We start from the raw sequence: 72,089 nt of genomic DNA on the forward strand, positions 1-72,089 counted from the left end.
GACTATCTATCTAGTGATACAACAGGACTATCTATCGAGTGATGCAACAGGACTATCTACATAGTGATACAACAGGACTATCTATCTAGTGATACAACAGGACTATCTATCTAGTTATACAACAGGACTATCTTTCTAGTGATACAACAGGACTATCTATCTAGTGATACAACAGGACTATCTATCTAGTGATACAACAGGACTATCTGTCATGATGATGCAAAAGGACTATCTATCTAGTGATACAACAGGACTATCTATCTAGTGATACAACAGGACTATCTATCTAGCGATACAACAGGGCTATCTGTCTAGCGATACAACAGGACTATATTTCTAGCGATACAACATGACTATCTATCTAGTGATACAACAGGACTATCTACCTAGTGATGCAACAGGACTATTTATCTAGCGATACAACAGGACTATCTATCTAGCGATACAACAGGACTATCTATCTAGCGATACAACAGGACTATCTAGTGATACAACAGGACTATCTAACTAGTGATACAACAGGACTATCTAACTAGTGATACAACAGGACTATCTATCGAGTGATACAACAGGACTGTCTATCTAGTGATACAACAGGACTATCTATCTAGTGATGCAACAGGACTATCTTTCTAGTGATACAACAGGACTATCTATCTAGTGATACAACAAGACTATCTAGTGATACAACAGGACTATCTATCTAGTGATACAACAGGACTATCTAGTGATACAACAGGACTATCTACCTAGTGATACAACAGGACTATCTTTCTAGTGATACAACAAGACTATCTAGTGATACAACAGGACTATCTATCTAGTGATACAACAGGACTATCTAGTGATACAACAGGACTATCTACCTAGTGATACAACAGGACTATCAATCTAAAGATACAACAGGACTATCTATCGAGTGATACAACAGGACTATCTATCTAGTGATACAACAGGACTATCTATCGAGTGATGCAACAGGACTATCTACATAGTGATACAACAGGACTATCTATCTAGTGATACAACAGGAGTATCTAGTGATACAACAGGACTATCAATCTAAAGATACAACAGGACTATCTATCGAGTGATACAACAGGACTATTTATCTAGTGATACAACAGGACTATCTATCTAGTGATACAACAGGACTATCTATCTAGTGATGCAACAGGACTATCTATCTAGTGATACAACAGGACTATCTATCTAGTGATGCAAGAGGACTATCTATCTAGTGATACAACAGGACTATCTATCGAGTGATGCAACAGGACTATCTACATAGTGATACAACAGGACTATCTATCTAGTGATACAACAGGACTATCTAGTGATACAACAGGACTATCTATCTAGTGATACAACAGGACTATCTATCTAGTTATACAACAGGACTATCTTTCTAGTGATACAACAAGACTATCTATCTAGTGATACAACAGGACTATCTATCTAGTGATACAACAGGACTATCTGTCATGATGATGCAAAAGGACTATCTATCTAGTGATACAACAGGACTATCTATCTAGTGATACAACAGGACTATCTATCTAGTGATACAACAGGACTATCTACCTAGTGATGCAACAGGACTATCTATCTAGTGATACAACAGGACTATCTATCTAGTGATACAACAGGACTATCTGTCATGATGATGCAAAGGGACTATCTATCTAGTGACACAACAGGGCTATCTATCTAGTGATACAACAGGACTATCTATCTAGTGATGCAACAGGACTATCTATCTAGTGATACAACAGGACTATCTATCTAGTTATACAACAGGACTATCTTTCTAGTGATACAACAGGACTATCTATCTAGTGATACAACAGGACTATCTATCTAGTGATACAACAGGACTATCTGTCATGATGATGCAAAAGGACTATCTATCTAGTGATACAACAGGACTATCTATCTAGTGATACAACAGGACTATCTAGTGATACAACAGGACTATCTAGCGATACAACAGGACTATCTATCTAGCAATACAACAGGACTATCTATCTAGCGATACAACAGGACTATCTGTCTAGCGATACAACAGGACTATATTTCTAGCGATACAACAGGACTATATATCTAGTGATACAACAGGACTATCTATCTAGTGATACAACAGGACTATCTACCTAGTGATGCAACAGGACTATTTATCTAGCGATACAACAGGACTATCTATCTAGCGATACAACAGGACTATCTATCTAGCGATACAACAGGACTATCTATCTAGCGATACAACAGGACTATCTAGTGATACAACAGGACTATCTAGTGATACAACAGGACTATCTAACTATTGATACAACAGGACTATCTATCGAGTGATACAACAGGACTGTCTATCTAGTGATACAACAGGACTATCTATCTAGTGATGCAACAAGACTATCTAGTGATACAACAGGACTATCTATATAGTGATACAACAGGACTATCTAGTGATTCAACAGGACTATCTACCTAGTGATACAACAGGACTATCTATCTAGTGATACAACAGGACTATCTATCTAGTGATGCAAGAGGACTATCTATCTAGTGATACAACAGGACTATCTATCGAGTGATGCAACAGGACTATCTAGTGATACAACAGGACTATCTATCTAGTGATACAACAGGACTATCTATCGAGTGATACAAAAGGACTGTATATCTAGTGATACAACAGGACTATCTATCTAGTGATGCAACAGGACTATCTTTCTAGTGATACAACAGGACTATCTATCTAGTGATACAACAGGACTATCTAGTGATACAACAGGACTATCTACCTAGTGATACAACAGGACTATCTATCGAGTGATACAACAGGACTATCTATCTAGTGATACAACAGGACTATCTATCTAGTTATACAACAGGACTGTCTTTCTAGTGATACAACAGGACTATCTATCTAGTGATACAACAGGACTATCTATCTAGTGATACAACAGGACTATCTGTCTAGTGATACAACAGGACTATCTTTCTAGCGATACAACAGGACTATCTATCTAGTGACACAACAGGACTATCTAGTGATACAACAGGACTATCTACCTAGTGATACAACAGGACTATCTAGTGATACAACAGGACTATCTACCTAGTGATACAACAGGACTATCTACCTAGTGATACAACAGGACTATCTATCTAGTGATACAAAAGGACTATCTAGTGATACAACAGGACTATCTACCTAATGATACAACAGGACTATCTACCTAGTGATACAACAGGACTATCTGTCTAGCGATACAACAGGACTATCTTTCTAGCGATACAACAGGACTATCTATCTAGTGATACAACAGGACTATCTATCTAGTGATACAACAGGACTATCTATCTAGTGATACAACAGGACTATCTGTCATGATGATGCAAAAGGACTATCTATCTAGTGATACAACAGGACTATCTATCTAGTGATACAACAGGACTATCTATCTAGTGATACAACAGGACTATGTGTCTAGCGATACAACAGGACTATCTTTCAAGTGATACAACAGGACTATCTATCTGGTGATACAACAGGACTATCTATCTAGTGATACAACAGGACTATCTATCTAGTGATGCAACAGGACTATCTATCTAGTGATGCAACAGGACTATCTTTCTAGTGATACAACAGGACTATCTATCTAGTGATACAACAAGACTATCTAGTGATACAACAGGACTATCTACCTAGTGATACAACAGGACTATCTATCGAGTGATACAACAGGACTATCTATCTAGTGATACAACAGGACTATCTATCTAGTGATACAACAGGACTATCTACCTAGTGATACAACAGGACTATCTTTCTAGTGATACAACAGGACTATCTATCTAGTGATACAACAGGACTATCTATCTAGTGATGCAACAGGACTATCTTTCTAGTGATACAACAGGACTATCTATCTAGTGATACAACAAGACTATCTAGTGATACAACAGGACTATCTACCTAGTGATGCAACAGGACTATATCTAGCGATACAACAGGACTATCTACCTAGTGATACAACAGGACTATCAATCTAGTGATACAACAGGACTATCTATCGAGTGATACAACAGGACTATCTATCTAGCGATACAACAGGACTATCTATCTAGTGATACAACAGGACTATCTAGTGATACAACAGGACTATCTAGCTGATACAACAGGACTATCTATCTAGTGATACAACAGGACTATCTATCTAGCGATACAACAGGACTATCTGTCTAGCGATACAACAGGACTATATATCTAGTGATACAACAGGACTATCTATCTAGTGATACAACAGGACTATCTATCTAGTGATACAACAGGACTATCTATCTAGTGATGCAACAGGACTATCTATCTAGCGATACAACAGGACTATCTATCTAGTGATACAACAGGACTATCTATCTAGTGATACAACAGGACTATCTATCTAGCGATACAACAGGACTATCTGTCTAGCGATACAACAGGACTATATATCTAGCGATACAACAGGACTATATATCTAGTGATACAACAGGACTATATATCTAGTGATACAACAGGACTATCTACCTAGTGATGCAACAGGACTATTTATCTAGCGATACAACAGGACTATCTATCTAGTGATACAACAGGACTATCTATCGAGTGATGCAACAGGACTATCTACATAGTGATACAACAGGACTATCTATCTAGTGATACAACAGGACTATCTAGTGATACAACAGGACTATCTATCTAGTGATACAACAGGACTATCTATCTAGTTATACAACAGGACTATCTTTCTAGTGATACAACAGGACTATCTATCTAGTGATACAACAGGACTATCTATCTAGTGATACAACAGGACTATCTGTCATGATGATGCAAAAGGACTATCTATCTAGTGATACAACAGGACTATCTATCTAGTGATACAACAGGACTATCTATCTAGTGATACAACAGGACTATCTACCTAGTGATACAACAGGACTATCTATCTAGTGATACAACAGGACTATCTATCTAGTGATACAACAGGACTATCTGTCTGGTGATGCAAAGGACTATCTATCTAGTGATACAACAGGACTATCTATCTAGTGATACAACAGGACTATCTATCTAGTGATACAACAGGACTATCTATCTAGTGATACAACAGGACTATCTATCTAGTGATACAACAGGACTATCTATCTAGTGATACAACAGGACTATCTATCTAGTGATACAACAGGACTATCTATCTAGTGATACAACAGGACTATCTGTCATGGTGATGCAAAAGGACTATCTATCTAGTGATACAACAGGACTATCTATCTAGCGATACAACAGGACTATCTAGTGATACAACAGGACTATCTAGCGATACAACAGGACTATCTATCTAGCAATACAACAGGACTATCTATCTAGCGATACAACAGGACTATCTGTCTAGCGATACAACAGGACTATATTTCTAGCGATACAACAGGACTATATATCTAGTGATACAACAGGACTATCTATCTAGTGATACAACAGGACTATCTACCTAGTGATGCAACAGGACTATCTATCTAGCGATACAACAGGACTATCTATCTAGCGATACAACAGGACTATCTATCTAGCGATACAACAGGACTATCTATCTAGCGATACAACAGGACTATCTAGTGATACAACAGGACTATCTAGTGATACAACAGGACTATCTAACTAGTGATACAACAGGACTATCTATCGAGTGATACAACAGGACTGTCTATCTAGTGATACAACAGGACTATCTATCTAGTGATACAACAAGACTATCTAGTGATACAACAGGACTATCTATCTAGTGATACAACAGGACTATCTAGTGATACAACAGGACTATCTACCTAGTGATACAACAGGACTATCTATCTAGTGATACAACAGGACTATCTATCTAGTGATGCAAGAGGACTATCTATCTAGTGATACAACAGGACTATCTATCGAGTGATGCAACAGGACTATCTAGTGATACAACAGGACTATCTATCTAGTGATACAACAGGACTATCTATCGAGTGATACAAAAGGACTGTATATCTAGTGATACAACAGGACTATCTATCTAGTGATGCAACAGGACTATCTATCTAGTGATACAACAGGACTATCTATCTAGTGATACAACAAGACTATCTAGTGATACAACAGGACTATCTACCTAGTGATACAACAGGACTATCTATCGAGTGATACAACAGGACTATCTATCTAGTGATACAACAGGACTATCTATCTAGTGATACAACAGGACTATCTATCTAGTGATACAACAGGACTATCTATCTAGTGATACAACAGGACTATCTATCTAGTGATACAACAGGACTATCTGTCTAGTGATACAACAGGACTATCTTTCTAGCGATACAACAGGACTATCTATCTAGTGACACAACAGGACTATCTAGTGATACAACAGGACTATCTACCTAGTGATACAACAGGACTATCTAGTGATACAACATGACTATCTATCTAGTGATACAACAGGACTATCTACCTAGTGATACAACAGGACTATCTATCTAGTGATACAAAAGGACTATCTAGTGATACAACAGGACTATCTACCTAATGATACAACAGGACTATCTACCTAGTGATACAACAGGACTATCTGTCTAGCGATACAACATGACTATCTTTCTAGCGATACAACAGGACTATCTATCTAGTGATACAACAGGACTATCTATCTAGTGATACAACAGGACTATCTATCTAGTGATACAACAGGACTATCTGTCATGATGATGCAAAAGGACTATCTATCTGGTGATACAACAGGACTATCTATCTAGTGATACAACAGGACTATCTATCTAGTGATGCAACAGGACTATCTATCTAGTGATGCAACAGGACTATCTTTCTAGTGATACAACAGGACTATCTATCTAGTGATACAACAAGACTATCTAGTGATACAACAGGACTATCTACCTAGTGATACAACAGGACTATCTATCGAGTGATACAACAGGACTATCTATCTAGTGATACAACAGGACTATCTATCTAGTGATACAACAGGACTATCTACCTAGTGATACAACAGGACTATCTATCTAGTGATACAACAGGACTATCTATCTAGTGATACAACAGGACTATCTACCTAGTGATGCAACAGGACTATCTTTCTAGTGATACAACAGGACTATCTATCTAGTGATACAACAAGACTATCTAGTGATACAACAGGACTATCTATGTAGTGATACAACAGGACTATCTAGTGATACAACAGGACTATCTACCTAGTGATACAACAGGACTATCAATCTAAAGATACAACAGGACTATCTATCGAGTGATACAACAGGACTATCTATCTAGTGATACAACAGGACTATCTATCGAGTGATGCAACAGGACTATCTACATAGTGATACAACAGGACTATCTATCTAGTGATACAACAGGAGTATCTAGTGATACAACAGGACTATCAATCTAAAGATACAACAGGACTATCTATCGAGTGATACAACAGGACTATTTATCTAGTGATACAACAGGACTATCTATCTAGTGATACAACAGGACTATCTATCTAGTGATGCAACAGGACTATCTATCTAGTGATACAACAGGACTATCTATCTAGTGATGCAAGAGGACTATCTATCTAGTGATACAACAGGACTATCTATCGAGTGATGCAACAGGACTATCTACATAGTGATACAACAGGACTATCTATCTAGTGATACAACAGGACTATCTAGTGATACAACAGGACTATCTATCTAGTGATACAACAGGACTATCTATCTAGTTATACAACAGGACTATCTTTCTAGTGATACAACAGGACTATCTATCTAGTGATACAACAGGACTATCTATCTAGTGATACAACAGGACTATCTGTCATGATGATGCAAAAGGACTATCTATCTAGTGATACAACAGGACTATCTATCTAGTGATACAACAGGACTATCTACCTAGTGATACAACAGGACTATCTATCGAGTGATACAACAGGACTATCTATCTAGTGATACAACAGGACTATCTATCTAGTTATACAACAGGACTATCTTTCTAGTGATACAACAGGACTATCTATCTAGTGATACAACAGGACTATCTATCTAGTGATACAACAGGACTATCTGTCTAGTGATACAACAGGACTATCTTTCTAGCGATACAACAGGACTATCTATCTAGTGACACAACAGGACTATCTAGTGATACAACAGGACTATCTATCTAGTTATACAACAGGACTATCTAGTGATACAACAGGACTATCTACCTAGTGATACAACAGGACTATCAATCTAAAGATACAACAGGACTATCTATCGAGTGATACAACAGGACTATCTATCTAGTGATACAACAGGACTATCTATCGAGTGATGCAACAGGACTATCTACATAGTGATACAACAGGACTATCTATCTAGTGATACAACAGGACTATCTAGTGATACAACAGGACTATCAATCTAGAGATACAACAGGACTATCTATCGAGTGATACAACAGGACTATTTATCTAGTGATACAACAGGACTATCTATCTAGTGATACAACAGGACTATCTATCTAGTGATGCAACAGGACTATCTATCTAGTGATACAACAGGACTATCTATCTAGTGATGCAAGAGGACTATCTATCTAGTGATACAACAGGACTATCTATCGAGTGATGCAACAGGACTATCTACATAGTGATACAACAGGACTATCTATCTAGTGATACAACAGGACTATCTAGTGATACAACAGGACTATCTATCTAGTGATACAACAGGACTATCTATCTAGTTATACAACAGGACTATCTATCTAGTGATACAACAGGACTATCTATCTAGTGATACAACAGGACTATCTATCTAGTGATACAACAGGACTATCTGTCATGATGATGCAAAAGGACTATCTATCTAGTGATACAACAGGACTATCTATCTAGTGATACAACAGGACTATCTATCTAGTGATACAACAGGACTATCTATCTAGTGATGCAACAGGACTATCTATCTAGTGATACAACAGGACTATCTATCTAGTTATACAACAGGACTATCTTTCTAGTGATACAACAGGACTATCTATCTAGTGATACAACAGGACTATCTATCTAGTGATACAACAGGACTATCTGTCATGATGATGCAAAAGGACTATCTATCTAGTGATACAACAGGACTATCTACCTAGTGATGCAACAGGACTATTTATCTAGCGATACAACAGGACTATCTATCTAGCGATACAACAGGACTATCTAGTGATACAACAGGACTATCTAGCGATACAACAGGACTATCTATCTAGTGATACAACAGGACTATCTATCTAGCGATACAACAGGACTATCTAGTGATACAACAGGACTATCTAGCGATACAACAGGACTATCTATCTAGCGATACAACAGGACTATCTATCTAGCGATACAACAGGACTATCTGTCTAGCGATACAACAGGACTATATTTCTAGCGATACAACAGGACTATATATCTAGTGATACAACAGGACTATCTATCTAGTGATACAACAGGACTATCTACCTAGTGATGCAACAGGACTATTTATCTAGCGATACAACAGGACTATCTATCTAGCGATACAACAGGACTATCTATCTAGCGATACAACAGGACTATCTATCTAGCGATACAACAGGACTATCTGTCTAGCGATACAACAGGACTATATTTCTAGCGATACAACAGGACTATATATCTAGTGATACAACAGGACTATATATCTAGTGATACAACAGGACTATCTACCTAGTGATGCAACAGGACTATTTATCTAGCGATACAACAGGACTATCTATCTAGTGATACAACAGGACTATCTATCGAGTGATGCAACAGGACTATCTACATAGTGATACAACAGGACTATCTATCTAGTGATACAACAGGACTATCTATCTAGTTATACAACAGGACTATCTTTCTAGTGATACAACAGGACTATCTATCTAGTGATACAACAGGACTATCTATCTAGTGATACAACAGGACTATCTGTCATGATGATGCAAAAGGACTATCTATCTAGCGATACAACAGGACTATCTAGTGATACAACAGGACTATCTAACTAGTGATACAACAGGACTATCTAACTAGTGATACAACAGGACTATCTATCGAGTGATACAACAGGACTGTCTATCTAGTGATACAACAGGACTATCTATCTAGTGATGCAACAGGACTATCTTTCTAGTGATACAACAGGACTATCTATCTAGTGATACAACAAGACTATCTAGTGATACAACAGGACTATCTATCTAGTGATACAACAGGACTATCTAGTGATACAACAGGACTATCTACCTAGTGATACAACAGGACTATCTTTCTAGTGATACAACAAGACTATCTAGTGATACAACAGGACTATCTATCTAGTGATACAACAGGACTATCTAGTGATACAACAGGACTATCTACCTAGTGATACAACAGGACTATCAATCTAAAGATACAACAGGACTATCTATCGAGTGATACAACAGGACTATCTATCTAGTGATACAACAGGACTATCTATCGAGTGATGCAACAGGACTATCTACATAGTGATACAACAGGACTATCTATCTAGTGATACAACAGGAGTATCTAGTGATACAACAGGACTATCAATCTAAAGATACAACAGGACTATCTATGGAGTGATACAACAGGACTATTTATCTAGTGATACAACAGGACTATCTATCTAGTGATACAACAGGACTATCTATCTAGTGATGCAACAGGACTATCTATCTAGTGATACAACAGGACTATCTATCTAGTGATGCAAGAGGACTATCTATCTAGTGATACAACAGGACTATCTATCGAGTGATGCAACAGGACTATCTACATAGTGATACAACAGGACTATCTATCTAGTGATACAACAGGACTATCTAGTGATACAACAGGACTATCTATCTAGTGATACAACAGGACTATCTATCTAGTTATACAACAGGACTATCTTTCTAGTGATACAACAGGACTATCTATCTAGTGATACAACAGGACTATCTATCTAGTGATACAACAGGACTATCTGTCATGATGATGCAAAAGGACTATCTATCTAGTGATACAACAGGACTATCTATCTAGTGATACAACAGGACTATCTATCTAGTGATACAACAGGACTATCTATCTAGTGATGCAACAGGACTATCTATCTAGTGATACAACAGGACTATCTATCTAGTGATACAACAGGACTATCTGTCATGATGATGCAAAGGGACTATCTATCTAGTGATACAACAGGGCTATCTATCTAGTGATACAACAGGACTATCTATCTAGTGATGCAACAGGACTATCTATCTAGTGATACAACAGGACTATCTATCTAGTGATACAACAGGACTATCTTTCTAGTGATACAACAGGACTATCTATCTAGTGATACAACAGGACTATCTATCTAGTGATACAACAGGACTATCTGTCATGATGATGCAAAAGGACTATCTATCTAGTGATACAACAGGACTATCTATCTAGCGATACAACAGGTATATCTAGTGATACAACAGGACTATCTAGCGATACAACAGGACTATCTATCTAGCGATACAACAGGACTATCTATCTAGCGATACAACAGGACTATCTGTCTAGCGATACAACAGGACTATATTTCTAGCGATACAACAGGACTATATATCTAGTGATACAACAGGACTATCTATCTAGTGATACAACAGGACTATCTACCTAGTGATGCAACAGGACTATTTATCTAGCGATACAACAGGACTATCTATCTAGCGATACAACAGGACTATCTATCTAGCGATACAACAGGACTATCTATCTAGTGATACAACAGGACTATCTAGTGATACAACAGGACTATCTAGTGATACAACAGGACTATCTAACTATTGATACAACAGGACTATCTATCGAGTGATACAACAGGACTGTCTATCTAGTGATACAACAGGACTATCTATCTAGTGATGCAACAAGACTATCTAGTGATACAACAGGACTATCTATCTAGTGATACAACAGGACTATCTAGTGATTCAACAGGACTATCTACCTAGTGATACAACAGGACTATCTATCTAGTGATACAACAGGACTATCTATCTAGTGATGCAAGAGGACTATCTATCTAGTGATACAACAGGACTATCTATCGAGTGATGCAACAGGACTATCTACATAGTGATACAACAGGACTATCTATCTAGTGATACAACAGGACTATCTAGTGATACAACAGGACTATCTATCTAGTGATACAACAGGACTATCTATCTAGTTATACAACAGGACTATCTTTTTAGTGATACAACAAGACTATCTATCTAGTGATACAACAGGACTATCTATCTAGTGATACAACAGGACTATCTGTCATGATGATGCAAAAGGACTATCTATCTAGTGATACAACAGGACTATCTATCTAGTGATACAACAGGACTATCTATCTAGTGATACAACAGGACTATCTATCGAGTGATACAACAGGACTATCTATCTAGTGATACAACAGGACTATCTATCTAGTGATACAACAGGACTATCTTTCTAGTGATACAACAGGACTATCTATCTAGTGATACAACAGGACTATCTATCTAGTGATACAACAGGACTATCTGTCTAGTGATACAACAGGACTATCTTTCTAGCGATACAACAGGACTATCTATCTAGTGACACAACAGGACTATCTAGTGATACAACAGGACTATCTATCTAGTTATACAACAGGACTATCTAGTGATACAACAGGACTATCTACCTAGTGATACAACAGGACTATCAATCTAAAGATACAACAGGACTATCTATCGAGTGATACAACAGGACTATCTATCTAGTGATACAACAGGACTATCTATCGAGTGATGCAACAGGACTATCTACATAGTGATACAACAGGACTATCTATCTAGTGATACAACAGGACTATCTAGTGATACAACAGGACTATCAATCTAAAGATACAACAGGACTATCTATCGAGTGATACAACAGGACTATTTATCTAGTGATACAACAGGACTATCTATCTAGTGATACAACAGGACTATCTATCTAGTGATGCAACAGGACTATCTATCTAGTGATACAACAGGACTATCTATCTAGTGATGCAAGAGGACTATCTATCTAGTGATACAACAGGACTATCTATCGAGTGATGCAACAGGACTATCTACATAGTGATACAACAGGACTATCTATCTAGTGATACAACAGGACTATCTAGTGATACAACAGGACTATCTATCTAGTGATACAACAGGACTATCTATCTAGTTATACAACAGGACTATCTTTCTAGTGATACAACAGGACTATCTATCTAGTGATACAACAGGACTATCTATCTAGTGATACAACAGGACTATCTGTCATGATGATGCAAAAGGACTATCTATCTAGTGATACAACAGGACTATCTATCTAGTGATACAACAGGACTATCTATCTAGTGATACAACAGGACTATCTACCTAGTGATGCAACAGGACTATCTATCTAGTGATACAACAGGACTATCTATCTAGTGATACAACAGGACTATCTGTCATGATGATGCAAAAGGACTATCTATCTAGTGATACAACAGGGCTATCTATCTAGTGATACAACAGGACTATCTATCTAGTGATACAACAGGACTATCTATCTAGTGATACAACAGGACTATCTATCTAGTGATACAACAGGACTATCTATCTAGTGATACAACAGGACTATCTATCTAGTGATACAACAGGACTATCTATCTAGTGATACAACAGGACTATCTGTCATGGTGATGCAAAAGGACTATCTATCTAGTGATACAACAGGACTATCTACCTAGTGATGCAACAGGACTATTTATCTAGCGATACAACAGGACTATCTATCTAGCGATACAACAGGACTATCTAGTGATACAACAGGACTATCTAGTGATACAACAGGACTATCTATCTAGTGATACAACAGGACTATCTATCTAGTGATACAACAGGACTATCTAGTGATACAACAGGACTATCTAGCGATACAACAGGACTATCTATCTAGCGATACAACAGGACTATCTATCTAGCGATACAACAGGACTATCTGTCTAGCGATACAACAGGACTATATTTCTAGCGATACAACAGGACTATATATCTAGTGATACAACAGGACTATCTATCTAGTGATACAACAGGACTATCTACCTAGTGATGCAACAGGACTATTTATCTAGCGATACAACAGGACTATCTATCTAGCGATACAACAGGACTATCTATCTAGCGATACAACAGGACTATCTATCTAGCGATACAACAGGACTATCTGTCTAGCGATACAACAGGACTATATTTCTAGCGATACAACAGGACTATATATCTAGTGATACAACAGGACTATATATCTAGTGATACAACAGGACTATCTACCTAGTGATGCAACAGGACTATTTATCTAGCGATACAACAGGACTATCTATCTAGTGATACAACAGGACTATCTATCGAGTGATGCAACAGGACTATCTACATAGTGATACAACAGGACTATCTATCTAGTGATACAACAGGACTATCTATCTAGTTATACAACAGGACTATCTTTCTAGTGATACAACAGGACTATCTATCTAGTGATACAACAGGACTATCTATCTAGTGATACAACAGGACTATCTGTCATGATGATGCAAAAGGACTATCTATCTAGTGATACAACAGGACTATCTATCTAGTGATACAACAGGACTATCTATCTAGCGATACAACAGGGCTATCTGTCTAGCGATACAACAGGACTATATTTCTAGCGATACAACATGACTATCTATCTAGTGATACAACAGGACTATCTACCTAGTGATGCAACAGGACTATTTATCTAGCGATACAACAGGACTATCTATCTAGCGATACAACAGGACTATCTATCTAGCGATACAACAGGACTATCTAGTGATACAACAGGACTATCTAACTAGTGATACAACAGGACTATCTAACTAGTGATACAACAGGACTATCTATCGAGTGATACAACAGGACTGTCTATCTAGTGATACAACAGGACTATCTATCTAGTGATGCAACAGGACTATCTTTCTAGTGATACAACAGGACTATCTATCTAGTGATACAACAAGACTATCTAGTGATACAACAGGACTATCTATCTAGTGATACAACAGGACTATCTAGTGATACAACAGGACTATCTACCTAGTGATACAACAGGACTATCTTTCTAGTGATACAACAAGACTATCTAGTGATACAACAGGACTATCTATCTAGTGATACAACAGGACTATCTAGTGATACAACAGGACTATCTACCTAGTGATACAACAGGACTATCAATCTAAAGATACAACAGGACTATCTATCGAGTGATACAACAGGACTATCTATCTAGTGATACAACAGGACTATCTATCGAGTGATGCAACAGGACTATCTACATAGTGATACAACAGGACTATCTATCTAGTGATACAACAGGAGTATCTAGTGATACAACAGGACTATCAATCTAAAGATACAACAGGACTATCTATCGAGTGATACAACAGGACTATTTATCTAGTGATACAACAGGACTATCTATCTAGTGATACAACAGGACTATCTATCTAGTGATGCAACAGGACTATCTATCTAGTGATACAACAGGACTATCTATCTAGTGATGCAAGAGGACTATCTATCTAGTGATACAACAGGACTATCTATCGAGTGATGCAACAGGACTATCTACATAGTGATACAACAGGACTATCTATCTAGTGATACAACAGGACTATCTAGTGATACAACAGGACTATCTATCTAGTGATACAACAGGACTATCTATCTAGTTATACAACAGGACTATCTTTCTAGTGATACAACAAGACTATCTATCTAGTGATACAACAGGACTATCTATCTAGTGATACAACAGGACTATCTGTCATGATGATGCAAAAGGACTATCTATCTAGTGATACAACAGGACTATCTATCTAGTGATACAACAGGACTATCTATCTAGTGATACAACAGGACTATCTACCTAGTGATGCAACAGGACTATCTATCTAGTGATACAACAGGACTATCTATCTAGTGATACAACAGGACTATCTGTCATGATGATGCAAAGGGACTATCTATCTAGTGACACAACAGGGCTATCTATCTAGTGATACAACAGGACTATCTATCTAGTGATGCAACAGGACTATCTATCTAGTGATACAACAGGACTATCTATCTAGTTATACAACAGGACTATCTTTCTAGTGATACAACAGGACTATCTATCTAGTGATACAACAGGACTATCTATCTAGTGATACAACAGGACTATCTGTCATGATGATGCAAAAGGACTATCTATCTAGTGATACAACAGGACTATCTATCTAGCGATACAACAGGACTATCTAGTGATACAACAGGACTATCTAGCGATACAACAGGACTATCTATCTAGCAATACAACAGGACTATCTATCTAGCGATACAACAGGACTATCTGTCTAGCGATACAACAGGACTATATTTCTAGCGATACAACAGGACTATATATCTAGTGATACAACAGGACTATCTATCTAGTGATACAACAGGACTATCTACCTAGTGATGCAACAGGACTATTTATCTAGCGATACAACAGGACTATCTATCTAGCGATACAACAGGACTATCTATCTAGCGATACAACAGGACTATCTATCTAGCGATACAACAGGACTATCTAGTGATACAACAGGACTATCTAGTGATACAACAGGACTATCTAACTATTGATACAACAGGACTATCTATCGAGTGATACAACAGGACTGTCTATCTAGTGATACAACAGGACTATCTATCTAGTGATGCAACAAGACTATCTAGTGATACAACAGGACTATCTATCTAGTGATACAACAGGACTATCTAGTGATACAACAGGACTATCTACCTAGTGATACAACAGGACTATCTATCTAGTGATACAACAGGACTATCTATCTAGTGATGCAAGAGGACTATCTATCTAGTGATACAACAGGACTATCTATCGAGTGATGCAACAGGACTATCTAGTGATACAACAGGACTATCTATCTAGTGATACAACAGGACTATCTATCGAGTGATACAAAAGGACTGTATATCTAGTGATACAACAGGACTATCTATCTAGTGATGCAACAGGACTATCTTTCTAGTGATACAACAGGACTATCTATCTAGTGATACAACAAGACTATCTAGTGATACAACAGGACTATCTACCTAGTGATACAACAGGACTATCTATCGAGTGATACAACAGGACTATCTATCTAGTGATACAACAGGACTATCTATCTAGTTATACAACAGGACTATCTTTCTAGTGATACAACAGGACTATCTATCTAGTGATACAACAGGACTATCTATCTAGTGATACAACAGGACTATCTGTCTAGTGATACAACAGGACTATCTTTCTAGCGATACAACAGGACTATCTATCTAGTGACACAACAGGACTATCTAGTGATACAACAGGACTATCTACCTAGTGATACAACAGGACTATCTAGTGATACAACAGGACTATCTACCTAGTGATACAACAGGACTATCTACCTAGTGATACAACAGGACTATCTATCTAGTGATACAAAAGGACTATCTAGTGATACAACAGGACTATCTACCTAATGATACAACAGGACTATCTACCTAGTGATACAACAGGACTATCTGTCTAGCGATACAACATGACTATCTTTCTAGCGATACAACAGGACTATCTATCTAGTGATACAACAGGACTATCTATCTAGTGATACAACAGGACTATCTATCTAGTGATACAACAGGACTATCTGTCATGATGATGCAAAAGGACTATCTATCTAGTGATACAACAGGACTATCTATCTAGTGATACAACAGGACTATCTATCTAGCGATACAACAGGACTATGTGTCTAGCGATACAACAGGACTATCTTTCAAGCGATACAACAGGACTATCTATCTAGTGATACAACAGGACTATCTATCTAGTGATACAACAGGACTATCTATCTAGTGATGCAACAGGACTATCTATCTAGTGATGCAACAGGACTATCTTTCTAGTGATACAACAGGACTATCTATCTAGTGATACAACAAGACTATCTAGTGATACAACAGGACTATCTACCTAGTGATACAACAGGACTATCTATCGAGTGATACAACAGGACTATCTATCTAGTGATACAACAGGACTATCTATCTAGTGATACAACAGGACTATCTACCTAGTGATACAACAGGACTATCTTTCTAGTGATACAACAGGACTATCTATCTAGTGATACAACAGGACTATCTACCTAGTGATGCAACAGGACTATCTTTCTAGTGATACAACAGGACTATCTATCTAGTGATACAACAAGACTATCTAGTGATACAACAGGACTATCTATGTAGTGATACAACAGGACTATCTAGTGATACAACAGGACTATCTACCTAGTGATACAACAGGACTATCAATCTAAAGATACAACAGGACTATCTATCGAGTGATACAACAGGACTATCTATCTAGTGATACAACAGGACTATCTATCGAGTGATGCAACAGGACTATCTACATAGTGATACAACAGGACTATCTATCTAGTGATACAACAGGAGTATCTAGTGATACAACAGGACTATCAATCTAAAGATACAACAGGACTATCTATCGAGTGATACAACAGGACTATTTATCTAGTGATACAACAGGACTATCTATCTAGTGATACAACAGGACTATCTATCTAGTGATGCAACAGGACTATCTATCTAGTGATACAACAGGACTATCTATCTAGTGATGCAAGAGGACTATCTATCTAGTGATACAACAGGACTATCTATCGAGTGATGCAACAGGACTATCTACATAGTGATACAACAGGACTATCTATCTAGTGATACAACAGGACTATCTAGTGATACAACAGGACTATCTATCTAGTGATACAACAGGACTATCTATCTAGTTATACAACAGGACTATCTTTCTAGTGATACAACAAGACTATCTATCTAGTGATACAACAGGACTATCTATCTAGTGATACAACAGGACTATCTGTCATGATGATGCAAAAGGACTATCTATCTAGTGATACAACAGGACTATCTATCTAGTGATACAACAGGACTATCTATCTAGTGATACAACAGGACTATCTATCGAGTGATACAACAGGACTATCTATCTAGTGATACAACAGGACTATCTATCTAGTGATACAACAGGACTATCTTTCTAGTGATACAACAGGACTATCTATCTAGTGATACAACAGGACTATCTATCTAGTGATACAACAGGACTATCTGTCTAGTGATACAACAGGACTATCTTTCTAGTGATACAACAGGACTATCTATCTAGTGACACAACAGGACTATCTAGTGATACAACAGGACTATCTACCTAGTGATACAACAGGACTATCTACCTAGTGATACAACAGGACTATCTATCTAGTGATACAAAAGGACTATCTAGTGATACAACAGGACTATCTACCTAGTGATACAACAGGACTATCTACCTAGTGATACAACAGGACTATCTGTCTAGCGATACAACATGACTATCTTTCTAGCGATACAACAGGACTATATTTCTAGCGATACAACAGGACTATATATCTAGTGATACAACAGGACTATCTATCTAGTGATACAACAGGACTATCTACCTAGTGATGCAACAGGACTATTTATCTAGCGATACAACAGGACTATCTATCTAGTGATACAACAGGACTATCTATCTAGCGATACAACAGGACTATCTATCTAGCGATACAACAGGACTATCTGTCTAGCGATACAACAGGACTATATTTCTAGTGATACAACAGGACTATATATCTAGTGATACAACAGGACTATCTATCTAGTGATACAACAGGACTATCTACCTAGTGATACAACAGGACTATTTATCTAGTGATACAACAGGACTATCTATCTAGTGATACAACAGGACTATCTATCGAGTGATGCAACAGGACTATCTACATAGTGATACAACAGGACTATCTATCTAGTGATACAACAGGACTATATATCTAGTTATACAACAGGACTATCTTTCTAGTGATACAACAGGACTATCTATCTAGTGATACAACAGGACTATCTATCTAGTGATACAACAGGACTATCTGTCATGATGATGCAAAAGGACTATCTATCTAGTGATACAACAGGACTATCTATCTAGTGATACAACAGGACTATCTATCTAGCGATACAACAGGACTATCTGTCTAGCGATACAACAGGACTATATTTCTAGCGATACAACATGACTATCTATCTAGTGATACAACAGGACTATCTACCTAGTGATACAAAAGGACTATCTAGTGATACAACAGGACTATCTGTCTAGCGATACAACAGGACTATATTTCTAGCGATACAACAGGACTATATATCTAGTGATACAACAGGACTATCTATCTAGTGATACAACAGGACTATCTACCTAGTGATGCAACAGGACTATTTATCTAGCGATACAACAGGACTATCTATCTAGCGATACAACAGGACTATCTGTCTAGCGATACAACAGGACTATATTTCTAGCGATACAACAGGACTATATATCTAGTGATACAACAGGACTATCTATCTAGTGATACAACAGGACTATCTACCTAGTGATGCAACAGGACTATTTATCTAGCGATACAACAGGACTATCTATCTAGTGATACAACAGGACTATCTATCTAGTGATGCAACAGGACTATCTACATAGTGATACAACAGGACTATCTATCTAGTGATACAACAGGACTATATATCTAGTGATACAACAGGACTATCTATCTAGTGATACAACAGGACTATCTATCTAGTGATACAACAGGACTATCTATCTAGTGATACAACAGGACTATCTGTCATGATGATGCAAAAGGACTATCTATCTAGTGATACAACAGGACTATCTATCTAGTGATACAACAGGACTATCTATCTAGTGATACAACAGGACTATCTATCTAGCGATACAACAGGACTATGTGTCTAGCGATGCAACAGGACTATCTATCTAGTGATACAACAGGACTATCTATCTAGTGATGCAACAGGACTATCTATCTAGCGATACAACAGGACTATCTATCTAGCGATACAACAGGACTATCTATCTAGCGATACAACAGGACTATCTAGTGATACAACAGGACTATCTAACTAGTGATACAACAGGACTATCTAACTAGTGATACAACAGGACTATCTATCGAGTGATACAACAGGACTATCTATCTAGTGATACAACAGGACTATCTATCTAGTGATGCAACAGGACTATCTTTCTAGTGATACAACAGGACTATCTATCTAGTGATACAACAAGACTATCTAGTGATACAACAGGACTATCTATCTAAAGATACAACAGGACTATCTATCGAGTGATACAACAGGACTATTTATCTAGTGATACAACAGGACTATCTATCTAGTGATACAACAGGACTATCTATCTAGTGATGCAACAGGACTATCTATCTAGTGATACAACAGGACTATCTATCTAGTGATGCAAGAGGACTATCTATCTAGTGATACAACAGGACTATCTATCGAGTGATGCAACAGGACTATCTACATAGTGATACAACAGGACTATCTATCTAGTGATACAACAGGACTATCTAGTGATACAACAGGACTATCTATCTAGTGATACAACAGGACTATCTATCTAGTTATACAACAGGACTATCTTTCTAGTGATACAACAAGACTATCTATCTAGTGATACAACAGGACTATCTATCTAGTGATACAACAGGACTATCTGTCATGATGATGCAAAAGGACTATCTATCTAGTGATACAACAGGACTATCTATCTAGTGATACAACAGGACTATCTATCTAGTGATACAACAGGACTATCTACCTAGTGATGCAACAGGACTATCTATCTAGTGATACAACAGGACTATCTATCTAGTGATACAACAGGACTATCTGTCATGATGATGCAAAGGGACTATCTATCTAGTGATACAACAGGGCTATCTATCTAGTGATACAACAGGACTATCTATCTAGTGATGCAACAGGACTATCTATCTAGTGATACAACAGGACTATCTATCTAGTTATACAACAGGACTATCTTTCTAGTGATACAACAGGACTATCTATCTAGTGATACAACAGGACTATCTATCTAGTGATACAACAGGACTATCTGTCATGATGATGCAAAAGGACTATCTATCTAGTGATACAACAGGACTATCTATCTAGCGATACAACAGGACTATCTAGTGATACAACAGGACTATCTAGCGATACAACAGGACTATCTATCTAGCAATACAACAGGACTATCTATCTAGCGATACAACAGGACTATCTGTCTAGCGATACAACAGGACTATATTTCTAGCGATACAACAGGACTATATATCTAGTGATACAACAGGACTATCTATCTAGTGATACAACAGGACTATCTACCTAGTGATGCAACAGGACTATTTATCTAGCGATACAACAGGACTATCTATCTAGCGATACAACAGGACTATCTATCTAGCGATACAACAGGACTATCTATCTAGCGATACAACAGGACTATCTAGTGATACAACAGGACTATCTAGTGATACAACAGGACTATCTAACTATTGATACAACAGGACTATCTATCGAGTGATACAACAGGACTGTCTATCTAGTGATACAACAGGACTATCTATCTAGTGATGCAACAAGACTATCTAGTGATACAACAGGACTATCTATCTAGTGATACAACAGGACTATCTAGTGATACAACAGGACTATCTATCTAGTGATACAACAGGACTATCTATCTAGTGATACAACAGGACTATCTATCTAGTGATGCAAGAGGACTATCTATCTAGTGATACAACAGGACTATCTATCGAGTGATGCAACAGGACTATCTAGTGATACAACAGGACTATCTATCTAGTGATACAACAGGACTATCTATCGAGTGATACAAAAGGACTGTATATCTAGTGATACAACAGGACTATCTATCTAGTGATGCAACAGGACTATCTTTCTAGTGATACAACAGGACTATCTATCTAGTGATACAACAAGACTATCTAGTGATACAACAGGACTATCTATCTAGTGATACAACAGGACTATCTATCGAGTGATACAACAGGACTATCTATCTAGTGATACAACAGGACTATCTATCTAGTGATACAACAGGACTATCTTTCTAGTGATACAACAGGACTATCTATCTAGTGATACAACAGGACTATCTATCTAGTGATACAACAGGACTATCTGTCTAGTGATACAACAGGACTATCTATCTAGCGATACAACAGGACTATCTATCTAGTGATACAACAGGACTATCTAGTGATACAACAGGACTATCTACCTAGTGATACAACAGGACTATCTAGTGATACAACAGGACTATCTACCTAGTGATACAACAGGACTATCTACCTAGTGATACAACAGGACTATCTATCTAGTGATACAAAAGGACTATCTAGTGATACAACAGGACTATCTACCTAATGATACAACAGGACTATCTACCTAGTGATACAACAGGACTATCTGTCTAGCGATACAACATGACTATCTTTCTAGCGATACAACAGGACTATCTATCTAGTGATACAACAGGACTATCTATCTAGTGATACAACAGGACTATCTATCTAGTGATACAACAGGACTATCTGTCATGATGATGCAAAAGGACTATCTATCTAGTGATACAACAGGACTATCTATCTAGTGATACAACAGGACTATCTATCTAGCGATACAACAGGACTATGTGTCTAGCGATACAACAGGACTATCTTTCAAGCGATACAACAGGACTATCTATCTAGTGATACAACAGGACTATCTATCTAGTGATACAACAGGACTATCTATCTAGTGATGCAACAGGACTATCTATCTAGTGATGCAACAGGACTATCTATCTAGTGATACAACAGGACTATCTATCTAGTGATACAACAAGACTATCTTGTGATACAACAGGACTATCTACCTAGTGATACAACAGGACTATCTATCGAGTGATACAACAGGACTATCTATCTAGTGATACAACAGGACTATCTATCTAGTGATACAACAGGACTATCTACCTAGTGATACAACAGGACTATCTTTCTAGTGATACAACAGGACTATCTATCTAGTGATACAACAGGACTATCTACCTAGTGATGCAACAGGACTATCTTTCTAGTGATACAACAGGACTATCTATCTAGTGATACAACAAGACTATCTAGTGATACAAAAGGACTATCTATGTAGTGATACAACAGGACTATCTAGTGATACAACAGGACTATCTACCTAGTGATACAACAGGACTATCAATCTAAAGATACAACAGGACTATCTATCGAGTGATACAACAGGACTATCTATCTAGTGATACAACAGGACTATCTATCGAGTGATGCAACAGGACTATCTACATAGTGATACAACAGGACTATCTATCTAGTGATACAACAGGAGTATCTAGTGATACAACAGGACTATCTATCTAAAGATACAACAGGACTATCTATCGAGTGATACAACAGGACTATTTATCTAGTGATACAACAGGACTATCTATCTAGTGATACAACAGGACTATCTATCTAGTGATGCAACAGGACTATCTATCTAGTGATACAACAGGACTATCTATCTAGTGATGCAAGAGGACTATCTATCTAGTGATACAACAGGACTATCTATCGAGTGATGCAACAGGACTATCTACATAGTGATACAACAGGACTATCTATCTAGTGATACAACAGGACTATCTAGTGATACAACAGGACTATCTATCTAGTGATACAACAGGACTATCTATCTAGTTATACAACAGGACTATCTTTCTAGTGATACAACAGGACTATCTATCTAGTGATACAACAGGACTATCTATCTAGTGATACAACAGGACTATCTGTCATGATGATGCAAAAGGACTATCTATCTAGTGATACAACAGGACTATCTATCTAGTGATACAACAGGACTATCTATCTAGTGATACAACAGGACTATCTATCGAGTGATACAACAGGACTATCTATCTAGTGATACAACAGGACTATCTATCTAGTGATACAACAGGACTATCTTTCTAGTGATACAACAGGACTATCTATCTAGTGATACAACAGGACTATCTATCTAGTGATACAACAGGACTATCTGTCTAGTGATACAACAGGACTATCTTTCTAGCGATACAACAGGACTATCTATCTAGTGACACAACAGGACTATCTAGTGATACAACAGGACTATCTACCTAGTGATACAACAGGACTATCTACCTAGTGATACAACAGGACTATCTATCTAGTGATACAAAAGGACTATCTAGTGATACAACAGGACTATCTACCTAATGATACAACAGGACTATCTACCTAGTGATACAACAGGACTATCTGTCTAGCGATACAACATGACTATCTTTCTAGCGATACAACAGGACTATATTTCTAGCGATACAACAGGACTATATATCTAGTGATACAACAGGACTATCTATCTAGTGATACAACAGGACTATCTACCTAGTGATGCAACAGGACTATTTATCTAGCGATACAACAGGACTATCTATCTAGCGATACAACAGGACTATCTATCTAGCGATACAACAGGACTATCTATCTAGCGATACAACAGGACTATCTGTCTAGCGATACAACAGGACTATATTTCTAGCGATACAACAGGACTATATATCTAGTGATACAACAGGACTATCTATCTAGTGATACAACAGGACTATCTACCTAGTGATGCAACAGGACTATTTATCTAGCGATACAACAGGACTATCTATCTAGTGATACAACAGGACTATCTATCGAGTGATGCAACAGGACTATCTACATAGTGATACAACAGGACTATCTATCTAGTGATACAACAGGACTATATATCTAGTTATACAACAGGACTATCTTTCTAGTGATACAACAGGACTATCTATCTAGTGATACAACAGGACTATCTATCTAGTGATACAACAGGACTATCTGTCATGATGATGCAAAAGGACTATCTATCTAGTGATACAACAGGACTATCTATCTAGTGATACAACAGGACTATCTATCTAGCGATACAACAGGACTATCTGTCTAGCGATACAACAGGACTATATTTCTAGCGATACAACATGACTATCTATCTAGTGATACAACAGGACTATCTACCTAGTGATGCAACAGGACTATTTATCTAGCGATACAACAGGACTATCTATCTAGCGATACAACAGGACTATCTATCTAGCGATACAACAGGACTATCTAGTGATACAACAGGACTATCTAACTAGTGATACAACAGGACTATCTAACTAGTGATACAACAGGACTATCTATCGAGTGATACAACAGGACTGTCTATCTAGTGATACAACAGGACTATCTATCTAGTGATGCAACAGGACTATCTTTCTAGTGATACAACAGGACTATCTATCTAGTGATACAACAAGACTATCTAGTGATACAACAGGACTATCTATCTAGTGATACAACAGGACTATCTAGTGATACAACAGGACTATCTACCTAGTGATACAACAGGACTATCTTTCTAGTGATACAACAGGACTATCTATCTAGTGATACAACAGGACTATCTACCTAGTGATGCAACAGGACTATCTATCTAGTGATACAACAGGACTATCTATCTAGTGATACAACAAGACTATCTAGTGATACAACAGGACTATCTATCTAGTGATACAACAGGACTATCTAGTGATACAACAGGACTATCTACCTAGTGATACAACAGGACTATCAATCTAAAGATACAACAGGACTATCTATCGAGTGATACAACAGGACTATCTATCTAGTGATACAACAGGACTATCTATCGAGTGATGCAACAGGACTATCTACATAGTGATACAACAGGACTATCTATCTAGTGATACAACAGGACTATCTAGTGATACAACAGGACTAATCTAGAAGATACAACAGGACTATCTATCGAGTGATACAACAGGACTATTTATCTAGTGATACAACAGGACTATCTATCTAGTGATACAACAGGACTATCTATCTAGTGATGCAACAGGACTATCTATCTAGTGATACAACAGGACTATCTATCTAGTGATGCAAGAGGACTATCTATCTAGTGATACAACAGGACTATCTATCGAGTGATGCAACAGGACTATCTACATAGTGATACAACAGGACTATCTATCTAGTGATACAACAGGACTATCTAGTGATACAACAGGACTATCTATCTAGTGATACAACAGGACTATCTATCTAGTGATACAACAGGACTATCTTTCTAGTGATACAACAGGACTATCTATCTAGTGATACAACAGGACTATCTATCTAGTGATACAACAGGACTATCTGTCATGATGATGCAAAAGGACTATCTATCTAGTGATACAACAGGACTATCTATCTAGTGATACAACAGGACTATCTATCTAGTGATACAACAGGACTATCTACCTAGTGATGCAACAGGACTATCTATCTAGTGATACAACAGGACTATCTATCTAGTGATACAACAGGACTATCTGTCATGATGATGCAAAAGGACTATCTATCTAGTGATACAACAGGGCTATCTATCTAGTGATACAACAGGACTATCTATCTAGTGATGCAACAGGACTATCTATCTAGTGATACAACAGGACTATCTATCTAGTTATACAACAGGACTATCTTTCTAGTGATACAACAGGACTATCTATCTAGTGATACAACAGGACTATCTATCTAGTGATACAACAGGACTATCTGTCATGATGATGCAAAAGGACTATCTATCTAGTGATACAACAGGACTATCTATCTAGTGATACAACAGGACTATTTATCTAGCGATACAACAGGACTATCTATCTAGCGATACAACAGGACTATCTAGTGATACAACAGGACTATCTAGCGATACAACAGGACTATCTATCTAGCGATACAACAGGACTATCTATCTAGCGATACAACAGGACTATCTAGTGATACAACAGGACTATCTAGCGATACAACAGGACTATCTATCTAGCGATACAACAGGACTATCTATCTAGTGATACAACAGGACTATATTTCTAGTGATACAACAGGACTATATATCTAGTGATACAACAGGACTATCTATCTAGTGATACAACAGGACTATCTATCTAGTGATGCAACAGGACTATTTATCTAGTGATACAACAGGACTATCTATCTAGTGATACAACAGGACTATCTATCTAGCGATACAACAGGACTATCTATCTAGCGATACAACAGGACTATCTGTCTAGCGATACAACAGGACTATATTTCTAGCGATACAACAGGACTATATATCTAGTGATACAACAGGACTATATATCTAGTGATACAACAGGACTATCTACCTAGTGATGCAACAGGACTATTTATCTAGCGATACAACAGGACTATCTATCTAGTGATACAACAGGACTATCTATCGAGTGATGCAACAGGACTATCTACATAGTGATACAACAGGACTATCTATCTAGTGATACAACAGGACTATCTATCTAGTTATACAACAGGACTATCTATCTAGTGATACAACAGGACTATCTATCTAGTGATACAACAGGACTATCTATCTAGTGATACAACAGGACTATCTGTCATGATGATGCAAAAGGACTATCTATCTAGTGATACAACAGGACTATCTATCTAGTGATACAACAGGACTATCTATCTAGCGATACAACAGGACTATCTGTCTAGCGATACAACAGGACTATATTTCTAGTGATACAACAGGACTATCTATCTAGTGATACAACAGGACTATCTACCTAGTGATGCAACAGGACTATTTATCTAGCGATACAACAGGACTATCTATCTAGCGATACAACAGGACTATCTATCTAGCGATACAACAGGACTATTCTAGTGATACAACAGGACTATCTAACTAGTGATACAACAGGACTATCTAACTAGTGATACAACAGGACTATCTATCGAGTGATACAACAGGACTGTCTATCTAGTGATACAACAGGACTATCTATCTAGTGATACAACAGGACTATCTATCTAGTGATACAACAGGACTATCTATCTAGTGATACAACATGACTATCTAGTGATACAACAGGACTATCTATCTAGTGATACAACAGGACTATCTAGTGATACAACAGGACTATCTACCTAGTGATACAACAGGACTATCTATCTAGTGATACAACAAGACTATCTAGTGATACAACAGGACTATCTATCTAGTGATACAACAGGACTATCTAGTGATACAACAGGACTATCTACCTAGTGATACAACAGGACTATCAATCTAAAGATACAACAGGACTATCTATCGAGTGATACAACAGGACTATCTATCTAGTGATACAACAGGACTATCTATCGAGTGATGCAACAGGACTATCTACATAGTGATACAACAGGACTATCTATCTAGTGATACAACAGGAGTATCTAGTGATACAACAGGACTATCAATCTAAAGATACAACAGGACTATCTATCGAGTGATACAACAGGACTATTTATCTAGTGATACAACAGGACTATCTATCTAGTGATACAACAGGACTATCTAGTGATACAACAGGACTATCTACCTAGTGATACAACAGGACTATCTATCTAGTGATACAACAGGACTATCTATCTAGTGATGCAAGAGGACTATCTATCTAGTGATACAAAAGGACTATCTAGTGATACAACAGGACTATCTACCTAATGATACAACAGGACTATCTACCTAGTGATACAACAGGACTATCTATCTAGCGATACAACAGGACTATCTATCTAGTGATACAACAGGACTATCTATCTAGTGATACAACAGGACTATCTATCTAGTGATACAACAGGACTATCTATCTAGTGATACAACAGGACTATCTGTCATGGTGATGCAAAAGGACTATCTATCTAGTGATACAACAGGACTATCTATCTAGTGATACAACAGGACTATCTATCTAGTGATACAACAGGACTATGTGTCTAGTGATACAACAGGACTATCTATCAAGCGATACAACAGGACTATCTATCTAGTGATACAACAGGACTATCTATCTAGTGATACAACAGGACTATCTATCTAGTGATGCAACAGGACTATCTATCTAGTGATGCAACAGGACTATCTATCTAGTGATACAACAGGACTATCTATCTAGTGATACAACAGGACTATCTTTAGTGATACAACAGGACTATCTACCTAGTGATACAACAGGACTATCTATCGAGTGATACAACAGGACTATCTATCTAGTGATACAACAGGACTATCTATCTAGTGATACAACAGGACTATCTATCTAGTGATACAACAGGACTATCTATCTAGTGATACAACAGGACTATCTATCTAGTGATACAACAGGACTATCTATCTAGTGATGCAACAGGACTATCTTTCTAGTGATACAACAGGACTATCTATCTAGTGATACAACAGGAGTATCTAGTGATACAACAGGACTATCAATCTAAAGATACAACAGGACTATCTATCGAGTGATACAACAGGACTATTTATCTAGTGATACAACAGGACTATCTATCTAGTGATACAACAGGACTATCTATCTAGTGATGCAACAGGACTATCTATCTAGTGATACAACAGGACTATCTATCTAGTGATGCAAGAGGACTATCTATCTAGTGATACAACAGGACTATCTATCGAGTGATGCAACAGGACTATCTACATAGTGATACAACAGGACTATCTATCTAGTGATACAACAGGACTATCTAGTGATACAACAGGACTATCTATCTAGTGATACAACAGGACTATCTATCTAGTGATACAACAGGACTATCTTTCTAGTGATACAACAGGACTATCTATCTAGTGATACAACAGGACTATCTATCTAGTGATACAACAGGACTATCTGTCATGATGATGCAAAAGGACTATCTATCTAGTGATACAACAGGACTATCTATCTAGTGATACAACAGGACTATCTATCTAGTGATACAACAGGACTATCTATCGAGTGATACAACAGGACTATCTATCTAGTGATACAACAGGACTATCTATCTAGTGATACAACAGGACTATCTGTCTAGTGATACAACAGGACTATCTATCTAGTGATACAACAGGACTATCTATCTAGTGATACAACAGGACTATCTGTCTAGTGATACAACAGGACTATCTTTCTAGTGATACAACAGGACTATCTATCTAGTGATACAACAGGACTATCTAGTGATACAACAGGACTATCTATCTAGTGATACAACAGGACTATCTACCTAGTGATACAACAGGACTATCTATCTAGTGATACAAAAGGACTATCTAGTGATACAACAGGACTATCTACCTAATGATACAACAGGACTATCTACCTAGTGATACAACAGGACTATCTGTCTAGCGATACAACATGACTATCTTTCTAGCGATACAACAGGACTATATATCTAGTGATACAACAGGACTATCTATCTAGTGATACAACAGGACTATCTATCTAGTGATACAACAGGACTATCTACCTAGTGATGCAACAGGACTATTTATCTAGCGATACAACAGGACTATCTATCTAGCGATACAACAGGACTATCTATCTAGCGATACAACAGGACTATCTATCTAGCGATACAACAGGACTATCTGTCTAGCGATACAACAGGACTATATTTCTAGCGATACAACAGGACTATATATCTAGTGATACAACAGGACTATCTATCTAGTGATACAACAGGACTATCTACCTAGTGATGCAACAGGACTATTTATCTAGCGATACAACAGGACTATCTATCTAGTGATACAACAGGACTATCTATCGAGTGATGCAACAGGACTATCTACATAGTGATACAACAGGACTATCTATCTAGTGATACAACAGGACTATATATCTAGTGATACAACAGGACTATCTTTCTAGTGATACAACAGGACTATCTATCTAGTGATACAACAGGACTATCTATCTAGTGATACAACAGGACTATCTGTCATGATGATGCAAAAGGACTATCTATCTAGTGATACAACAGGACTATCTATCTAGTGATACAACAGGACTATCTATCTAGCGATACAACAGGACTATCTGTCTAGCGATACAACAGGACTATATTTCTAGCGATACAACATGACTATCTATCTAGTGATACAACAGGACTATCTACCTAGTGATGCAACAGGACTATTTATCTAGCGATACAACAGGACTATCTATCTAGCGATACAACAGGACTATCTATCTAGCGATACAACAGGACTATCTAGTGATACAACAGGACTATCTAACTAGTGATACAACAGGACTATCTAACTAGTGATACAACAGGACTATCTATCGAGTGATACAACAGGACTGTCTATCTAGTGATACAACAGGACTATCTATCTAGTGATGCAACAGGACTATCTTTCTAGTGATACAACAGGACTATCTATCTAGTGATACAACAAGACTATCTAGTGATACAACAGGACTATCTATCTAGTGATACAACAGGACTATCTAGTGATACAACAGGACTATCTACCTAGTGATACAACAGGACTATCTTTCTAGTGATACAACAGGACTATCTATCTAGTGATACAACAGGACTATCTACCTAGTGATGCAACAGGACTATCTTTCTAGTGATACAACAGGACTATCTATCTAGTGATACAACAAGACTATCTAGTGATACAACAGGACTATCTATCTAGTGATACAACAGGACTATCTAGTGATACAACAGGACTATCTACCTAGTGATACAACAGGACTATCAATCTAAAGATACAACAGGACTATCTATCGAGTGATACAACAGGACTATCTATCTAGTGATACAACAGGACTATCTATCGAGTGATGCAACAGGACTATCTACATAGTGATACAACAGGACTATCTATCTAGTGATACAACAGGACTATCTAGTGATACAACAGGACTATCAATCTAAAGATACAACAGGACTATCTATCGAGTGATACAACAGGACTATTTATCTAGTGATACAACAGGACTATCTATCTAGTGATACAACAGGACTATCTATCTAGTGATGCAACAGGACTATCTTTCTAGTGATACAACAGGACTATCTATCTAGTGATGCAAGAGGACTATCTATCTAGTGATACAACAGGACTATCTATCGAGTGATGCAACAGGACTATCTACATAGTGATACAACAGGACTATCTATCTAGTGATACAACAGGACTATCTAGTGATACAACAGGACTATCTATCTAGTGATACAACAGGACTATCTATCTAGTTATACAACAGGACTATCTTTCTAGTGATACAACAAGACTATCTATCTAGTGATACAACAGGACTATCTATCTAGTGATACAACAGGACTATCTGTCATGATGATGCAAAAGGACTATCTATCTAGTGATACAACAGGACTATCTATCTAGTGATACAACAGGACTATCTATCTAGTGATACAACAGGACTATCTACCTAGTGATGCAACAGGACTATCTATCTAGTGATACAACAGGACTATCTATCTAGTGATACAACAGGACTATCTGTCATGATGATGCAAAAGGACTATCTATCTAGTGATACAACAGGGCTATCTATCTAGTGATACAACAGGACTATCTATCTAGTGATGCAACAGGACTATCTATCTAGTGATACAACAGGACTATCTATCTAGTTATACAACAGGACTATCTTTCTAGTGATACAACAGGACTATCTATCTAGTGATACAACAGGACTATCTATCTAGTGATACAACAGGACTATCTGTCATGATGATGCAAAAGGACTATCTATCTAGTGATACAACAGGACTATCTACCTAGTGATGCAACAGGACTATTTATCTAGCGATACAACAGGACTATCTATCTAGTGATACAACAGGACTATCTACCTAGTGATACAACAGGACTATCAATCTAAAGATACAACAGGACTATCTATCGAGTGATACAACAGGACTATCTATCTAGTGATACAACAGGACTATCTATCGAGTGATGCAACAGGACTATCTACATAGTGATACAACAGGACTATCTATCTAGTGATACAACAGGACTATCTAGTGATACAACAGGACTATCAATCTAAAGATACAACAGGACTATCTATCGAGTGATACAACAGGACTATTTATCTAGTGATACAACAGGACTATCTATCTAGTGATACAACAGGACTATCTATCTAGTGATGCAACAGGACTATCTTTCTAGTGATACAACAGGACTATCTATCTAGTGATGCAAGAGGACTATCTATCTAGTGATACAACAGGACTATCTATCGAGTGATGCAACAGGACTATCTACATAGTGATACAACAGGACTATCTATCTAGTGATACAACAGGACTATCTAGTGATACAACAGGACTATCTATCTAGTGATACAACAGGACTATCTATCTAGTGATACAACAGGACTATCTATCTAGTGATACAACAGGACTATCTATCTAGTGATACAACAGGACTATCTATCTAGTGATACAACAGGACTATCTGTCATGATGATGCAAAAGGACTATCTATCTAGTGATACAACAGGACTATCTATCTAGTGATACAACAGGACTATCTATCTAGTGATACAACAGGACTATCTACCTAGTGATACAACAGGACTATCTATCTAGTGATACAACAGGACTATCTATCTAGTGATACAACAGGACTATCTGTCATGATGATGCAAAAGGACTATCTATCTAGTGATACAACAGGGCTATCTATCTAGTGATACAACAGGACTATCTATCTAGTGATGCAACAGGACTATCTATCTAGTGATACAACAGGACTATCTATCTAGTGATACAACAGGACTATCTATCTAGTGATACAACAGGACTATCTATCTAGTGATACAACAGGACTATCTATCTAGTGATACAACAGGACTATCTGTCATGATGATGCAAAAGGACTATCTATCTAGTGATACAACAGGACTATCTATCTAGTGATGCAACAGGACTATTTATCTAGCGATACAACAGGACTATCTATCTAGCGATACAACAGGACTATCTAGTGATACAACAGGACTATCTAGCGATACAACAGGACTATCTATCTAGCGATACAACAGGACTATCTATCTAGTGATACAACAGGACTATATATCTAGCGATACAACAGGACTATATATCTAGTGATACAACAGGACTATCTATCTAGTGATACAACAGGACTATCTACCTAGTGATGCAACAGGACTATTTATCTAGCGATACAACAGGACTATCTATCTAGCGATACAACAGGACTATCTATCTAGCGATACAACAGGACTATCTATCTAGCGATACAACAGGACTATCTGTCTAGCGATACAACAGGACTATATTTCTAGCGATACAACAGGACTATATATCTAGTGATACAACAGGACTATCTATCTAGTGATACAACAGGACTATCTATCTAGTGATACAACAGGACTATCTATCTAGTGATACAACAGGACTGTCTATCTAGTGATACAACAGGACTATCTATCTAGTGATACAACAAGACTATCTAGTGATACAACAGGACTATCTAACTAGTGATACAACAGGACTATCTAACTAGTGATACAACAGGACTATCTATCGAGTGATACAACAGGACTGTCTATCTAGTGATACAACAGGACTATCTATCTAGTGATACAACAGGACTATCTAGTGATACAACAGGACTATCTATCTAGTGATACAACAAGACTATCTAGTGATACAACAGGACTATCTATCTAGTGATACAACAGGACTATCTAGTGATACAACAGGACTATCTACCTAGTGATACAACAGGACTATCTTTCTAGTGATACAACAGGACTATCTATCTAGTGATACAACAGGACTATCTACCTAGTGATGCAACAGGACTATCTTTCTAGTGATACAACAGGACTATCTATCTAGTGATACAACAAGACTATCTAGTGATACAACAGGACTATCTATCTAGTGATACAACAGGACTATCTAGTGATACAACAGGACTATCTACCTAGTGATACAACAGGACTATCAATCTAAAGATACAACAGGACTATCTATCGAGTGATACAACAGGACTATCTATCTAGTGATACAACAGGACTATCTATCGAGTGATGCAACAGGACTATCTACATAGTGATACAACAGGACTATCTATCTAGTGATACAACAGGACTATCTAGTGATACAACAGGACTATCAATCTAAAGATACAACAGGACTATCTATCGAGTGATACAACAGGACTATTTATCTAGTGATACAACAGGACTATCTATCTAGTGATACAACAGGACTATCTATCTAGTGATGCAACAGGACTATCTATCTAGTGATACAACAGGACTATCTATCTAGTGATGCAAGAGGACTATCTATCTAGTGATACAACAGGACTATCTATCGAGTGATGCAACAGGACTATCTACATAGTGATACAACAGGACTATCTATCTAGTGATACAACAGGACTATCTAGTGATACAACAGGACTATCTATCTAGTGATACAACAGGACTATCTATCTAGTTATACAACAGGACTATCTTTCTAGTGATACAACAAGACTATCTATCTAGTGATACAACAGGACTATCTATCTAGTGATACAACAGGACTATCTGTCATGATGATGCAAAAGGACTATCTATCTAGTGATACAACAGGACTATCTATCTAGTGATACAACAGGACTATCTATCTAGTGATACAACAGGACTATCTACCTAGTGATGCAACAGGACTATCTATCTAGTGATACAACAGGACTATCTATCTAGTGATACAACAGGACTATCTGTCATGATGATGCAAAAGGACTATCTATCTAGTGATACAACAGGGCTATCTATCTAGTGATACAACAGGACTATCTATCTAGTGATGCAACAGGACTATCTATCTAGTGATACAACAGGACTATCTATCTAGTTATACAACAGGACTATCTTTCTAGTGATACAACAGGACTATCTATCTAGTGATACAACAGGACTATCTATCTAGTGATACAACAGGACTATCTGTCATGATGATGCAAAAGGACTATCTATCTAGTGATACAACAGGACTATCTACCTAGTGATGCAACAGGACTATTTATCTAGCGATACAACAGGACTATCTATCTAGCGATACAACAGGACTATCTAGTGATACAACAGGACTATCTAGCGATACAACAGGACTATCTATCTAGCGATACAACAGGACTATCTATCTAGCGATACAACAGGACTATCTAGTGATACAACAGGACTATCTAGCGATACAACAGGACTATCTATCTAGCGATACAACAGGACTATCTATCTAGCGATACAACAGGACTATATTTCTAGCGATACAACAGGACTATATATCTAGTGATACAACAGGACTATCTATCTAGTGATACAACAGGACTATCTACCTAGTGATGCAACAGGACTATTTATCTAGCGATACAACAGGACTATCTATCTAGCGATACAACAGGACTATCTATCTAGCGATACAACAGGACTATCTATCTAGCGATACAACAGGACTATCTGTCTAGCGATACAACAGGACTATATTTCTAGCGATACAACAGGACTATATATCTAGTGATACAACAGGACTATCTATCTAGTGATACAACAGGACTATCTACCTAGTGATGCAACAGGACTATTTATCTAGCGATACAACAGGACTATCTATCTAGTGATACAACAGGACTATCTATCGAGTGATGCAACAGGACTATCTACATAGTGATACAACAGGACTATCTATCTAGTGATACAACAGGACTATCTATCTAGTGATACAACAGGACTATCTTTCTAGTGATACAACAGGACTATCTATCTAGTGATACAACAGGACTATCTATCTAGTGATACAACAGGACTATCTGTCATGATGATGCAAAAGGACTATCTATCTAGTGATACAACAGGACTATCTATCTAGTGATACAACAGGACTATCTATCTAGCGATACAACAGGACTATCTGTCTAGCGATACAACAGGACTATATTTCTAGTGATACAACAGGACTATCTATCTAGTGATACAACAGGACTATCTACCTAGTGATGCAACAGGACTATTTATCTAGCGATACAACAGGACTATCTATCTAGTGATACAACAGGACTATCTATCTAGCGATACAACAGGACTATCTAGTGATACAACAGGACTATCTAACTAGTGATACAACAGGACTATCTAACTAGTGATACAACAGGACTATCTATCGAGTGATACAACAGGACTGTCTATCTAGTGATACAACAGGACTATCTATCTAGTGATGCAACAGGACTATCTTTCTAGTGATACAACAGGACTATCTATCTAGTGATACAACAAGACTATCTAGTGATACAACAGGACTATCTATCTAGTGATACAACAGGACTATCTAGTGATACAACAGGACTATCTACCTAGTGATACAACAGGACTATCTATCTAGTGATACAACAAGACTATCTAGTGATACAACAGGACTATCTATCTAGTGATACAACAGGACTATCTAGTGATACAACAGGACTATCTACCTAGTGATACAACAGGACTATCAATCTAAAGATACAACAGGACTATCTATCGAGTGATACAACAGGACTATCTATCTAGTGATACAACAGGACTATCTATCGAGTGATGCAACAGGACTATCTACATAGTGATACAACAGGACTATCTATCTAGTGATACAACAGGAGTATCTAGTGATACAACAGGACTATCAATCTAAAGATACAACAGGACTATCTATCGAGTGATACAACAGGACTATTTATCTAGTGATACAACAGGACTATCTATCTAGTGATACAACAGGACTATCTATCTAGTGATGCAACAGGACTATCTATCTAGTGATACAACAGGACTATCTATCTAGTGATGCAAGAGGACTATCTATCTAGTGATACAACAGGACTATCTATCGAGTGATGCAACAGGACTATCTACATAGTGATACAACAGGACTATCTATCTAGTGATACAACAGGACTATCTAGTGATACAACAGGACTATCTATCTAGTGATACAACAGGACTATCTATCTAGTTATACAACAGGACTATCTTTCTAGTGATACAACAGGACTATCTATCTAGTGATACAACAGGACTATCTATCTAGTGATACAACAGGACTATCTGTCATGATGATGCAAAAGGACTATCTATCTAGTGATACAACAGGACTATCTATCTAGTGATACAACAGGACTATCTATCTAGTGATACAACAGGACTATCTACCTAGTGATGCAACAGGACTATCTATCTAGTGATACAACAGGACTATCTATCTAGTGATACAACAGGACTATCTGTCATGATGATGCAAAGGGACTATCTATCTAGTGACACAACAGGGCTATCTATCTAGTGATACAACAGGACTATCTATCTAGTGATGCAACAGGACTATCTATCTAGTGATACAACAGGACTATCTATCTAGTTATACAACAGGACTATCTATCTAGTGATACAACAGGACTATCTATCTAGTGATACAACAGGACTATCTATCTAGTGATACAACAGGACTATCTGTCATGATGATGCAAAAGGACTATCTATCTAGTGATACAACAGGACTATCTATCTAGTGATACAACAGGACTATCTAGTGATACAACAGGACTATCTAGCGATACAACAGGACTATCTATCTAGTAATACAACAGGACTATCTATCTAGCGATACAACAGGACTATCTGTCTAGCGATACAACAGGACTATATTTCTAGCGATACAACAGGACTATATATCTAGTGATACAACAGGACTATCTATCTAGTGATACAACAGGACTATCTACCTAGTGATGCAACAGGACTATCTATCTAGCGATACAACAGGACTATCTATCTAGTGATACAACAGGACTATCTATCTAGCGATACAACAGGACTATCTATCTAGTGATACAACAGGACTATCTAGTGATACAACAGGACTATCTAGTGATACAACAGGACTATCTAACTATTGATACAACAGGACTATCTATCTAGTGATACAACAGTACTATCTATCTAGTGATACAACAGGACTATCTATCTAGTGATACAACAAGACTATCTAGTGATACAACAGGACTATCTATCTAGTGATACAACAGGACTATCTAGTGATACAACAGGACTATCTACCTAGTGATACAACAGGACTATCTATCTAGTGATACAACAGGACTATCTATCTAGTGATGCAAGAGGACTATCTATCTAGTGATACAACAGGACTATCTATCGAGTGATGCAACAGGACTATCTAGTGATACAACAGGACTATCTATCTAGTGATACAACAGGACTATCTATCGAGTGATACAAAAGGACTGTATATCTAGTGATACAACAGGACTATCTATCTAGTGATGCAACAGGACTATCTTTCTAGTGATACAACAGGACTATCTATCTAGTGATACAACAAGACTATCTAGTGATACAACAGGACTATCTACCTAGTGATACAACAGGACTATCTATCGAGTGATACAACAGGACTATCTATCTAGTGATACAACAGGACTATCTATCTAGTGATACAACAGGACTATCTGTCTAGTGATACAACAGGACTATCTATCTAGTGATACAACAGGACTATCTATCTAGTGATACAACAGGACTATCTGTCTAGTGATACAACAGGACTATCTATCTAGAGATACAACAGGACTATCTATCTAGTGACACAACAGGACTATCTAGTGATACAACAGGACTATCTACCTAGTGATACAACAGGACTATCTAGTGATACAACAGGACTATCTACCTAGTGATACAACAGGACTATCTACCTAGTGATACAACAGGACTATCTATCTAGTGATACAAAAGGACTATCTAGTGATACAACAGGACTATCTACCTAATGATACAACAGGACTATCTACCTAGTGATACAACAGGACTATCTGTCTAGCGATACAACATGACTATCTTTCTAGCGATACAACAGGACTATCTATCTAGTGATACAACAGGACTATCTATCTAGTGATACAACAGGACTATCTATCTAGTGATACAACAGGACTATCTGTCATGATGATGCAAAAGGACTATCTATCTAGTGATACAACAGGACTATCTATCTAGTGATACAACAGGACTATCTATCTAGCGATACAACAGGACTATGTGTCTAGCGATACAACAGGACTATCTTTCAAGCGATACAACAGGACTATCTATCTAGTGATACAACAGGACTATCTATCTAGTGATACAACAGGACTATCTATCTAGTGATGCAACAGGACTATCTATCTAGTGATGCAACAGGACTATCTTTCTAGTGATACAACAGGACTATCTATCTAGTGATACAACAAGACTATCTAGTGATACAACAGGACTATCTACCTAGTGATACAACAGGACTATCTATCGAGTGATACAACAGGACTATCTATCTAGTGATACAACAGGACTATCTATCTAGTGATACAACAGGACTATCTATCTAGTGATACAACAGGACTATCTTTCTAGTGATACAACAGGACTATCTATCTAGTGATACAACAGGACTATCTATCTAGTGATGCAACAGGACTATCTATCTAGTGATACAACAGGACTATCTATCTAGTGATACAACAAGACTATCTAGTGATACAACAGGACTATCTATCTAGTGATACAACAGGACTATCTAGTGATACAACAGGACTATCTACCTAGTGATACAACAGGACTATCAATCTAAAGATACAACAGGACTATCTATCGAGTGATACAACAGGACTATCTATCTAGTGATACAACAGGACTATCTATCGAGTGATGCAACAGGACTATCTACATAGTGATACAACAGGACTATCTATCTAGTGATACAACAGGAGTATCTAGTGATACAACAGGACTATCAATCTAAAGATACAACAGGACTATCTATCGAGTGATACAACAGGACTATTTATCTAGTGATACAACAGGACTATCTATCTAGTGATACAACAGGACTATCTATCTAGTGATGCAACAGGACTATCTATCTAGTGATACAACAGGACTATCTATCTAGTGATGCAAGAGGACTATCTATCTAGTGATACAACAGGACTATCTATCGAGTGATGCAACAGGACTATCTACATAGTGATACAACAGGACTATCTATCTAGTGATACAACAGGACTATCTAGTGATACAACAGGACTATCTATCTAGTGATACAACAGGACTATCTATCTAGTTATACAACAGGACTATCTTTCTAGTGATACAACAGGACTATCTATCTAGTGATACAACAGGACTATCTATCTAGTGATACAACAGGACTATCTGTCATGATGATGCAAAAGGACTATCTATCTAGTGATACAACAGGACTATCTATCTAGTGATACAACAGGACTATCTACCTAGTGATACAACAGGACTATCTATCTAGTGATACAACAGGACTATCTATCTAGTGATACAACAGGACTATCTATCTAGTGATACAACAGGACTATCTTTCTAGTGATACAACAGGACTATCTATCTAGTGATACAACAGGATATCTATCTAGTGATACAACAGGACTATTCTAGTGATACAACAGGACTATCTTTCTAGCGATACAACAGGACTATCTATCTAGCGATACAACAGGACTATCTAGTGATACAACAGGACTATCTACCTAGTGATACAACAGGACTATCTATCTAGTGATACAACAGGACTATCTATCTAGTGATACAAAAGGACTATCTAGTGATACAACAGGACTATCTACCTAATGATACAACAGGACTATCTACCTAGTGATACAACAGGACTATCTGTCTAGCGATACAACATGACTATCTTTCTAGCGATACAACAGGACTATCTATCTAGTGATACAACAGGACTATCTATCTAGTGATACAACAGGACTATCTATCTAGTGATACAACAGGACTATCTGTCATGATGATGCAAAAGGACTATCTATCTAGTGATACAACAGGACTATCTATCTAGTGATACAACAGGACTATCTATCTAGCGATACAACAGGACTATCTTTCTAGTGATACAACAGGACTATCTATCTAGTGATACAACAAGACTATCTAGTGATACAACAGGACTATCTATCTAGTGATACAACAGGACTATCTAGTGATACAACAGGACTATCTACCTAGTGATACAACAGGACTATCAATCTAAAGATACAACAGGACTATCTATCGAGTGATACAACAGGACTATCTATCTAGTGATACAACAGGACTATCTATCGAGTGATACAACAGGACTATCTACATAGTGATACAACAGGACTATCTATCTAGTGATACAACAGGAGTATCTAGTGATACAACAGGACTATCTATCTAAAGATACAACAGGACTATCTATCGAGTGATACAACAGGACTATTTATCTAGTGATACAACAGGACTATCTATCTAGTGATACAACAGGACTATCTATCTAGTGATGCAACAGGACTATCTATCTAGTGATACAACAGGACTATCTATCTAGTGATGCAAGAGGACTATCTATCTAGTGATACAACAGGACTATCTATCGAGTGATGCAACAGGACTATCTACATAGTGATACAACAGGACTATCTATCTAGTGATACAACAGGACTATCTAGTGATACAACAGGACTATCTATCTAGTGATACAACAGGACTATCTATCTAGTTATACAACAGGACTATCTTTCTAGTGATACAACAAGACTATCTATCTAGTGATACAACAGGACTATCTATCTAGTGATACAACAGGACTATCTGTCATGATGATGCAAAAGGACTATCTATCTAGTGATACAACAGGACTATCTATCTAGTGATACAACAGGACTATCTACCTAGTGATACAACAGGACTATCTATCGAGTGATACAACAGGACTATCTATCTAGTGATACAACAGGACTATCTATCTAGTTATACAACAGGACTATCTATCTAGTGATACAACAGGACTATCTATCTAGTGATACAACAGGACTATCTATCTAGTGATACAACAGGACTATCTGTCTAGTGATACAACAGGACTATCTTTCTAGCGATACAACAGGACTATCTATCTAGTGATACAACAGGACTATCTAGTGATACAACAGGACTATCTACCTAGTGATACAACAGGACTATCTACCTAGTGATACAACAGGACTATCTATCTAGTGATACAAAAGGACTATCTAGTGATACAACAGGACTATCTACCTAATGATACAACAGGACTATCTACCTAGTGATACAACAGGACTATCTGTCTAGCGATACAACATGACTATCTTTCTAGCGATACAACAGGACTATCTATCTAGTGATACAACAGGACTATCTATCTAGTGATACAACAGGACTATCTATCTAGTGATACAACAGGACTATCTGTCATGATGATGCAAAAGGACTATCTATCTAGTGATACAACAGGACTATCTATCTAGTGATACAACAGGACTATCTATCTAGCGATACAACAGGACTATGTGTCTAGCGATACAACAGGACTATCTTTCAAGCGATACAACAGGACTATCTATCTAGTGATACAACAGGACTATCTATCTAGTGATACAACAGGACTATCTATCTAGTGATGCAACAGGACTATCTATCTAGTGATACAACAGGACTATCTATCTAGTGATGCAAGAGGACTATCTATCTAGTGATACAACAGGACTATCTATCGAGTGATGCAACAGGACTATCTACATAGTGATACAACAGGACTATCTATCTAGTGATACAACAGGACTATCTATCTAGTTATACAACAGGACTATCTTTCTAGTGATACAACAGGACTATCTATCTAGTGATACAACAGGACTATCTATCTAGTGATACAACAGGACTATCTGTCATGATGATGCAAAAGGACTATCTATCTAGTGATACAACAGGACTATCTATCTAGTGATAGAACAGGACTATCTATCTAGTGATACAACAGGACTATCTACCTAGTGATGCAACAGGACTATCTATCTAGTGATACAACAGGACTATCTATCTAGTGATACAACAGGACTATCTGTCATGATGATGCAAAAGGACTATCTATCTAGTGATACAACAGGACTATCTAGTGATACAACAGGACTATCTAGTGATACAACAGGACTATCTGTCATGATGATGCAAAAGGACTATCTATCTAGTGATACAACAGGACTATCTATCTAGTGATACAACAGGACTATCTATCTAGCGATACAACAGGACTATCTTTCTAGCGATACAACAGGACTATCTATCTAGTGATACAACAGGACTATCTACCTAGTGATACAACAGGACTATCTATCTAGTGATACAACAGGACTATCTACCTAGTGATGCAACAGGACTATTTATCTAGCGATACAACAGGACTAACTATCTAGCGATACAACAGGACGATCTGTCCAGCGATACAACAGGACTATCTAGTGATACAACAGGGCTATCTATCTAGTGATACAACAGGACTGTCTATCTAGTGATACAACAGGACTATCTATCTAGTGATACAACAGGACTATCTGTCATGATGATGCAAAAGGACTATCTATCTAGTGATACAACAGGGCTATCTATCTAGTGATACAACAGGACTATCTATCTAGTGATGCAACAGGACTATCTATCTAGTGATACAACAGGACTATCTATCTAGTTATACAACAGGACTATCTTTCTAGTGATACAACAGGACTATCTATCTAGTGATACAACAGGACTATCTATCTAGTGATACAACAGGACTATCTGTCATGATGATGCAAAAGGACTATCTATCTAGTGATACAACAGGACTATCTATCTAGTGATACAACAGGACTATCTATCTAGCGATACAACAGGACTATCTATCTAGCGATACAACAGGACTATCTAGTGATACAACAGGACTATCTAGCGATACAACAGGACTATCTATCTAGTGATACAACAGGACTATCTATCTAGCGATACAACAGGACTATCTGTCTAGCGATACAACAGGACTATATTTCTAGCGATACAACAGGACTATCTATCTAGTGATACAACAGGACTATCTACCTAGTGATGCAACAGGACTATTTATCTAGTGATACAACAGGACTATCTATCTAGTGATACAACAGGACTATCTATCTAGTGATACAACAGGACTATCTAGTGATACAACAGGACTATCTAGTGATACAACAGGACTATCTAACTAGTGATACAACAGGACTATCTATCGAGTGATACAACAGGACTGTCTATCTAGTGATACAACAGGACTATCTATCTAGTGATACAACAGGACTATCTATCTAGTGATACAACAGGACTATCTGTCATGATGATGCAAAAGGACTATCTATCTAGTGATACAACAGGACTATCTATCTAGTGATACAACAGGACTATCTATCTAGTGATACAACAGGACTATCTATCTAGTGATACAACAGGACTATCTATCTAGTGATACAACAGGACTATCTATCTAGTGATACAACAGGACTATCTATCTAGTGATACAACAGGACTATCTATCTAGTGATACAACAGGACTATCTATCTAGTGATACAACAGGACTATCTATCTAGTGATACAACAGGACTATCTATCTAGTGATACAACAGGACTATCTATCGAGTGATACAACAGGACTATCTATCTAGTGATACAACAGGACTATCTATCTAGTGATACAACAGGACTATCTATCTAGTGATACAACAGGACTATCTATCTAGTGATACAACAGGACTATCTGTCATGAGTGATGCAACAGGACTATCTATCTAGTGATACAACAGGACTATCTATCTAGTGATGCAACAGGACTATCTATCTAGTGATACAACAGGACTATCTATCTAGTGATACAACAGGACTATCTACATAGTGATACAACAGGACTATCTATCTAGTGATACAACAGGACTATCTATCTAGTTATACAACAGGACTATCTATCTAGTGATACAACAGGACTATCTATCTAGTGATACAACAGGACTATCTATCTAGTGATACAACAGGACTATCTGTCATGATGATGCAAAAGGACTATCTATCTAGTGATACAACAGGACTATCTATCTAGTGATACAACAGGACTATCTATCTAGTGATACAACAGGACTATCTACCTAGTGATGCAACAGGACTATCTATCTAGTGATACAACAGGACTATCTATCTAGTGATACAACAGGACTATCTGTCATGATGATGCAAAAGGACTATCTATCTAGTGATACAACAGGGCTATCTATCTAGTGATACAACAGGACTATCTATCTAGTGATGCAACAGGACTATCTATCTAGTGATACAACAGGACTATCTATCTAGTTATACAACAGGACTATCTATCTAGTGATACAACAGGACTATCTATCTAGTGATACAACAGGACTATCTATCTAGTGATACAACAGGACTATCTGTCATGATGATGCAAAAGGACTATCTATCTAGTGATACAACAGGACTATCTATCTAGTGATACAACAGGACTATCTAGTGATACAACAGGACTATCTAGCGATACAACAGGACTATCTATCTAGCAATACAACAGGACTATCTATCTAGCGATACAACAGGACTATCTGTCTAGCGATACAACAGGACTATATTTCTAGCGATACAACAGGACTATATATCTAGTGATACAACAGGACTATCTATCTAGTGATACAACAGGACTATCTACCTAGTGATGCAACAGGACTATTTATCTAGCGATACAACAGGACTATCTATCTAGCGATACAACAGGACTATCTATCTAGCGATACAACAGGACTATCTATCTAGCGATACAACAGGACTATCTAGTGATACAACAGGACTATCTAGTGATACAACAGGACTATCTAACTATTGATACAACAGGACTATCTATCGAGTGATACAACAGGACTGTCTATCTAGTGATACAACAGGACTATCTATCTAGTGATGCAACAAGACTATCTTCTAGTGATACAACAGGACTATCTATCTAGTGATACAACAGGACTATCTAGTGATACAACAGGACTATCTATCTAGTGATACAACAGGACTATCTATCTAGTGATACAACAGGACTATCTATCTAGTGATGCAAGAGGACTATCTATCTAGTGATACAACAGGACTATCTATCGAGTGATGCAACAGGACTATCTAGTGATACAACAGGACTATCTATCTAGTGATACAACAGGACTATCTATCGAGTGATACAAAAGGACTGTATATCTAGTGATACAACAGGACTATCTATCTAGTGATGCAACAGGACTATCTTTCTAGTGATACAACAGGACTATCTATCTAGTGATACAACAGGACTATCTAGTGATACAACAGGACTATCTACCTAGTGATACAACAGGACTATCTATCGAGTGATACAACAGGACTATCTATCTAGTGATACAACAGGACTATCTATCTAGTTATACAACAGGACTATCTATCTAGTGATACAACAGGACTATCTATCTAGTGATACAACAGGACTATCTATCTAGTGATACAACAGGACTATCTGTCTAGTGATACAACAGGACTATCTTTCTAGCGATACAACAGGAATATCTATCTAGTGACACAACAGGACTATCTAGTGATACAACAGGACTATCTATCTAGTGATACAACAGGACTATCTAGTGATACAACAGGACTATCTACCTAGTGATACAACAGGACTATCTACCTAGTGATACAACAGGACTATCTATCTAGTGATACAAAAGGACTATCTAGTGATACAACAGGACTATCTACCTAATGATACAACAGGACTATCTACCTAGTGATACAACAGGACTATCTGTCTAGCGATACAACATGACTATCTTTCTAGCGATACAACAGGACTATCTATCTAGTGATACAACAGGACTATCTATCTAGTGATACAACAGGACTATCTATCTAGTGATACAACAGGACTATCTGTCATGATGATGCAAAAGGACTATCTATCTAGTGATACAACAGGACTATCTATCTAGTGATACAACAGGACTATCTATCTAGCGATACAACAGGACTATGTGTCTAGCGATACAACAGGACTATCTTTCAAGCGATACAACAGGACTATCTATCTAGTGATACAACAGGACTATCTATCTAGTGATACAACAGGACTATCTATCTAGTGATGCAACAGGACTATCTATCTAGTGATGCAACAGGACTATCTTTCTAGTGATACAACAGGACTATCTATCTAGTGATACAACAGGACTATCTAGTGATACAACAGGACTATCTACCTAGTGATACAACAGGACTATCTATCGAGTGATACAACAGGACTATCTATCTAGTGATACAACAGGACTATCTATCTAGTGATACAACAGGACTATCTACCTAGTGATACAACAGGACTATCTTTCTAGTGATACAACAGGACTATCTATCTAGTGATACAACAGGACTATCTACCTAGTGATGCAACAGGACTATCTTTCTAGTGATACAACAGGACTATCTATCTAGTGATACAACAAGACTATCTAGTGATACAACAGGACTATCTATGTAGTGATACAACAGGACTATCTAGTGATACAACAGGACTATCTACCTAGTGATACAACAGGACTATCAATCTAAAGATACAACAGGACTATCTATCGAGTGATACAACAGGACTATCTATCTAGTGATACAACAGGACTATCTATCGAGTGATGCAACAGGACTATCTACATAGTGATACAACAGGACTATCTATCTAGTGATACAACAGGAGTATCTAGTGATACAACAGGACTATCAATCTAAAGATACAACAGGACTATCTATCGAGTGATACAACAGGACTATTTATCTAGTGATACAACAGGACTATCTATCTAGTGATACAACAGGACTATCTATCTAGTGATGCAACAGGACTATCTATCTAGTGATACAACAGGACTATCTATCTAGTGATGCAAGAGGACTATCTATCTAGTGATACAACAGGACTATCTATCGAGTGATGCAACAGGACTATCTACATAGTGATACAACAGGACTATCTATCTAGTGATACAACAGGACTATCTAGTGATACAACAGGACTATCTATCTAGTGATACAACAGGACTATCTATCTAGTTATACAACAGGACTATCTTTCTAGTGATACAACAAGACTATCTATCTAGTGATACAACAGGACTATCTATCTAGTGATACAACAGGACTATCTGTCATGATGATGCAAAAGGACTATCTATCTAGTGATACAACAGGACTATCTATCTAGTGATACAACAGGACTATCTACCTAGTGATACAACAGGACTATCTATCGAGTGATACAACAGGACTATCTATCTAGTGATACAACAGGACTATCTATCTAGTTATACAACAGGACTATCTTTCTAGTGATACAACAGGACTATCTATCTAGTGATACAACAGGACTATCTATCTAGTGATACAACAGGACTATCTGTCTAGTGATACAACAGGACTATCTTTCTAGCGATACAACAGGACTATCTATCTAGTGACACAACAGGACTATCTAGTGATACAACAGGACTATCTACCTAGTGATACAACAGGACTATCTACCTAGTGATACAACAGGACTATCTATCTAGTGATACAAAAGGACTATCTAGTGATACAACAGGACTATCTACCTAATGATACAACAGGACTATCTACCTAGTGATACAACAGGACTATCTGTCTAGCGATACAACATGACTATCTTTCTAGCGATACAACAGGACTATCTATCTAGTGATACAACAGGACTATCTATCTAGTGATACAACAGGACTATCTATCTAGTGATACAACAGGACTATCTGTCATGATGATGCAAAAGGACTATCTATCTAGTGATACAACAGGACTATCTATCTAGTGATACAACAGGACTATCTATCTAGCGATACAACAGGACTATGTGTCTAGCGATACAACAGGACTATCTTTCAAGCGATACAACAGGACTATCTATCTAGTGATACAACAGGACTATCTATCTAGTGATACAACAGGACTATCTATCTAGTGATGCAACAGGACTATCTATCTAGTGATACAACAGGACTATCTATCTAGTGATGCAAGAGGACTATCTATCTAGTGATACAACAGGACTATCTATCGAGTGATGCAACAGGACTATCTACATAGTGATACAACAGGACTATCTATCTAGTGATACAACAGGACTATCTATCTAGTTATACAACAGGACTATCTTTCTAGTGATACAACAGGACTATCTATCTAGTGATACAACAGGACTATCTATCTAGTGATACAACAGGACTATCTGTCATGATGATGCAAAAGGACTATCTATCTAGTGATACAACAGGACTATCTATCTAGTGATAGAACAGGACTATCTATCTAGTGATACAACAGGACTATCTACCTAGTGATGCAACAGGACTATCTATCTAGTGATACAACAGGACTATCTATCTAGTGATACAACAGGACTATCTGTCATGATGATGCAAAAGGACTATCTATCTAGTGATACAACAGGACTATCTAGTGATACAACAGGACTATCTAGTGATACAACAGGACTATCTGTCATGATGATGCAAAAGGACTATCTATCTAGTGATACAACAGGACTATCTATCTAGTGATACAACAGGACTATCTATCTAGCGATACAACAGGACTATCTTTCTAGCGATACAACAGGACTATCTATCTAGTGATACAACAGGACTATCTACCTAGTGATACAACAGGACTATCTATCTAGTGATACAACAGGACTATCTACCTAGTGATGCAACAGGACTATTTATCTAGCGATACAACAGGACTAACTATCTAGCGATACAACAGGACGATCTGTCCAGCGATACAACAGGACTATCTAGTGATACAACAGGGCTATCTATCTAGTGATACAACAGGACTGTCTATCTAGTGATACAACAGGACTATCTATCTAGTGATACAACAGGACTATCTGTCATGATGATGCAAAAGGACTATCTATCTAGTGATACAACAGGGCTATCTATCTAGTGATACAACAGGACTATCTATCTAGTGATGCAACAGGACTATCTATCTAGTGATACAACAGGACTATCTATCTAGTTATACAACAGGACTATCTTTCTAGTGATACAACAGGACTATCTATCTAGTGATACAACAGGACTATCTATCTAGTGATACAACAGGACTATCTGTCATGATGATGCAAAAGGACTATCTATCTAGTGATACAACAGGACTATCTACCTAGCGATACAACAGGACTATCTATCTAGCGATACAACAGGACTATCTATCTAGCGATACAACAGGACTATCTAGTGATACAACAGGACTATCTAGCGATACAACAGGACTATCTATCTAGCGATACAACAGGACTATCTATCTAGCGATACAACAGGACTATCTGTCTAGCGATACAACAGGACTATATTTCTAGCGATACAACATGACTATCTATCTAGTGATACAACAGGACTATCTACCTAGTGATGCAACAGGACTATTTATCTAGCGATACAACAGGACTATCTATCTAGCGATACAACAGGACTATCTATCTAGCGATACAACAGGACTATCTAGTGATACAACAGGACTATCTAGTGATACAACAGGACTATCTAACTAGTGATACAACAGGACTATCTATCGAGTGATACAACAGGACTGTCTATCTAGTGATACAACAGGACTATCTATCTAGTGATACAACAGGACTATCTATCTAGTGATACAACAGGACTATCTGTCATGATGATGCAAAAGGACTATCTATCTAGTGATACAACAGGACTATCTATCTAGTGATACAACAGGACTATCTATCTAGCGATACAACAGGACTATGTATCTAGTGATACAACAGGACTATCTTTCAAGCGATACAACAGGACTATCTATCTAGTGATACAACAGGACTATCTATCTAGTGATACAACAGGACTATCTATCTAGTGATGCAACAGGACTATCTATCTAGTGATACAACAGGACTATCTATCTAGTGATACAACAGGACTATCTATCTAGTGATACAACAGGACTATCTATCGAGTGATGCAACAGGACTATCTACATAGTGATACAACAGGACTATCTATCTAGTGATACAACAGGACTATCTATCTAGTGATACAACAGGACTATCTATCTAGTGATACAACAGGACTATCTATCTAGTGATACAACAGGACTATCTATCTAGTGATACAACAGGACTATCTGTCATGATGATGCAAAAGGACTATCTATCTAGTGATACAACAGGACTATCTATCTAGTGATGCAAGAGGACTATCTATCTAGTGATACAACAGGACTATCTATCGAGTGATGCAACAGGACTATCTACATAGTGATACAACAGGACTATCTATCTAGTGATACAACAGGACTATCTATCTAGTTATACAACAGGACTATCTTTCTAGTGATACAACAGGACTATCTATCTAGTGATACAACAGGACTATCTATCTAGTGATACAACAGGACTATCTGTCATGATGATGCAAAAGGACTATCTATCTAGTGATACAACAGGACTATCTATCTAGTGATACAACAGGACTATCTATCTAGTGATACAACAGGACTATCTACCTAGTGATGCAACAGGACTATCTATCTAGTGATACAACAGGACTATCTATCTAGTGATACAACAGGACTATCTGTCATGATGATGCAAAAGGACTATCTATCTAGTGATACAACAGGACTATCTAGTGATACAACAGGACTATCTAGTGATACAACAGGACTATCTGTCATGATGATGCAAAAGGACTATCTATCTAGTGATACAACAGGACTATCTATCTAGTGATACAACAGGACTATCTATCTAGTGATACAACAGGACTATCTTTCTAGTGATACAACAGGACTATCTATCTAGTGATACAACAGGACTATCTACCTAGTGATACAACAGGACTATCTATCTAGTGATACAACAGGACTATCTATCTAGTGATGCAACAGGACTATTTATCTAGTGATACAACAGGACTAACTATCTAGCGATACAACAGGACGATCTGTCCAGCGATACAACAGGACTATCTAGTGATACAACAGGGCTATCTATCTAGTGATACAACAGGACTGTCTATCTAGTGATACAACAGGACTATCTATCTAGTGATACAACAGGACTATCTGTCATGATGATGCAAAAGGACTATCTATCTAGTGATACAACAGGGCTATCTATCTAGTGATACAACAGGACTATCTATCTAGTGATGCAACAGGACTATCTATCTAGTGATACAACAGGACTATCTATCTAGTTATACAACAGGACTATCTTTCTAGTGATACAACAGGACTATCTATCTAGTGATACAACAGGACTATCTATCTAGCGATACAACAGGACTATCTATCTAGCGATACAACAGGACTATCTAGTGATACAACAGGACTATCTAGTGATACAACAGGACTATCTAACTAGTGATACAACAGGACTATCTATCTAGTGATACAACAGGACTATCTATCTAGTGATACAACAGGACTATCTATCTAGTGATACAACAGGACTATCTATCTAGTGATACAACAGGACTATCTGTCATGATGATGCAAAAGGACTATCTATCTAGTGATACAACAGGACTATCTATCTAGTGATACAACAGGACTATCTATCTAGCGATACAACAGGACTATCTATCTAGTGATACAACAGGACTATCTATCAAGCGATACAACAGGACTATCTATCTAGTGATACAACAGGACTATCTATCTAGTGATACAACAGGACTATCTATCTAGTGATACAACAGGACTATCTATCTAGTGATACAACAGGACTATCTATCTAGTGATGCAACAGGACTATCTATCTAGTGATACAACAGGACTATCTATCGAGTGATGCAACAGGACTATCTACATAGTGATACAACAGGACTATCTATCTAGTGATACAACAGGACTATCTATCTAGTGATACAACAGGACTATCTTTCTAGTGATACAACAGGACTATCTATCTAGTGATACAACAGGACTATCTATCTAGTGATACAACAGGACTATCTGTCATGATGATGCAAAAGGACTATCTATCTAGTGATACAACAGGACTATCTATCTAGTGATACAACAGGACTATCTATCTAGTGATACAACAGGACTATCTATCTAGTGATACAACAGGACTATCTATCTAGTGATACAACAGGACTATCTATCTAGTGATACAACAGGACTATCTATCTAGCAATACAACAGGACTATCTATCTAGCGATACAACAGGACTATCTGTCTAGTGATACAACAGGACTATCTAGTGATACAACAGGACTATCTATCTAGTGATACAACAGGACTATCTATCTAGTGATACAACAGGACTATCTATCTAGTGATACAACAGGACTATCTGTCATGGTGATACAAAAGGACTATCTATCTAGTGATACAACAGGGCTATCTATCTAGTGATACAACAGGACTATCTATCTAGTGATGCAACAGGACTATCTATCTAGTGATACAACAGGACTATCTATCTAGTGATACAACAGGACTATCTATCTAGTGATACAACAGGACTATCTATCTAGTGATACAACAGGACTATCTATCTAGTGATACAACAGGACTATCTATCTAGCGATACAACAGGACTATCTAGTGATACAACAGGACTATCTAGTGATACAACAGGACTATCTAACTAGTGATACAACAGGACTATCTATCGAGTGATACAACAGGACTGTCTATCTAGTGATACAACAGGACTATCTATCTAGTGATACAACAGGACTATCTATCTAGTGATACAACAGGACTATCTGTCATGATGATGCAAAAGGACTATCTATCTAGTGATACAACAGGACTATCTATCTAGTGATACAACAGGACTATCTATCTAGTGATACAACAGGACTATGTGTCTAGCGATACAACAGGACTATCTTTCAAGCGATACAACAGGACTATCTATCTAGTGATACAACAGGACTATCTATCTAGTGATACAACAGGACTATCTATCTAGTGATGCAACAGGACTATCTATCTAGTGATACAACAGGACTATCTATCTAGTGATGCAAGAGGACTATCTATCTAGTGATACAACAGGACTATCTATCGAGTGATGCAACAGGACTATCTACATAGTGATACAACAGGACTATCTATCTAGTGATACAACAGGACTATCTATCTAGTTATACAACAGGACTATCTTTCTAGTGATACAACAGGACTATCTATCTAGTGATACAACAGGACTATCTATCTAGTGATACAACAGGACTATCTGTCATGATGATGCAAAAGGACTATCTATCTAGTGATACAACAGGACTATCTATCTAGTGATGCAACAGGACTATCTATCTAGTGATACAACAGGACTATCTATCGAGTGATGCAACAGGACTATCTACATAGTGATACAACAGGACTATCTATCTAGTGATACAACAGGACTATCTATCTAGTGATACAACAGGACTATCTATCTAGTGATACAACAGGACTATCTATCTAGTGATACAACAGGACTATCTATCTAGTGATACAACAGGACTATCTGTCATGATGATGCAAAAGGACTATCTATCTAGTGATACAACAGGACTATCTATCTAGTGATAGAACAGGACTATCTATCTAGTGATACAACAGGACTATCTACCTAGTGATGCAACAGGACTATCTATCTAGTGATACAACAGGACTATCTGTCATGATGATGCAAAAGGACTATCTATCTAGTGATACAACAGGACTATCTAGTGATACAACAGGACTATCTAGTGATACAACAGGACTATCTGTCATGATGATGCAAAAGGACTATCTATCTAGTGATACAACAGGACTATCTATCTAGTGATACAACAGGACTATCTATCTAGCGATACAACAGGACTATCTTTCTAGCGATACAACAGGACTATCTATCTAGTGATACAACAGGACTATCTATCTAGTGATACAACAGGACTATCTATCTAGTGATACAACAGGACTATCTACCTAGTGATGCAACAGGACTATTTATCTAGTGATACAACAGGACTAACTATCTAGCGATACAACAGGACGATCTGTCCAGCGATACAACAGGACTATCTAGTGATACAACAGGGCTATCTATCTAGTGATACAACAGGACTGTCTATCTAGTTATACAACAGGACTATCTATCTAGTGATACAACAGGACTATCTGTCATGATGATGCAAAAGGACTATCTATCTAGTGATACAACAGGACTATCTATCTAGTGATACAACAGGACTATCTATCTAGTGATGCAACAGGACTATCTATCTAGTGATACAACAGGACTATCTATCTAGTTATACAACAGGACTATCTTTCTAGTGATACAACAGGACTATCTATCTAGTGATACAACAGGACTATCTATCTAGTGATACAACAGGACTATCTGTCATGATGATGCAAAAGGACTATCTATCTAGTGATACAACAGGACTATCTACCTAGCGATACAACAGGACTATCTATCTAGCGATACAACAGGACTATCTATCTAGCGATACAACAGGACTATCTAGTGATACAACAGGACTATCTAGCGATACAACAGGACTATCTATTTAGTGATACAACAGGACTATCTATCTAGCGATACAACAGGACTATCTGTCTAGCGATACAACAGGACTATATTTCTAGCGATACAACATGACTATCTATCTAGTGATACAACAGGACTGTCTATCTAGTGATACAACAGGACTATCTATCTAGTGATACAACAGGACTATCTATCTAGTGATACAACAAGACTATCTAGTGATACAACAGGACTATCTATCTAGTGATACAACAGGACTATCTTTCTAGCGATACAACAGGACTATCTATCTAGTGATACAACAGGACTATCTACCTAGTGATACAACAGGACTATCTATCTAGTGATACAACAGGACTATCTACCTAGTGATGCAACAGGACTATTTATCTAGTGATACAACAGGACTAACTATCTAGCGATACAACAGGACGATCTGTCCAGCGATACAACAGGACTATCTAGTGATACAACAGGGCTATCTATCTAGTGATACAACAGGACTGTCTATCTAGTTATACAACAGGACTATCTATCTAGTGATACAACAGGACTATCTGTCATGATGATGCAAAAGGACTATCTATCTAGTGATACAACAGGGCTATCTATCTAGTGATACAACAGGACTATCTATCTAGTGATGCAACAGGACTATCTATCTAGTGATACAACAGGACTATCTATCTAGTTATACAACAGGATTATCTTTCTAGTGATACAACAGGACTATCTATCTAGTGATACAACAGGACTATCTATCTAGTGATACAACAGGACTATCTGTCATGATGATGCAAAAGGACTATCTATCTAGTGATACAACAGGACTATCTACCTAGCGATACAACAGGACTATCTATCTAGCGATACAACAGGACTATCTATCTAGCGATACAACAGGACTATCTAGTGATACAACAGGACTATCTAGCGATACAACAGGACTATCTATTTAGTGATACAACAGGACTATCTATCTAGCGATACAACAGGACTATCTGTCTAGCGATACAACAGGACTATATTTCTAGCGATACAACATGACTATCTATCTAGTGATACAACAGGACTATCTACCTAGTGATGCAACAGGACTATTTATCTAGCGATACAACAGGACTATCTATCTAGCGATACAACAGGACTATCTATCTAGCGATACAACAGGACTATCTAGTGATACAACAGGACTATCTAGTGATACAACAGGACTATCTAACTAGTGATACAACAGGACTATCTATCGAGTGATACAACAGGACTGTCTATCTAGTGATACAACAGGACTATCTATCTAGTGATACAACAGGACTATCTATCTAGTGATACAACAAGACTATCTAGTGATACAACAGGACTATCTATCTAGTGATACAACAGGACTATCTAGTGATACAACAGGACTATCTATCTAGTGATACAACAGGACTATCTTTCTAGTGATACAACAGGACTATCTATCTAGTGATACAACAGGACTATCTACCTAGTGATGCAACAGGACTATCTTTCTAGTGATACAACAGGACTATCTATCTAGTGATACAACAAGACTATCTAGTGATACAACAGGACTATCTATCTAGTGATACAACAGGACTATCTACCTAGTGATACAACAGGACTATCAATCTAAAGATACAACAGGACTATCTATCGAGTGATACAACAGGACTATCTATCTAGTGATACAACAGGACTATCTATCGAGTGATGCAACAGGACTATCTACATAGTGATACAACAGGACTATCTATCTAGTGATACAACAGGACTATCTATCTAGTGATACAACAGGACTATCTATCTAGCGATACAACAGGACTATGTGTCTAGCGATACAACAGGACTATCTTTCAAGCGATACAACAGGACTATCTATCTAGTGATACAACAGGACTATCTATCTAGTGATACAACAGGACTATCTATCTAGTGATGCAACAGGACTATCTATCTAGTGATACAACAGGACTATCTATCTAGTGATGCAAGAGGACTATCTATCTAGTGATACAACAGGACTATCTATCGAGTGATACAACAGGACTATCTATATAGTGATACAACAGGACTATCTATCTAGTGATACAACAGGACTATCTATCTAGTGATACAACAGGACTATCTGTCATGATGATGCAAAAGGACTATCTATCTAGTGATACAACAGGACTATCTATCTAGTGATACAACAGGACTATCTATCTAGTGATACAACAGGACTATCTACCTAGTGATGCAACAGGACTATCTATCTAGTGATACAACAGGACTATCTATCTAGTGATACAACAGGACTATCTGTCATGATGATGCAAAAGGACTATCTATCTAGTGATACAACAGGACTATCTAGTGATACAACAGGACTATCTAGTGATACAACAGGACTATCTGTCATGATGATGCAAAAGGACTATCTATCTAGTGATACAACAGGACTATCTATCTAGTGATACAACAGGACTATCTATCTAGCGATACAACAGGACTATCTTTCTAGCGATACAACAGGACTATCTATCTAGTGATACAACAGGACTAACTACCTAGTGATACAACAGGACTATCTATCTAGTGATACAACAGGACTATCTACCTAGTGATGCAACAGGACTATTTATCTAGCGATACAACAGGACTAACTATCTAGCGATACAACAGGACGATCTGTCCAGCGATACAACAGGACTATCTAGTGATACAACAGGGCTATCTATCTAGTGATACAACAGGACTGTCTATCTAGTGATACAACAGGACTATCTATCTAGTGATACAACAGGACTATCTGTCATGATGATGCAAAAGGACTATCTATCTAGTGATACAACAGGGCTATCTATCTAGTGATACAACAGGACTATCTATCTAGTGATGCAACAGGACTATCTATCTAGCGATACAACAGGACTATCTATCTAGTGATACAACAGGACTATCTAGTGATAACAGGATATCTAGCGATACAACAGGACTATCTATCTAGTGATACAACAGGACTATCTATCTAGTGATACAACAGGACTATCTAGTATCAACAGGACTATTAGCGATACAACAGGACTATCTATCTAGCGATACAACAGGACTATCTATCTAGCGATACAACAGGACTATCTATCTAGCGATACAACAGGACTATATTTCTAGCGATACAACAGGACTATATCTAGTGATACAACAGGACTATCTAGCGATACAACAGGACTATCTATCTAGCGATACAACAGGACTATCTATCTAGCGATACAACAGGACTATCTAGTGATACAACAGGACTATCTACCTAGTGATACAACAGGACTATCTACCTAGTGATACAACAGGACTATCTATCTAGTGATACAACAGGACTATCTATCGAGTGATACAACAGGACTCTATCTAGTGATACAACAGGACTATCTATCTAGTGATACAACAGGACTATCTACCTAGTGATACAACAGGACTATCTATCTAGAGATACAACAGGACTATCTATCTAGTGATACAACAGGACTATCTATCTAGTGATACAACAGGACTATCTACCTAGTGATACAACAGGACTATCTTCTAGTGATACAACAGGACTATCTATCTAGTGATACAACAGGACTATCTAGTGATACAACAGGACTATCTATCTAGTGATACAACAGGACTATCTATCTAGTGATACAACAGGACTATCTATCTAGTGATACAACAGGACTATCTATCTAGTGATACAACAGGACTATCTATCTAGTGATACAACAGGACTATCTATCTAGTGATACAACAGGACTATCTATCTAGTGATACAACAGGACTATCTATCTAGTGATACAACAGGACTATCTAGTGATACAACAGGACTATCTACCTAGTGATACAACAGGACTATCTATCTAGTGATACAACAGGACTATCTATCTAGTGATACAACAGGACTATCTATCTAGTGATACAACAGGACTATCTATCGAGTGATACAACAGGACTATCTGTCTAGCGATACAACATGACTATCTTTCTAGCGATACAACAGGACTATCTATCTAGTGATACAACAGGACTATCTAGCTAGTGATACAACAAGACTATCTAGTGATACAACAGGACTATCTATCTAGTGATACAACAGGACTATCTAGTGATACAACAGGACTATCTACCTAGTGATACAACAGGACTATCTTTCTAGTGATACAACAGGACTATCTATCGAGTGATACAACAGGACTATCTACCTAGTGATGCAACAGGACTATCTTTCTAGTGATACAACAGGACTATCTATCTAGTGATACAACAAGACTATCTAGTGATACAACAGGACTATCTATCTAGTGATACAACAGGACTATCTAGTGATACAACAGGACTATCTACCTAGTGATACAACAGGACTATCAATCTAAAGATACAACAGGACTATCTATCGAGTGATACAACAGGACTATCTATCTAGTGATACAACAGGACTATCTATCGAGTGATGCAACAGGACTATCTACATAGTGATACAACAGGACTATCTATCTAGTGATACAACAGGACTATCTAGTGATACAACAGGACTATCAATCTAAAGATACAACAGGACTATCTATCGAGTGATACAACAGGACTATTTATCTAGTGATACAACAGGACTATCTATCTAGTGATACAACAGGACTATCTATCTAGTGATGCAACAGGACTATCTATCTAGTGATACAACAGGACTATCTATCTAGTGATGCAAGAGGACTATCTATCTAGTGATACAACAGGACTATCTATCGAGTGATGCAACAGGACTATCTACATAGTGATACAACAGGACTATCTATCTAGTGATACAACAGGACTATCTAGTGATACAACAGGACTATCTATCTGGTGATACAACAGGACTATCTATCTAGTTATACAACAGGACTATCTTTCTAGTGATACAACAAGACTATCTATCTAGTGATACAACAGGACTATCTATCTAGTGATACAACAGGACTATCTGTCATGATGATGCAAAAGGACTATCTATCTAGTGATACAACAGGACTATCTATCTAGTGATACAACAGGACTATCTATCTAGTGATACAACAGGACTATCTACCTAGTGATGCAACAGGACTATCTATCTAGTGATACAACAGGACTATCTATCTAGTGATACAACAGGACTATCTGTCATGATGATGCAAAAGGACTATCTATCTAGTGATACAACAGGGCTATCTATCTAGTGATACAACAGGACTATCTATCTAGTGATGCAACAGGACTATCTATCTAGTGATACAACAGGACTATCTATCTAGTTATACAACAGGACTATCTTTCTAGTGATACAACAGGACTATCTATCTAGTGATACAACAGGACTATCTATCTAGTGATACAACAGGACTATCTGTCATGATGATGCAAAAGGACTATCTATCTAGTGATACAACAGGACTATCTACCTAGTGATGCAACAGGACTATTTATCTAGCGATACAACAGGACTATCTATCTAGCGATACAACAGGACTATCTAGTGATACAACAGGACTATCTAGCGATACAACAGGACTATCTATCTAGCGATACAACAGGACTATCTATCTAGCGATACAACAGGACTATCTAGTGATACAACAGGACTATCTAGCGATACAACAGGACTATCTATCTAGCGATACAACAGGACTATCTATCTAGCGATACAACAGGACTATCTGTCTAGCGATACAACAGGACTATATTTCTAGTGATACAACAGGACTATCTAGTGATACAACAGGACTATCTAACTAGTGATACAACAGGACTATCTAACTAGTGATGCAACAGGACTATTTATCTAGTGATACAACAGGACTATCTATCTAGCGATACAACAGGACTATCTATCTAGTGATACAACAGGACTATCTATCTAGTGATACAACAGGACTATCTGTCTAGTGATACAACAGGACTATATTTCTAGTGATACAACAGGACTATATATCTAGTGATACAACAGGACTATCTATCTAGTGATACAACAGGACTATCTACCTAGTGATGCAACAGGACTATTTATCTAGCGATACAACAGGACTATCTATCTAGTGATACAACAGGACTATCTATCTAGTGATACAACAGGACTATCTATCTAGTGATACAACAGGACTATCTAGTGATACAACAGGACTATCTAGTGATACAACAGGACTATCTAACTAGTGATACAACAGGACTATCTATCTAGTGATACAACAGGACTATCTATCTAGTGATACAACAGGACTATCTTAGTGATACAACAGGACTATCTATCTAGTGATACAACAGGACTATCTATCTAGTGATACAACAGGACTATCTATCTAGTGATACAACAGGACTATCTATCTAGTGATACAACAGGACTATCTTTCTAGTGATACAACAGGACTATCTATCTAGTGATACAACAGGACTATCTATCTAGTGATACAACAGGACTATCTGTCTGGTGATGCAAAAGGACTATCTATCTAGTGATACAACAGGACTATCTATCTAGTGATACAACAGGACTATCTATCTAGTGATACAACAGGACTATCTGTCATGGTGATGCAAAAGGACTATCTATCTAGTGATACAACAGGACTATCTAGTGATACAACAGGACTATCTAGTGATACAACAGGACTATCTGTCATGATGATGCAAAAGGACTATCTATCTAGTGATACAACAGGACTATCTATCTAGTGATACAACAGGACTATCTATCTAGTGATACAACAGGACTATCTTTCTAGCGATACAACAGGACTATCTATCTAGTGATACAACAGGACTATCTACCTAGTGATACAACAGGACTATCTATCTAGTGATACAACAGGACTATCTACCTAGTGATGCAACAGGACTATTTATCTAGTGATACAACAGGACTAACTATCTAGCGATACAACAGGACGATCTGTCCAGCGATACAACAGGACTATCTAGTGATACAACAGGGCTATCTATCTAGTGATACAACAGGACTATCTATCTAGTGATACAACAGGACTATCTATCTAGTGATACAACAGGACTATCTGTCATGATGATGCAAAAGGACTATCTATCTAGTGATACAACAGGACTATCTATCTAGTGATGCAACAGGACTATTTATCTAGCGATACAACAGGACTATCTATCGAGTGATACAACAGGACTGTCTATCTAGTGATACAACAGGACTATCTATCTAGTGATACAACAGGACTATCTATCTAGCGATACAACAGGACTATATTTCTAGCGATACAACAGGACTATATATCTAGTGATACAACAGGACTATCTACCTAGTGATGCAACAGGACTATTTATCTAGCGATACAACAGGACTATCTATCTAGCGATACAACAGGACTATCTATCTAGCGATACAACAGGACTATCTATCTAGCGATACAACAGGACTATCTAGTGATACAACAGGACTATCTAGTGATACAACAGGACTATCTAACTATTGATACAACAGGACTATCTATCGAGTGATACAACAGGACTGTCTATCTAGTGATACAACAGGACTATCTAGTGATACAACAGGACTATCTACCTAGTGATACAACAGGACTATCTATCTAGTGATACAACAGGACTATCTATCTAGTGATACAACAGGACTATCTATCTAGTGATACAACAGGACTATCTATCTAGTGATACAACAGGACTATCTATCTAGTGATACAACAGGACTATCTATCTAGTGATACAACAGGACTATCTGTCATGATGATACAAAAGGACTATCTATCTAGTGATACAACAGGACTATCTATCTAGTGATACAACAGGACTATCTATCTAGTGATACAACAGGACTATCTACCTAGTGATGCAACAGGACTATCTATCTAGTGATACAACAGGACTATCTATCTAGTGATACAACAGGACTATCTGTCATGGTGATGCAAAAGGACTATCTATCTAGTGATACAACAGGACTATCTAGTGATACAACAGGACTATCTAGTGATACAACAGGACTATCTGTCATGATGATGCAAAAGGACTATATATCTAGTGATACAACAGGACTATCTATCTAGTGATACAACAGGACTATCTATCTAGTGATACAACAGGACTATCTTTCTAGTAATACAACAGGACTATCTATCTAGTGATACAACAGGACTATCTATCTAGTGATACAACAGGACTATCTATCTAGTGATACAACAGGACTATCTATCTAGTGATGCAACAGGACTATTTATCTAGCGATACAACAGGACTATCTATCTAGTGATACAACAGGACGATCTGTCTAGTGATACAACAGGACTATCTAGTGATACAACAGGGCTATCTATCTAGTGATACAACAGGACTGTCTATCTAGTGATACAACAGGACTGTCTATCTAGTGATACAACAGGACTATCTGTCATGATGATACAAAAGGACTATCTATCTAGTGATACAACAGGACTATCTATCTAGTGATACAACAGGACTATCTATCTAGTGATACAACAGGACTATCTATCTAGTGATACAACAGGACTATCTATCTAGTGATACAACAGGACTATCTATCTAGTGATACAACAGGACTATCTGTCTAGTGATACAACAGGACTATATTTCTAGTGATACAACAGGACTATCTATCTAGTGATACAACAGGACTATCTATCTAGTGATACAACAGGACTATCTACCTAGTGATGCAACAGGACTATCTATCTAGTGATACAACAGGACTATCTATCTAGTGATACAACAGGACTATCTATCTAGTGATACAACAGGAATCTATCTAGTGATACAACAGGACTACTCTAGTGATACAACAGGACTATCTATCTAGTGATACAACAGGACTATCTATCTAGTGATACAACAGGACTGTCTATCTAGTGATACAACAGGACCTATCTAGTGATACAACAGGACTATCTACCTAGTGATACAACAGGACTATCTATCTAGTGATACAACAGGACTATCTATCTAGTGATACAACAGGACTATCTATCTAGTGATACAACAGGACTATCTTTCTAGTGATACAACAGGACTATCTATCTAGTGATACAACAGGACTATCTATCTAGTGATACAACAGGACTATCTGTCATGATGATGCAAAAGGACTATCTATCTAGTGATACAACAGGACTATCTATCTAGTGATACAACAGGACTATCTATCTAGTGATACAACAGGACTATCTACCTAGTGATGCAACAGGACTATCTATCTAGTGATACAACAGGACTATCTATCTAGTGATACAACAGGACTATCTGTCATGATGATGCAAAAGGACTATCTATCTAGTGATACAACAGGACTATCTAGTGATACAACAGGACTATCTAGTGATACAACAGGACTATCTGTCATGATGATGCAAAAGGACTATCTATCTAGTGATACAACAGGACTATCTATCTAGTGATACAACAGGACTATCTATCTAGCGATACAACAGGACTATCTTTCTAGCGATACAACAGGACTATCTATCTAGTGATACAACAGGACTATCTACCTAGTGATACAACAGGACTATCTATCTAGTGATACAACAGGACTATCTACCTAGTGATGCAACAGGACTATTTATCTAGCGATACAACAGGACTAACTATCTAGCGATACAACAGGACGATCTGTCCAGCGATACAACAGGACTATCTAGTGATACAACAGGGCTATCTATCTAGTGATACAACAGGACTGTCTATCTAGTGATACAACAGGACTATCTATCTAGTGATACAACAGGACTATCTGTCATGATGATGCAAAAGGACTATCTATCTAGTGATACAACAGGACTATCTACCTAGTGATGCAACAGGACTATCTATCTAGTGATACAACAGGACTATCTATCTAGCGATACAACAGGACTATCTATCTAGCGATACAACAGGACTATCTATCTAGCGATACAACAGGACTATCTGTCTAGCGATACAACAGGACTATATTTCTAGCGATACAACAGGACTATATATCTAGTGATACAACAGGACTATCTATCTAGTGATACAACAGGACTATCTACCTAGTGATGCAACAGGACTATTTATCTAGCGATACAACAGGACTATCTATCTAGCGATACAACAGGACTATCTATCTAGCGATACAACAGGACTATCTATCTAGCGATACAACAGGACTATCTAGTGATACAACAGGACTATCTAGTGATACAACAGGACTATCTAACTATTGATACAACAGGACTATCTATCGAGTGATACAACAGGACTGTCTATCTAGTGATACAACAGGACTATCTATCTAGTGATGCAACAGGACTATCTATCTAGTGATACAACAGGACTATCTATCTAGTGATACAACAGGACTATCTAGTGATACAACAGGACTATCTATCTAGTGATACAACAGGACTATCTAGTGATACAACAGGACTATCTACCTAGTGATACAACAGGACTATCTATCTAGTGATACAACAGGACTATCTATCTAGTGATGCAAGAGGACTATCTATCTAGTGATACAACAGGACTATCTATCTAGTGATACAACAGGACTATCTATCTAGTGATACAACAGGACTATCTATCTAGTGATACAACAGGACTATCTGTCATGATGATGCAAAAGGACTATCTATCTAGTGATACAACAGGACTATCTATCTAGTGATACAACAGGACTATCTATCTAGTGATACAACAGGACTATCTACCTAGTGATGCAACAGGACTATCTATCTAGTGATACAACAGGACTATCTATCTAGTGATACAACAGGACTATCTGTCATGATGATGCAAAAGGACTATCTATCTAGTGATACAACAGGACTATCTAGTGATACAACAGGACTATCTAGTGATACAACAGGACTATCTATCATAGTGATACAACAGGACTATCTATCTAGTGATACAACAGGACTATCTATCTAGTGATACAACAGGACTATCTATCTAGCGATACAACAGGACTATCTATCTAGTGATACAACAGGACTATCTATCTAGTGATACAACAGGACTATCTACCTAGTGATACAACAGGACTATCTATCTAGTGATACAACAGGACTATCTACCTAGTGATGCAACAGGACTATTTATCTAGCGATACAACAGGACTATCTATCTAGCGATACAACAGGACTATCTATCTAGCGATACAACAGGACTATCTATCTAGCGATACAACAGGACTATCTAGTGATACAACAGGACTATCTAGTGATACAACAGGACTATCTAACTAGTGATACAACAGGACTATCTATCGAGTGATACAACAGGACTATCTATCTAGTGATACAACAGGACTATCTATCTAGTGATGCAACAGGACTATCTTTCTAGTGATACAACAGGACTATCTATCTAGTGATACAACAAGACTATCTAGTGATACAACAGGACTATCTATCTAGTGATACAACAGGACTATCTAGTGATACAACAGGACTATCTATCTAGTGATACAACAGGACTATCTATCTAGTGATACAACAGGACTATCTATCTAGTGATGCAACAGGACTATCTATCTAGTGATACAACAGGACTATCTATCTAGTTATACAACAGGACTATCTTTCTAGTGATACAACAGGACTATCTATCTAGTGATACAACAGGACTATCTATCTAGTGATACAACAGGACTATCTGTCATGATGATGCAAAAGGACTATCTATCTAGTGATACAACAGGACTATCTATCTAGTGATGCAACAGGACTATTTATCTAGTGATACAACAGGACTATCTATCTAGCGATACAACAGGACTATCTAGTGATACAACAGGACTATCTAGCGATACAACAGGACTATCTATCTAGCGATACAACAGGACTATCTATCTAGCGATACAACAGGACTATCTAGTGATACAACAGGACTATCTAGCGATACAACAGGACTATCTATCTAGCGATACAACAGGACTATCTATCTAGTGATACAACAGGACTATCTGTCTAGCGATACAACAGGACTATATTTCTAGCGATACAACAGGACTATATATCTAGTGATACAACAGGACTATCTATCTAGTGATACAACAGGACTATCTACCTAGTGATGCAACAGGACTATTTATCTAGCGATACAACAGGACTATCTATCTAGCGATACAACAGGACTATCTATCTAGCGATACAACAGGACTATCTATCTAGCGATACAACAGGACTATCTGTCTAGCGATACAACAGGACTATATTTCTAGCGATACAACAGGACTATATATCTAGTGATACAACAGGACTATCTATCTAGTGATACAACAGGACTATCTACCTAGTGATGCAACAGGACTATTTATCTAGCGATACAACAGGACTATCTATCTAGCGATACAACCGGGCTATCTATCTAGCGATACAACAGGACTATCTATCTAGCGATACAACAGGACTATCTAGTGATACAACAGGACTATCTAGTGATACAACAGGACTATCTAACTATTGATACAACAGGACTATCTATCGAGTGATACAACAGGACTGTCTATCTAGTGATACAACAGGACTATCTAGTGATACAACAGGACTATCTACCTAGTGATACAACAGGACTATCTATCTAGTGATACAACAGGACTATCTATCTAGTGATGCAAGAGGACTATCTATCTAGTTATACAACAGGACAATCTTTCTAGTGATACAACAGGACTATCTATCTAGTGATACAACAGGACTATCTATCTAGTGATACAACAGGACTATCTGTCATGATGATGCAAAAGGACTATCTATCTAGTGATACAACAGGACTATCTATCTAGTGATACAACAGGACTATCTATCTAGTGATACAACAGGACTATCTGTCATGATGATGCAAAAGGACTATCTATCTAGTGATACAACAGGACTATCTAGTGATACAACAGGACTATCTAGTGATACAACAGGACTATCTGTCATGATGATGCAAAAGGACTATCTATCTAGTGATACAACAGGACTATCTATCTAGTGATACAACAGGACTATCTATCTAGCGATACAACAGGACTATCTTTCTAGCGATACAACAGGACTATCTATCTAGTGATACAACAGGACTATCTACCTAGTGATACAACAGGACTATCTATCTAGTGATACAACAGGACTATCTACCTAGTGATGCAACAGGACTATTTATCTAGCGATACAACAGGACTAACTATCTAGCGATACAACAGGACGATCTGTCCAGCGATACAACAGGACTATCTAGTGATACAACAGGGCTATCTATCTAGTGATACAACAGGACTGTCTATCTAGTGATACAACAGGACTATCTATCTAGTGATACAACAGGACTATCTGTCATGATGATGCAAAAGGACTATCTATCTAGTGATACAACAGGACTATCTACCTAGTGATGCAACAGGACTATTTATCTAGCGATACAACAGGACTATCTATCTAGCGATACAACAGGACTATCTATCTAGTGATACAACAGGACTATCTATCTAGTGATACAACAGGACTATCTGTCTAGTGATACAACAGGACTATATATCTAGTGATACAACAGGACTATATATCTAGTGATACAACAGGACTATCTATCTAGTGATGCAACAGGACTATCTATCTAGTGATACAACAGGACTATCTATCTAGTGATACAACAGGACTATCTATCTAGTGATACAACAGGACTATCTATCTAGTGATACAACAGGACTATCTAGTGATACAACAGGACTATCTAGTGATACAACAGGACTATCTAACTATTGATACAACAGGACTGTCTATCGAGTGATACAACAGGACTGTCTATCTAGTGATACAACAGGACTATCTAGTGATACAACAGGACTATCTACCTAGTGATACAACAGGACTATCTATCTAGTGATACAACAGGACTATCTATCTAGTGATGCAAGAGGACTATCTATCTAGTTATACAACAGGACTATCTTTCTAGTGATACAACAGGACTATCTATCTAGTGATACAACAGGACTATCTATCTAGTGATACAACAGGACTATCTGTCATGATGATGCAAAAGGACTATCTATCTAGTGATACAACAGGACTATCTATCTAGTGATACAACAGGACTATCTATCTAGTGATACAACAGGACTATCTACCTAGTGATGCAACAGGACTATCTATCTAGTGATACAACAGGACTATCTATCTAGTGATACAACAGGACTATCTGTCATGATGATGCAAAAGGACTATCTATCTAGTGATACAACAGGACTATCTAGTGATACAACAGGACTATCTAGTGATACAACAGGACTATCTGTCATGATGATGCAAAAGGACTATATATCTAGTGATACAACAG

This window comes from Salmo salar, chromosome ssa11 (genome assembly GCF_905237065.1).
Source record: "Salmo salar chromosome ssa11, Ssal_v3.1, whole genome shotgun sequence".
NCBI lineage: Eukaryota > Metazoa > Chordata > Actinopteri > Salmoniformes > Salmonidae > Salmo > Salmo salar.